Source organism: Molossus molossus, unplaced genomic scaffold (assembly GCF_014108415.1).
Source record: "Molossus molossus isolate mMolMol1 unplaced genomic scaffold, mMolMol1.p scaffold_m16_p_4, whole genome shotgun sequence".
Taxonomy (NCBI): Eukaryota; Metazoa; Chordata; class Mammalia; order Chiroptera; family Molossidae; genus Molossus; species Molossus molossus.
The window spans coordinates 11,876,350-11,948,438 of NW_023425377.1; the positions used below are offsets into that span (position 1 = coordinate 11,876,350).

General features: G+C 38.9%; 1 pseudogene; it reads left to right on the top strand.

Annotated features, from left to right (window-relative positions):
* The first annotated feature begins 31,195 nt into the window (after nucleotides 1–31,195).
* On the top strand, nucleotides 31,196–32,285 carry LOC118643484 (annotated as a pseudogene).
* Nucleotides 32,286–72,089: the final 39,804 nt, after the last annotated feature.

The following is a 72,089-nucleotide window of genomic DNA, read 5'->3' on the forward strand; positions in this document are numbered from 1 at the left end:
AAAATTGTGCCAGGGGAGTTATTAGGTGTTTTCCATAATACTACCTACCATGGATTGGTAGAGACACCAAACACATGGCCAAATACAACTGAATAAACTGAAGTCTTCTGAAAATGTTTACTATCTAACAGCAGTCTCTTAATTTAAAGGGGGGGGCTCGTTGGATTCAAAACTACATTGAAGAAATATTTTTTGAGCTTATTATGTGCCAAGTATTGAGGTAGACATGAACACACACAGTCCCGAAAAACACTTTTTTTTTATCAGTCAATCTCACCATTTGGTGAGAAATATAAACAGGAAACAATAAAACAAATAATAATGATGGAAAATTAGTGGTAAACTTTTCCAAGAAGATTAAAGGGAATGTGGCTCTTTTGGAGGATAGAAAAGGCAAGCTGATCACTGAGTTGGGTCTTAAACAAAGAAATTGTTCTCATTATTTTCTTTTTGTTTCTTTTCTTTTTTCTTTGCTGAAAAAAAGAATCACATAATAGGCAAAGAAAGCAATGGCTCCATTTTATGTATTTTAGTAACACTAAGTCGTTCTGTGAGGTTGGAGATTAGATATCCAAAAAGGTGATGATTAGTAAGACTGCTCTACTTGAAATGGTCACTGGATTAGTCTGGTTTCTCCATAGGCAGAGAACCAATAGGCTGTGTATAGATATGTAACAAAAGTTTTACTACGGGAATTGGCTCATGTGGTTCTGGAAGGCTGGAAGTCCTATAATCTCCCTCTGCAAACTGGAGAACCAGGAAAGCCAGTGGTATAATTCAGTCCAAGTCTGAAGACCCAAGAACCAAGAGCTTTTTTGCTCTATTCAAGCCATCAACGAACTGGACAAAGCCCACTCGCACTGGTGACTGAGCACTTCTTAGTCTACTGAATCTACGTCTTAGTCTACTGAATCTCTTCTAGAAATGTCCCCGTAAACACACTCAGAATTAATATTTACCAGCTACCTGGGCATGCCCTGGCCCAGTTAACACATTAAATTAACTATCATCATCACCATTAACTCTCAGACTTTTCACAAAACTACAGCTGTCTTGTAATTTAGGTTTGGGTTTAAATATCGTAGTCCATTGAGATCTTTCCGAGGCTCTAAGGCTAAATCACACCTCCTCTCGAGTTCTGCCTCATCACCTGATTTTACTTTCACCCTCATCACTTAGGACTTCCTGATGCTTTTTGTTACTTATGTATTTGTTTATTGTATGTCTCTTTCCACTAAGAATATAAATTTCATAAAAGCAGGGCCAATCCTTGGACTCACTGGAATATTCTGAGGGTTGAACTTAGAGATGTATCATACACACACACACACACACACACACACACATGCAAGCAACAGATGAGCTCACAAACTTTCAGTCATCATTTGGAAAAATAACTATTTTAAAAAGAAGCAAACAAGTAATTCTAAATCAATAGCAAAAGCTTCAAGAATGAGAGACAATGACTGCCCAAAATTTATAATTTCCTTCCATAGGGGTTAATTTTGTATTAAAAAATTATATCTAAGTTGCTTACTCAAAATAAAAACCAAAAAACTAATGCATTTATTTTCAGACTTAATCAAAAAGATAAAGTTTGAGGAAAATAAAAGTTGTTACAGCGAAAGCAAAACTGATTTGATGCCAAAGCATAAATTCTTAATCCTCTTTTCCAGTTGTAATAAAATTGATACTCACTCATTTCCTAATGGATCAAAAACTTTTCTCTTTCAATCCCCAATGTCCAGTAATAAAAATCATATAATTCTCTACATTAGACTACCAGAAAACGAACTCTTCTATTACTACCCCCCTCTTTGCATTTCTATGATTTTTTCCAGGACTCGTTCTAGAAAGAGATGTGTACCCCAATACGTGATGACTTTGAAATATGTCTGCGGGTTCGTTGGCTCTCCGTCCACCCGGCGGTAGTCTGTTTCTTTATTCCCTTGAATTGGGACGGGTTTGTGATTTGATTACAACTAATAGAATGGGGTGGGATCGACACGGTACAATTCCTTAACCTAGGTCATTAAAACCAATGCAGCTTTTGTCTTACTCATAAGAACACTCACTTGTTTAACTCTGAGTTGCTATGTAAGGATCTAGCCACTGCGAGGAAGCCATGCTATGAGGAAGCCAAAGACACATGAAGACCCCACATGTAGGTCTCCCATGTGAGAGTCCAAGCTAATGTCGAAGCTGACAGCTAAAATGAGCCACCGTATTTTGTGAATGAAGATGCCTCCAGGTCACTCACTCTCAAAGGTTAAATCTCTCCAGCTGAGGCGACAGTCATCATAAAAACAGAGAAAAATCTATTTGTGCTGTGGCCTTCCTATATTCTCCACCTACAGAATCAGTAAGTATAACACAACTGCTGTCTTAAGCTGCTGAGTATTGTAGTAATAGTAATAGTAATCACTATGCAAAAATTATAAGTTTCATGAGCATGAACAAGAGTCATATATGCATGGAGTAAAAAACAGATCATCCTTCAAGAGAGATCTCCATCACAAGAGCCTGTCTTCAAATAACCAGTTACTGATCATTAAGAGATCTCCATTTAGTCTGGAATAACCCCATCATTTGGAAATTCTAAACACTATTTACCAGAGAGGGTATTGCAGTGCTCTAACAAACTAAGAACACTTTAGAAACTTTGTGTGCTTAAGGACTTTAATTAAAACTGGATTTGTCTTTTCTACTTGGTTATGAACTGGTATCTCTGTTTCACTTTATTTTTTTTGGTACGTGCACTGGCCAGGGCACTGTTTCACTTCTAAATATTTATGCTTTTAAAATAGGCTTCCCACACATGAGAAATGGCTCTTTAAAATCAGCAAACAAATAAACACAACAGAAGATAACCTCTTTCTCATCAGAATGGTTTCAACAAGAGCATATTTTTCTGACCGTTTCTATGGCTGGTTGAGTTACTCAGAGCAAGGTCTGTGTGCAAAGGACTTCGGTTCAGATTAAAAATATCACTGCAGTTTCTGGTTAGAATAATTTTACTTATGAATGTTAAAAATTGTTTTTGCCCAAAGGTGGTCCTTGAAAAAGAGGTTTTCGTTCTAAGGAAGGGTCTACATTGTCGTGAAGAATGAAAATGTATCTGTTCAACTTAGTTTAGCTAGGTGTACTAGATGACACTCCACATCTCCCAACGAGTTGAAATGTTCTTTTTCCTAACAGAATGCAAACATTACTAGATTTCAAAGATTATTTTGTGTTAGCATGTCATTCCCAAACACTAACAGAGATTAGTTATAACATAATAGAACCTTAGAATTATTTATTTTTGAATAGATTCTACTTATATTTTATTATTTAAACTTGAAAATGTATCATCTTTCATAAGCATTTATTTCATTTAGATGACTAATTTAAATGTAAGTTCTGTGCAATATATTTAAGGGGACTTGAATAATTCTATAGAGCTGTGTTGACCAACAGAAATACAATATGAACCATACACACACGCGCACACATACACACAGCTGTATATAGAATTAAAAATTTTCGAACACCCACATTAAAAAAAAAAGTAGAAATTGGTGAAATTAGTTTTAGAGCATAGTAGTTCCTTACTCAACATCATTGATAGATTCTTGGAAACTGCAGCGTTCATTGAAATGATGCATAACAAAACCAATTTTACCATAGTTTAATTGCTATCAATGAGTTAAATCCCTATGACATATTCCTGGTCACAAATACATAACCAAACTTCTAAATAAAGACTTGGGGGGGACTCATTACCCCCAAGTGCTTCTCATCTTAAACACTGAAATAAATGTAAGCTATACATACGTTTAAGAAAGATTCGTAAAAACAAGTAAGATAATGATTTTCTAACCTGCTCATTGCAGTCGAGGGTCACTAGTGGCTGAAGTCTCCCAGCAGCCGGAGGCACAAGGTTGGCATCAACCATCGACAGGATGCCATCCCGTCACAGGTGTACTCACAGACGGGGACAGTTTAGACATGCCGACCAACCTAACGTTCACGTCTCTCGGGTGAGGAAGGAAACTGACCTTCCCGGAGAAAACCCACACAGACATGGTAGGAACATGCGAGCTGCATTCAGCGGCCCCAGACAGAATTTCTTTTCTTTCATCAACATTACAATAACACAACATTGAATTACACATTATTTGAGTAACTGCTGTATCTATCATTTAATCTAAGATACCCAAAGTATTACACTTGTGAGCTGTAATCGATAAAAATATTTGAATCTGTCAGAATAGATTGTTTATTCTACACTCACAGCCTGTGTCGATGTGAGATGTTCAGCCTTGTTTCCAGTGTTCATCAGTCACGTGGGACTAGTGTGCAACCTGTTGGGCAGTGAGTGAGGCCACAGAATGTCACCCACTGGGCAGCAAATCTCAGGCGTCGTGCATTTCTATCTACTTTCTTTTTCTCCTGTATGGCACAGCTCCAATTTCAAGCACCCCAAGTAATAAGTAAACATATTTGATTCGGGCCCCTTTATTATAATTAATTTTATTTAATATACAATTAAATAAATTATATATTATTTGAAATGAACCTTTATTTCTTCCCATCGGCTTTAATTCCAAATGTCTATATGCTACTTTAACTCAAAGGAAGATGTAATCAATGTTTACCAAAACTACAAAAAGACGAAATGGTATCAATCAACACTTCTTTTGGCCTGGCCAGTGTGGCTCAGTGGTTGAGCATCAACCCATTCACCAAGAGGTCACTGGTTCAATTCCTAGTCAGGGCACATACCCGAGTTGCAGGCTCAATCCCCCATAGGGGTTGTGCAGGAGGCAACCGATGGATGTTGGTGCTTCTCTTTCTCATTGATGTTTCTATATCTCACTCCCCCTCCCTTCCTCTCACTCTAAAAAAAAATTAACTAAAAAATACTTATTTTGGCTTAGTTATCAGCTGTGCAGAGACATCGTCTATGACCACCTTGTCTTGTCTCCACCCGCCATCCCACCGGTCAGCCCACCATGGAATCTGGCTTAATGTTTGCCATGATTCATGTAACTACTTCAAAGATGTGTTATTTACTTGAATCAGTGTATCTGTTTGTTGCTTATCTCTGCTACTATTCTACAGGCTCTGTGAGAGCAGACTTGTTTCTGTCCTCAGGCAGAGGAAAGAAGACTGAGTAGCACATTGGAGGTGCTCAGTAAATGTTTGTTCACCGAATTAATAACTATGCTTCTTGCATGTTAAAGGCACAGGCACTCCTTAGTGTAATTTCCTCTAAGAAAATCAGGCGAGATATTTAGGAAGCTTCGCCCAAATGTCACCTGCTTCCTAGGCTTTGTCAGGGAAGCGATGTGATCTTGTGGCAGTTCATCTGGCCTAATGTCCATCCTCTTTAAAAGCAAGAAACGTGGAGGTGGGAAGCTTCATTGTGTGACTCTCGGATAAGAGAAAAGCTGACTCTCTCATCCCAAATATCATCCACAGCCTGGCTAACACAATGCTATTAATCCTACACACAAACATGTTTCTTTCTTGTTAGTGAAAAAGCCTCTCGAATTTAATTAAAGTTAATAAAGAAATTAAAAGCTTAATGAGAGCAAGAATCCTCGGAGTGTATTCATGCTGTTATCAGCCCGTGATGTTGTAAAAGATAGAATTATGATTTTATTGCCAGACAACCCAGAAAGAGAAAGGGTAAGGAGGGGGGCTGTGAACAAAACTCCTGCTGAGAGAAATCTTGGAGGGAAAAACTGTTGTGCTTCATCAAGTCACTGGAGAAATTAAACACAAAAGGGATGGCTTCGGAACAAAACCACCTGTTCTTTAAGGCAAAGATGGAGAAATGATTGAACGTTTTTGACCTAACAAGATTCCTAGTCAATGTGGAACTCGCTGGGCAACTCTAGGATCATGATCACCGTCCCTTCCAAAGTTATCTCCGAGTGACAGAATTGGCCTGCACCAGAATAGAAGTAATATTTTTTACTCGTTTACTTTAAAAATGAATATTATCTGAACTAGAGAGTCACTACCAACTTCTAAGTTTTCACATTTATGTTAAGACCACCCCTCCACAGGTGTCAGAAGCATCAGCAACAGTGGTGGAGAGAGAGATGTGTGGGGACAGTATTGAACTGACCCTGCCCCACTGCCTGGAGTAGTGTAGAAGGTCCCCCAGACACCCACAGGCTCTCACCACTTCTACCTTCTAGGAGATCATTACCCCTATTCTCTTTGTTCTTGTTTATTTCTGTTTACCACGAACAGCCCCTGACTTCACCCCTCGTTTCCCACATTTTCACCGCTTTAGGCTGCCCACATGTGCTGCTGGGTCCCCCTCTCCCAGAATTTCACAGTTCGGAGAACTGGCCCAGAGCGCTCCGAGCAGTACACTGGGCATCTGGCCTCCCCGGTGCTCTCAGCCCTGGCTGCTCCTTGCATCGTCTCGCTCAAAGCAGCCCTGGCTTTCTACTGAGGACAGCGCTCTGTCTGACTGTGTTCTCCCTCCTTCCTCGTACCTCCGGGTCTGGTGTTGGGCTAAGTGTCCTCTTTTATGCCTCTTGTCTAATTCTGGATTCTTCCCTCTCCCTTCTCTCTGAAAGGCTCAAGCTTCCGACCATGTCGTCGGATGTTACCGTCTACCACCCCTTCTTACAGTCCGCCCTCCCCTCGTGTTGTTCCCCTCGTTTACTGTAGGCGTCAGTCTGTTCCGGGCAGGCTCAAAGACCACTCCGGTCTTCAGTCTCAGTGATATCAATTTACAGGAAACGATTCTCCCAAATTTCTCACTTCACAGTACTTTGAAGTCCTCCTGTGAGCCTGTCCGCCATGCTATCCCAGTCAAACCCCGGCAGACGTGTGTGTGTCACAGTAACACTTCCAGATGCACAAGTCAGACATTTGCCTTTGGATTGCTTATCACTCTCTTTATAGCTCTCTCCACAGTACCTGAGCACCAACAACGCTTTCTACCCATAAACTCTATCCATCCTCCACTTCTCATTCTCTCACCGTCATTTTACATTTATCCAATTTAAATTCCATAAGTAATCATTACAATTACATACTAGCATACTCCCCTGACTCTCTTGTTTACGTATCACTTGATTTATGATATTCACTTGAAATAAAACACAACCTTAATGAAACTGAGCTCTCTGTCAACTTTTCACTAGTAGCCACCGAACTAATATGGTTAGAGAAAACCTAAATAGACAGATACATAGATATGGATAGATATATAGGTAGATACATAGGTAGACACACAGGTAGATAGATGATAGATACATACATACAAACATACATACATACATCTCTACATACATAGATGTGAGGAGACTGGTCTCATTTTAAATGTTTGAATGTGAACCTTACATGATTCCTTAATTCTGCTTGGTGCTTGTATTAAAGTTTTCAACCGCTTTTATGACTTTTCTCTCCTTAAATCTTCCTCAGTTACATTTCAGTTGACAATCTTGTCTCTCATTTTACTGAGAAAATCAAAGCAACCAGAAGAAGGTCCTCAAAACTTCCACCTTCCTATGAACTTATTCTGTCTTTCATCTTAAAGACAGAGAGGTAAGGTCCATCCCGTGACTTCTCACCAACTCGGGGACACCACTGTCCTTCGTCACCAGCTTTGCTCTCTCCACCAGACTTCTCCCATCCCCTCCTTTTCTCTAGCTCTCATGACTCCTATTTGCTCTCCTTTGCAGAAAAATACTTTGAGACAATTTTTCTATGCTCACTGTTCTAATGTCCCTCCTTTCATTGGTGTTCATCCCCACCAATGATCAGTTCTTCAGTGTCATATTACTTAACCCAAGAGCAACAGGTGACGCAGGTGACCATTCCCTGTACCTTAAAGCACTTTCTTCACCTAAAGTTCAGGTTATTTTCCTACCACAATGACCAACGCAGAGGTACCCCAGTCTTTGGTTCTTGGATCTCTTCATTTCCCTTCTGATCCACTCCCTTGGTAACTTCACCCTGCCCCATAACTTCAAATCCTAAGGTAAATATTCATCTGTTTACTTAACCTCGCCACTTTGATATTGAATTGGCATATCGAAATTCACATGATCAAAGCATAATTTTGAGTTTCCTACTAAACATGTCTCACCTTGTGTCTTCCAAATTTCTGAAAGACTTCTCTCTCCTTTGGGTTATTCACACCAGAAAACGGAGTCATTCCTGTCTCCTTACATTACCTCATCTCTCCCATCTGATCCAGGAGCTAACCTTGTTTGGTCTACCTTCGAATTATATCTAAATTTGGAGCTTTTTTTTTTTTTTTCTTTTCCCACTACCACTACTCTGCTCCAAACTAGATGATTTCAATGACCTTCTAACTGATAAAAAAAAAAAAAATAGTTTTAAAAACCAACAAGAGCCTGAAGCCTCCACAGTCTGGCTGTGTGGCCAGCCACCCCACCCCCCACCTCCCACCGCTCACAGCTCTGCGTGTCCTCCTTCAGCGCCCGAGTCAAGCTGAAATGCTTCCAGCTCCCTCTACTCGATCGAACTTTCCTTGTTTCTTAGTTTCCAAGTCCCTTTGCCACTTCAAGTTTTCTGTCCTTCCAGTTGCTGATTTCTGCATCATGCTCCAGTACAGACTGTCTGCTCTGCCATGAAACTGCTCTCATGTCCGTTTGGTGGATGCTGTCAAGGTGGAGGAGTGGCATCTGACCCGCGCTGCCCATCGGGACTCTGCCTCCAGGCGACTGACTTCTAGCACCCAGAGCTAAACCTATACACCTTCCAAAGTCCCCGGCTTTGTCCCGCCCTAAGGCTTTACATTTGCTAGTTCCTGTATCTGGGAGGGTTACTTCTCTGTTTTCACATGGTGAGCTCCGGCTCAGCATTAATGTCTCTGCGCCACCATTTGGGAACCTTCTCTGACCTCTCCAACCAACAGGGCTGTCACCACCCTCTCTCTAACCACTCTATCCCCTCGCCCTGTTTTATTTTCTTCACAGAGAAGTATTTGAAAATGTCTCATTCATTCATTTGTATGTCCACTGATTATTGCCCCCCCCCCCCCAACAGGATGTGAGCTCTATTAGCAAGGACTTGGCTCGCTTTGGTTTCCCACCATCTGTCAGGTCCTTTACAAAGAAAGTGACCAACAAGCCTTTTTAAAACACATGCATAAATCAGTATTTTTTGCCTCTCTTGATTCTAATGGATGAAAGAAATTACAATCGGTATATTCATTTTCTGAATTAAAAATTTTGGTAGAGAACTATTTAACCATACTCTGTTACAGTTATTATGTATTTACTGGATTTATTCCCAGGTTATCCTAGTAGAATATAAATAAGACACATACAATTTTAGTAATGCTCCTAAGTCAAGTATTCAACAAACAGTTTTTCTGTTAGTCCTCTGGTCTTACTTTCAACAGTACAAGTTTTCTACAATAGATCAGTATTGCACAGTTTGTAGACATACATACATATATATATGTGTGTGTGTGTGTGTGTGTGTGTGTGTGTGTATAAATACATTCACATACATACACATTTAATTACTGTTGTATTATTTAAAACAGTCTCCTTCCCATATGGTTATTTGGCAAAATGCTATTTATTTTATTAAAGTTCAAGGTTAGAATAGTAGAGACAAGCTGCCAGGCTAGCAAATAAACTAGCAAAGAAATGTAAATTATACTAATAAATGCTATGAAACTCCCCAACACATTGGCATGTCATACCCCAGCAAATTAGGGCATCCTTAGTTCTTAAGAGAAATACTATAGTTCCAATCCTTTACATGTTTTTCTATGAATATTAACCTGTAATTCACATCACATAAACAGGTGGCAAAAATCAACCCAAGGTCAAGCTGAACATATAAAAAAATCAAAGAAAGAGAATATGACGAGGAAACCACATGTTTCTTAGATAAATTCAAAATTATTCATTTCAGAGATGCACCAGCCACAATAATCATTAAAGCAACATAGTTTTTGTCAGCCCTTTACACCTTGGGCATTCTATTTAAAAACACAGATAATGTCATGTAATTAACATGTTATGATCATTTTCATAAAATGTTCATCAATTAAATATCCTTACCTCAAGAAGTTCTTCATAAGTTAAGATCCCAAAAGGATGATTTTCCTAGTGGGGAAAAAAATAAAAATAAACCATGAACATTGGGAATAATGAGCATTACGTGATATGATATTTAGGTTTCCTTTTCAAATTTAGATGTCTTTTTTTTTTCTTGAACTTGACCATACTTATTCAAGTAAGATTATTGTCAGTATTTGAATCGTCAAAATACTTTCACATTTTTTGTAGCATGATTGGCCTATGATTAAGTAAAAAAAATAAAAATACACCAATCATACAGGGTGAAGGTCCTTGGAGATTTTCCACATCTAACTCTAATGACAATATTTAACTTGTATTGACCTTATTTTTCTCATTTTATAAAACTCTGAAATTCACTTCAATTTAACTATAGCGTACCTAAAATTCTAATTCTATTCAAAACGAAACCAAAGTAATTTTAACTAGTTTTGCAAAAAGGTTTTATGCATATTAACTTTGAGATTTCAATTATGCACACGTGTGCACGCTCAGGCATGCACACACACACACATACACAAGTATCAAATTGTATTCCATGTATCTCACGCTGACGTTGAAAATCTAAGTTATTGAGTACTTTTCAATCAAAAGAAGAGCATACTTTCCTTAATACCTTAATATTCTGAACACTGGAAGGCTGAGATGAAAGGGAAAAAGAAGACTCTAATTTGTCCCTGAGAGATTTAAATACTTTTAGAAGAATCTTTTGCTCACGAAAAATATTTATTTTTCCACCATTTCCAATCCCTACCATATTTTATATCTGGACGGCCAATTCAGACATGAGCAAAAGCAATAGATGGCCACAGTCAGAGGCTGCTGTGAATCACTTTCAGTAAGAGAAGAAAAACAAAGGAACGGCCGCAGTTCACTGGGCACTGGAATGAAATTACAAGCACTCTGAGGAGTAATTAGAGTGTGTGGGCCAAGGGTCCGGCTGCTCAGCTCCATTAACATTGCAGACCCTGCTGCATTATGAAAATGTTCCCAAGATCTAACATTTTTACCAAAACATGCCAAGACAAAATCCCCCAAATACTCCCTGGATGAAGGAAGGGTTATCGAAAACTCAATGTTTATATTGTAGTCTTCAGAAGACTTGGAGACACACAGATATATTTCACATGCTCACAGTGGTGAAATGTCTGGTGTTAAAATGAATGGGCAGAGCAACTGAAAACGCCACGAAATAGATCTGATTTTAAATTCCATCACCAACAGAAAATGACTCTGGTACTCCCCAAGTCATGAAGCCCAGAGATCTTTTGTGTCTCTCAAGAATGCAGACCCCGGGCAGGCGAAAGTTACAGAAAGGTTGATTTCATCTTAAAATGCATCATGAGACAGAGCCTTGTTAGTGACTAAAAACATTTAAACAAAGGGTATGTAGACTACTCTAGATAAGGTTTCTGACCAGAGGGCATCAACACTTCTTTCCCACTCTTAAGATTGTAGAATACTGTGCTGCTTCGATAACCTTCGGAAAGAAAATCTGAGATGCAAAACAATTCCGTGTTAATACACTTTAACGATCAGGTCCCTATTAAGAAGGCCTTTAAAAACGTCCATGCAGTTCATGAATGTATCATAATTACTTTCCAGGAGGCCCTCACACTTGGGATTTCCTCAGTCGTGAGAATTATTTTCCTCCCTCTTGCGCAGTAATTACTGAATTTCTCACAGACCCTAGCTATAGTTAGCCTGCTCCAGGAATTCTTTTCTGCTCCTGCTCTGTCATCAACACTGGGTTAGGTGCCCAGCCACGTTTCCCCAGAACATGCCTTTACCACCTAGACAAATGCTCTTCATGCCGCATTGTATCTGTGTCCCTTACTGATCACGGGCCCCCACAGCCGCAGTCGTGATGCAACGAAACATTTATCCAGAAAAAGGAGGCTTCTGGAAGCAGCCGTTCCAGGATGTTGATGTGATGCTTTAAAAGGCAAATTATTTTTGGAGGTAAATTTGGAAAATGCTGGGTGATTCAGGGGTCAAGCACAATGATTCACTGAAGGACATCACAGAGCCATAAACGCGTCCTATATTTTGTGAATTATTATGAGGAGAATAAATGAATGCGGAATTTTTCAACATTATTTTTTTCACAGGAGTGTCTTTTAAAACTACAGTGCCTTCTCCTTTGAGGTAGACAACACTGAATTAGTTTATTTACCATTTCCCTGAACAGTGCCTGGCACAGGGGAGGCATGTAAGAAAAACGAAGCATGTCAGTTATTAAAAGGTAAACTGACTGACGTTCAGAATTCTTGTTTAATGCCATCCTACCCTCCCCCACTTTTTTTAAGATTAAAAGGACTTTTGGGATCATCGTTATTCTGAATATAGGAATCCTCTCTCTGCTATATTTGGTTATTTACCTTCTGTTAGAACTCAATGCTGCAGTCATTATATCTACACAAAGCAGTATGTCTCATTATTAGATAGCAATTGTTTTAAAAAAAGTACTGAATTTATAACTGAGTGCTTCTCACTTTGGTGAACTGATGGGAATTCTTCCTTTTCGAACAACCAGAAAAACGGACACTGTTTTCCACCTAACTCTTCCCAGGCATGGCTTTTAGGTTTCCCCTCCCTGAGCTCCACATCTGAGTTCCCTTATTCCTAATGCTCGGTGGTTCCCGATTTCCGAGTGCAAAGCAGTCTTGTTACAGAATTTCAGCTTATTGATTCTGGTGTATTTTTCCAGAAAAAAAAAAAAAAAACTTAAAAACCAAGGTTAAATAAAACTCTGAGTATTTGGGGAAGAGGACACAGCTCGAGCCGGGGTCATTGCCCTGGCGTCGCTCCAGTTGCCCGGGATGCATTTCTTCTCCCCTTCACCTCTCCAAACATTATTTACCCTCTGAGATCAGGTTCAGCCCCGCTGCACCCCTAACTCCTCCAGCTGTCACTTCTTCCTTCCTGCGCTCAGACAAATCATGTCATTCTCGCAGTATTTTACGACAAGGCAGTGCCCCCACGGTCTGCATTATCCACTGGCGCTCCATGACTTTTTCTTCATTCACTTGGAAGTTATATGAATCGTAAAAGGAAGCACTTGACTTTCTGTTTCTCTAGAGCACGTTGCAAAGTGCTCACATGCACGGAAGGTACTGATTAACTAGCTGCCTAGAAAGTTGGATACCCGCCCACATGCAGATTGTACGACTAGAGAACTAGAGAGCCTTCATGACCCTGTTGCTCCGTGATGCTTAGAGGGCTAAGGGTAGGCATTCGGTCAGTCCATATGCAGCCTGATTCCTGGTTTTCCAACCGTTTGTGTCTCCTGGGAGGGAGGGTGGGATACAGAGAGTCTGAAAATGTCTCATTCTCTTGCCTAGTTTCCTGATCAGTTATGAATGGGAGGCACTGGTGGGAATTTAGAAGGCAGAGTGAGGCTAAAGCCATCCTATTTGCAACTCTCCGAGTCCAGAGAGGCAGCCAAGGGGAAAGGTAAGCCCCATTTCCAGGCAACCCCGTCGCTGAATTAGTGCCACAGCTTAGCTATGAGTGTGTCCTGAACAGGGGCCCGGGCAGCACCCTGATTGGAGGTGACACTCATCCTCCTCCTCTCTTGCCTGTCTATTGCTTTGGAAACATCCCTCTGCATCACTAGCATCTTTTTGAGACCACACAAGTGGCCAATAAACACATCCAGTCATCAGGAAAACACAAATTATAACCACAGTGAAATACCACTAAATAGTCAGCGGAGGGGTCACTCAGAAAATACCAAGCTGAAAGAAAGACAGAAATCACCAAGTACTGACGAGGATGGGGAGCGACCAGAATTGTCAAACACAGCTGGTGGGAGTGGAGCCTGGTACAACCGCTTTGGAAGTCCACCTGGATTCTCCTAATAAAGCTGAACGCACACAGTCTCCGGGACCCAGGGATTTCATTTCTAGGTATTTGCACACATCATAAATGTGTAAAAATGTTTACCAAAAGACACTTGATAGAATGTTCATAGAATACTGTTTATAGCAGCTGAAACCTGGATGGAACCAAATCGTCACTGCGGGAGAAGGATGAACCGAGGGATGCACACATATCGGGACACTATACAGCAATGATAATGACCACCTACCGCCACCTGCAACATGAACGCACCATAGACAGACATAATGTTGAGCTGAAGAGGTCACACATTAAAGTACACATACTGTATTAGACCTTTATATAAAATAAAAATAAATGAAAGTACTCTACGCACTGAGAAGCTAGGATAAGGGACTACCTTTGGGGAAACGGAAAGAACTGTTGGGGTGCCAGGGATGATCTCTTTCTTTATCTGGGTGCATGCTAGTGACATAAGGATATTCAGTAGATAAACATTCATTGAGGTGTCCTTGTATGATATGTGTATATACTGAACTGCAATATAAAGTTTCAAAAATGTTCTTGGTCTACTTCAGAACAGGATATACTAGTGACTTTAAAAGCACATAGCTCGCCCTGGCCGGCTTTGCTCAGCGGTTAGAGCATTGGCCTGTGGTCCAGAGAGACCCGGGTTCGGTTCCTGCTAAGGGCACGTACTTCTGTCCCCGGCCCTGGCTGGGTTGTTCGGGTGGCAGCCACTCGATGTGTCCCTTTCATGTCGATGTTTCTCTCTTTCCCTCCCTCCCACTCTATCTGAACAAAAAATGAAAAAAATGTCCTCAGGTGAGGGAAAAAAAAAAAAGAAAAATAAATAAATAAATAAATAAATAAATAAATAAATAAATAAATAAATGCACATAGCTGGGGTAATATTAACCTGGAATAATTAAAAGAAAGTATTTCAGACATTTATTTTGGCCATGAAAACAAACAAACACTAAGAAAGGTTCCTCCTAACATCTAACCGGACATATTTTTTTATTTAACTGTTTGAGAAACCTAGAGTACTCCCGGTCTTCTTGACTCCACATGTACAAATGTGGTTTTGTTTGTTCCCCAAGTCAATACATGGAATTTTTATGTACTATTTCAGAAAAACTTTTAATCACGTTTTATGTAGAATAGCTAAAAGTTCCAGTAAATATATGTCAAACATTTCTACCACAATCTCATGAAGTATTCAAAATCAGTAAGAAATAATTCAGGTTTTAAAAATATATAACAAAAACCAGTGGCACTTTAAATACCCTGCTGTCTCTTCCAAATCATATTTAAAGATTTCATTCATTATCATTATTGTCATGAAACCTCTTGAGTCTTTTCCAAGAAGAAAATTTTTCTGCTTCCAGACAAGGAAAAGGAATTATTAAATAGAGTAAAACTTTAAAGGTGATCATTTGTTTTATTCATTTTTCATTATTAAATAAAATCCAAGGACTCAGACTATTTAATGGACTTTTCTTTCTAAAAAATACAGAGGGGTTCATCACTTAAGTACAATTATAATTGCTACCAAATTTTTTTAAGGACTCCTAATTCATGGGGACAAGAATGTAGAAACAACAAACAATAAAATTTTTCAAGGTAATTATGCAGAAAATGACCCAAGTAGTCAGTATCTTAGCCATTTTAGCAAGTTCCCCAGTGGAATGGGAACTGTTATCTTTTCCAGCGATCAAACCCCAAAAGGAGAATCTGTATAAAGTACAGGATATGGTGATCCATTGATAGTAAAAGACACCAGACATATAGAACAGCAGGATTAGGTTTGCACTGAATTTACATTTTACATTGCTAAAACTTAAACATAGAATTTAATTCTCAAGCTTACCAAATAGCAAGACACACAAATCCTCTGTACACAAAGTTCTTAAAGTTTTATGACTTACTGTGTTTACCACCATTAAATAATCTTTTTAATAACAGTGTGTTGTCCATATATATTTTGCACCTTGTAAAATTTGAAAGCAGTTCTATTGTCTTTGCAAATAAAAGACACCTTGTTTTGGCATAAAATTTTGGTCCACCATTTCCCCCTCAAATTCTAATAAAAGTTAATGTTACAGAGAAGAATTTGGATACTGAACTCATTTTGCACTTTTAGGTAACTTTACGGGCTCTCTAAAAAATGTAAGAATTTCCTTCTTTCTCCTTACAATGAAAAGAAACATCCAGATGAGTCAGTATCAGTCATTTTCCATTAATTTTACCTGCAATGTAGCATATATCCTTCTTGGATTTTGTTTTAAGCTTATGCTACATTTTTGAGTAAGTGATTCTATAAGTGATACAAAACATGAAAAAAAAAAAAGGTTCCTTTTAGTTTTATTTTACTTCTGATGAACTCTGTAGTCATCCTGTCAATAAGCCTTTCCAAATTTCAGAATAATAAACATTTTAGTATAACATTCATAATTCTTATTTCTTAAATTCACCATTGTAACAGATTCTGCACAATTTTATTGTTTCAAGTTCCTCTTCAATTCATCATCTATATCAGGCTTTCTCAACCTTGGCGCTATCAATATTTGGATAGTCCTTTAAGGTGGGGGCTGTTGTTACATCATGAGATATTTAGAAGCACCTTTACTTTCTACCCTTTACTAGATGACAATAGCTACCTCCCAACCTATGATGAAAACCCAAACTGTCTGCAGTCATTGTCAATTGCCCCCACTGAGAACCACTAATCTGCTTTACATCTAGAGTTATCTTTCTATAATAGCCATTAGGTTATTTATTCTGCTGTTTAAATAATTCCTCTTAATGATTATTCTTCCTCGCCTTATAGATAAGTTTATTATCCAGGTCTTTTGCAATAAGTCTTAGTACTCATCATTACATCATGCCCTTTTCTTCAACTACAAAGAACTTTCAAATGACACACTCCAATCCTCTCTACTCCTCTATGTTTACTTACATTGATCCTTCAACAAAGATTTCCTTTTCCTCAATTTCTACTTGGAACATCGTGACTAACGTATTAAAACTAGTTAACATATTATCTCTGTGAGGTTTTATTTCAAAGATACGTAGTATTTAATATTGTACGTAAGTAGGAAATATTTTCTTCATTGTTTGTTCATCAAAATGTATTTCTACTATTTTGAGTAACAACTAAATTTTGTTCTTCTGGAGAACACCACGTAATGGCACTGACATTGTCCTATCAATTGTTAACCAGGAAAACAGAATCCATTACCCTGTAAGGATGAAATCATTTCCACTTAACTGTATCACATTATACTTGCTTAGAGAGAAGCTCGTCTGAAGCATGTCTGCCCCCTCATAAACCCTTCAGGCACAGTTTTTCAATTTGGCATTTCCACTCCCAGAAGAGCTTAGTTTCATCTGCACACTTGAATACTTCACTGGGCTCTGTCTCCTCCAACTCATTTATAAACCTGTTCCATAGCACCAATCCCTAATGAACTCAGGTAAGTAGAATTCTGTAAAAAGCAAGAAGCACTTTACCTGAAATGTAACTGAGGCCACCTGTTGGCATATTTCCAATGAACAGCTATTATGGGCTTTGGGTCAGCACTGTCCAATAGAAAGTCTTCTATCTGCACGTTCAATATGGTGGCCATACTGATATGTGGCTAGTGTGGTTGATGAACCTAATCCTGAGTTTAATTTTAATTCAGTTAGCCACATGCAGCTAAAGGGCAAAGATTTGGGGTATCACTAATCTTTCCTGCGTCACTAAGTTTGTTTCCCTGCATTTTCATAACAAGGGAATTTAGGGTTTTTGTCAATTACCCTTCATACTTCCGTTGAGAGTTCCCAAGAAAAGAGGTAAGTTTTACACAGCATCATCCCACCTCTTTATCTTGCATTATCAACTCCAGTTAGAGATATAAAAAGTAAGACAAGGAGGTTTGAACAACAGTATACATAAATCAATAGAAAACTCTCTCAGCAGGAACGTTTTTAGTTACTTAGGAGGAGTTCTGAAAATAAGAAGACAAAAGTCCGATTAAACTTGGCTTATTGCTACAGCATACACGTTTCAACTAAGTGATCTGACTTATTGAGGCAGCAAAGAGAATGTCTGTGTGAACGCTAAGAGGAAGACAATAACCAGGTCTGGGGAGCCCAATGAGATGAGCAGCAAGCATCTGTCAGTGGTCAGTAAGAGAAATGGCCCGAAGGGTCACAGAGTCACAGGGGTACCGCTGGTCATAAAAGCCCATGATTTAACATGACTTAGGACAGCCTTTCCAAGCTCTGATAAGGTAAGAAAAATGGCTAAAACTGAATCTGAAGCAGATGGGGCCTCCAGTGTTACTAAGCAAGACAAGGACAAAGGGAGAAGTACAAAGGGAATATTCCAATAGCGCAGAGTCAGAAGATAGGGCAGGAAGATGAAACAGGAAAATGAAAAAACATTTTCACATCAGTTCTCTCCCATAGCATATTTACTCATTTTGAGAACACAAACCTGCTAACTACACCGTGATGTATTCTAATTTATCTTTCTTCTAAGGCACCATTTCCCCAGCTATAATTTAAAATTTAATTATGTTCTTAATTAGCCATTTCTGCTCAAGGAGTGGTATGCCCCTAGAGTGGTAGAATACAATTATTCATTCACCAAGTTCATATTGAGCATATTCCATGTACCACCAGTGCTCCTTGACCAGAGAGGTGACTTCCAGCTGAGTGAAAGTAAAGACTTGGGAGTGGAGGAAGGATGTCAGTTGACCTCCACAGATGGATCAGAAATAAGGCAACGTGACATCTGTGGGTCCCATCAGTGTTATCCTGGGAAAATGTCCAACAGACCCACCCAACAATTATTAATTATTTAATTAGGAGGATTCAACTTTGTTCAATATGCTATCACCTCTTATTAATGAATGTGAAGTTGAATGCAAACTTAGAGGTGTTTCTGACTTTCCAGAAAGCCTGAGGGATGCCCAAAGACTAACGTCATGCCCTCAGGAAGGCGGTCAATGAATGGTAGGACAGTTACCGGTTTTCCATCTCACCTACAAAATCCTGTCCTAACATTTCCCTTCAATCCCTGTGTTTATGTGGTTCTTTGAATGCTCCTTGAATTAGCCTTACCATCCAGTTGCTTCTGTCCTCAAGTTAGATACAGATTTGACACACAGGTGTTTCATTTTATTACAGGGCATGCATCTACTCTTATAAAAATTGCATTTTGACAATAAATAGGAGTGCTCAAAAAAGTAAAATCCGTCTCGGTAAAAGAAACATCGAGGAAAAACCTTTGGATCTCACCCAATCCACCCATGATCTGCTCTGGAAGGATACAGGGAGTAGTTTGCCTCAAGAACACTGATGCTCTCCAGTTCAATAAAGCAAACGTTTCATAAACATAATGTTATCAGAAAGAAGCCAAACACAATAATAATACATACAATGTGTATCTATTACAAAAAAAAGCAAGCCTAATGTGTGCTTCCCCTGCAGAGTGAGGGGGGAATGGCTGAAAAAGCATCGGGGGTCTGCTGGGGACTGGGGAGGCTCCTTCTGACTCCACACATCTGTACACTATGAGAATTCATCACGCTTATGATATGTGCATTTTTCTAAATGTCCAATAAAAAATGATTGTACATATCATAAATGTTAGAATACATTTATGATGAAAAAAAATGGTTTTGTTCTTTTAGAATTCTGGATTTGGTATGATTTCCTCCACATCGTATTTATATTTTTCTGTTTCTTTCATTACATATCTGATGTCTCCATCATTTCTTCGCCATGATCCCCTTAATTGCTGTTGTACATTGCCTTCCGGTAACTATGGCACCTTCCTGCATGAACCACACCCAAGATGTGTGAACTTGGAATGACATTTTAAGTTCTTTCAAAATGTCACAAGGGAAACCTAAAACTATTTCACTAGATATATAAATGCAGACTGTTTCTAGCTTCCTGTGAATTTTCTCCCAATATTTTATAGCAATCTTGTCAAAAACTGATTTGACAGCAATAGTTTTGGAGACAAGAATTTATCAGGTATTTCCAAAGTATATAATTTTTTTTCCCCAAAATATGTTTTCCATTTTTAATTAAATTTACTGAGGTGACCTTGGCTCATAAGATTATACAGGTTTCAGGTGCACAGTTCAATGATACATTATCTGTATAGTGCACTGTTCGCTCACTACTCAAAGCCAAGTCTCCTTACATCACCATACATTTGACCCCTTTAACCCTTCACTGCCCCCCCTGGTAAACGCAATGCTGTTGTCTGTGTCTAAGACTTTTTGTTTGTTCATGTGTTGCTTTCAGTTTATATCTCACATATGAGTAAAATCATATGGTCCTTTTTTCCTGTCTCACTTATTTCACTTAGCCTGATATTCTCAAGATCCATCCATGTTGTCGCAAATGGCAGAATTTCACTTGTTCTTATGGTTGAGTAGAATTCCATTGTTTCCATTGTATATAGATGTACCATATCCAATGTAGTGATACATTATACAAATCAAGCAGGAAAAAGTATTTTCTCTAACTCAACAAAGAGTCCCCTTCTATGAATGAAAGTACTAAAACTGATCAGTAATCAGTTTCTGCAAGGATATTTGCCAAATGGGGCAGCTCAGCGATCTATTTATGCCATACCAAAAATGCAGAAGCATGTACTACATACTCCTTAAACACAGTCCTTTTCTCCAGCATCACACAACTGAGTTGTTCTGTGAAGCACGTTTCCTCATGTTGTTTTTCTCTCCCAAATATAGCATCAGTATGTTACAACTCCCTTTTTAATGGTATGTTGTGCTCAAGTACGATGTATCATTCTCTAATGTTTATTAAGATAGAAGGATTACTCATGTGACAAAAAAAAAAAAAAAAAATGGTGCAAAGAATTGGAAAAAAATAATACTGATATTCTTTTCTAGTGTTTTCAAGGATGCTCAGAGAACAGTTAGGCAATTACAGTTCCAGGTATAATTAAAATGCATGAAGGTGTGGTATCGATATGCGGTTAACTAAAATGAAACACACAAGTTGAGGATATGAGTTAAAAAAGAAGCCCGGGTAGCCCTGGCCAGTTTGGCTCAGCGGTTGGAGCGTCGGCCTGCGGTCCGGAGAGACCCGGGTTCGGTTCCCGCTAAGGGCACGTACTTCGGTTACAGTTTGTCCCCAGCCCTGGTTGGTTGTGCGGGTGGAAGCCACTCGATGTGTCCCTTCACGTCGATGTTTCTCTCTCTCTCCCTTCCTCTCTCTTCCTCCCATTCTCTGTACAAAAAATGGAAAAATATCCTCGGGTGAGGATAAAAAAAAAAAAAAAAGAAGCCTGGGTAAAACAATACAAGGCTCAGTTTTGTTTTACAGCTTTAAGGTTGTCTGGAGCAAAAGAATATATAGGCAAAATGCCCCCCATGGGGCTGGGCTCACTTAGGGTGCTCCATAAGTTGAATTCACAGATGTTTGCCTTTCATTACTGATGCTTGTAATACCAGTCCACTAAACTTTTTTAGAGTTATGTCTTCTCAGTGGACTTTTCTCAGCAAACGGAAGGTGGTATTTCCAAAGGAATTCATCCTAGCTCGCTAAGAGCTGGAGTGCAGGGTTACATTAAAACCAGTTCCTACCGGAGGGGAGAAATGCAGGAGAAAGTAAAAACAGAACAATAGCACTTTTCTTGCTTTGTTTCCTGTAACAAGATGTGGCTGGTCCCTCACAGCGTGACTCTTTGGAGCTGTCAAGGTTTCACTTAGACTGAAGCATGCTCCCCAAGAGCCCTGTTTTGTAAGCAGGAGCCACTAATAAAAGTGACCTTAATGGCTGATCTAGGCGCTTACAATGAGCCTGCACGCTCCAGGGGCCAGCGAGGAGCAGGGGGAGGAGCAGGGGGAGGCCCAGGCGGGCACTGCTGGGAGCATCCGCTGTCCTTAACGGACCACTGAGTCAACAGATCATGAGAGCGCCTTTGGAAATCTCCAGCCCCACGCTAGCACACTCTGCCCAGGGACTTGAGAGAGGCTTTAACGGTCCGCGGTGTGACTTAAAGAAATTCAAGAGGAAAAAGATACATTTCAGCCAAGTCAAAACAATAAAACAATAAGATGATTTGAGAGACTGAATACCCGATCTCAAGGAAACAGGAGCCAGTTGGGCCATGAAAACGCTTTAAAAATATACTTTTGGGGATTATAATATCCTTAAAGCACAAATAGTTCTCCTTAACAAACAGATGAATAAATACGTAAAACCTGAAGAGTTAGCTTTCTTCTAGAAGCTTAAACTACATAAACACTCTCCTCCTCTTTACTGATTTATCTGTGTTTGGTTTGGGTTTGGGTCTGGGTTTGTCCTCCTCTGGGAAACCAAACCGCTCACACCTTAACTCTTCGGCCTGAGGTCATCTGTGGACTCTGTCTTGTTAATATTTTAATCGCTTCAAGTGTATTTTTAAAAATTCACGTATGAAGACTTTGTGCTCAGCCCTCTAAGGTAGGACTTAGAGATTCAGCTAAAAAAAAAATCAATCAACCACCTGTAGGGCTCCCAACCTGCCTGAATGGGAACCCTCCATCATCCACTGTTGTGTATTAAACGTCATTTCCATGACGAATATTTGAACACGGGTGTGTGAAGGACTAGAGAACTTGTCATATTCTTGTTGAATACTATTATTGCTTTAATAAATAGCAACCACGAACAAGAACCTGCTACTGAGTGTCACAATACCAAATCTTTCACACCTATTTTTATACTTGCATACTCCCCCCTCCCTCTCCTTCCTCCTCCTCTTTAAATTCATATACATATGAAAATTTTCACCAAGTCAGAAAGTTTAAATGGTTTTTTTTTGTTTGTTTTTTTGTAGTACGTGCCCCTAGCAGGAACCGAACCCGGGACTCTCTGGTCCGCAGGCCAGCGCTCGACCGCTGAGCCATACTGGCCAGGGCAGAAATTTTACAAGGGAGAGAAGGATCTTACCTTGTCTCAAACTCTTAAGAAGTTCCCGAGAAAGATTCCCAGCCTGGTTTGTGACGCTGGATCAGGATTTACAGCCCAGTTACTGCTTAAAGCTGCGGTTCTCAAACCGGAGCCAGCCTGGGAACCACCTGCAGGGCTTGCTAAGGCAGGGATTGCTGGGCCCCACCCCAGAGCGTCTGATTCAATAAGCCTGGGGTGGCATCGAAGAATTTGCATTTTAACCAGCTCCCAGGTGATGCTAATACTGCGGAACCACACATGGGAGTAACTGCTTGAAGGCGCTCGTAATGCTTTGGAGTGAATACCAGTGAGCCTCCCTGCTACCCTTCAGGTTAGTCAAAATACGCCCTTTCTCCAGGCAGTGGGTCTCATTACCCCGTCTGTTACTGTAAGAGGATGCTGATATTAGTTAGGATAATAAAAAATAAAATAAAAAAAATAAAAATAAATAAAAAAAAAAGGAGAGGCAATGAGTCTAGGGTTAAGCAATTCCTTTCAAGTTTCATGAAAAGCTTCTCAAAACTTTCCGATGGAGTAGTGGGGAGACAGGAGGGCTGGGAATCGGGAAGTACGTGCTCTCTTTTTGCAGACATTGGTTTTGTGATTGCTGTTTTCTTGTTCTTTTTTAAATGAATAAAATAACAGATCCTGATGACCATTTCAACTTAAAATATGTCAAAACGTACATTTTATTTTTTACAAGTATGGTATCAAGTTCTCAGGATGTGTGTCTGTTTATGTAGGAAAAAAAAAAAAAAAAAAAACTATGTCGAGCAAGGCTAATCCTGGAGCAAAATATTAGATTCAAATCTCGTTCCACTTTGAGGGGAGCAAGCAGTCTCGTGAGAAGGCCCTGGAGCGCAGGTGCACCCCGCTGTACTGCAGTGGAAATGTCATCGGTGGGGTCCTCTCTGTTCCCCTAGCTGTCGCTGGCGGACATGGGCTTCTTGGGTTCCCATGGGAATAAGAATGCTCTGAGGCCCCCACAGGAGGATGAGGTATTGCGGGACGCTTTATTTCTGTGGCGTTAAACCCCAGGGTTCCCAAGGCCCCATCTCCCTGCGACCCGCCATGGGAGAAGTCCCTTTAGTCTGCAGGCAGTCTAAGACCAGAGCCACCGCCCAGAGCCTCCGTCCCATGTTTGCACGGTCCGGCCCAGCATCGGCCAGGTCAGTGTGTGTTCCCAGCCACAGTCCACTGCATGTGGGGTCACGGGCCACACAGCTCCTCAAGCCACATGGCAGGGAAGCGTGGGTCACAGAACAAGGGAGGGCAAGGAAGCAGGAGCCAAGGAAGGAACAAGAGAACAAGGCAAATGGACCCCTTTGTCTGAGAGATTTTACCCTTCCAAGATTCGCACCCTTGCAGTGGCTCCACCCCTCGAGCCAATCATCTTTTCCCAGGTTAGACTGACAGGCGAACACCTTCCCTACCTCACCTGGCTTCACTGAGCATGCGCCGGTTTCCCTTTGCAGGACCCCTTCCTCCAGTGATCTGCGGGAATGGACCGGGTTCCCTGAGTGCCAAGTCGCAGTTTTTTGGGGAAGCTGCCCAGATGACCATGCTTATAGTGTCTGACCTTCCTTTCCTCCTTTCCTATTTTTTTTTTTTTTATCCTCACCCGAGGATATTTTTTCATTTTTTTGTACAGATAGAGTGGGAGGGAGAGAGAGAGAGAGAAACATCGACGTGAAGGGACACATCGAGTGGCTGCCACCCGCACGACCAACCAGGGCCGGGGACAAACTGCAACCGAAGTACGTGCCCCTAGCGGGAACCGAACCCGGGTCTCTCCGGACCGCAGGCCGACGCTCTAACCGCTGAGCCAAACTGGCCAGGGCCCTCCTTTCCTATTATTAACATTAATAAACTAGCTAGTCACCATGAAAATGGACATGTGCGACCTTTTCATAACTTTGAAGGACACATTTTTGACATAGTAGCCATTTAACTTGATACACCACTGTTAATTATTAATCATCTAATAATCTTTACAGAGATATGTCACTGTAAATTTGTCAAGGGAAAGCACTGTTCAGTGGTTTTCTATAGAAGAGTTAGTAATTTTTGTGTAACATGAAACTCAAAAACTAATATGCTTCTTGGTACATTTAATATTAGATGAAAATTCTTAAAGAGGAATCTGTTTTATAGATGATTGTTCTTTGCAACATGAACAGTAATGTGTTGAATTAATAATCAGGGTCCAACATCTCGACCACTTTATGCTTTCACAATGAATAGGCGGTGGGGTGTATTGGTATTACTGATTTATATTTGTACCCAAGGTGATGTGCAGAATTAACTTAAGACTCTGGATTTTCTCTTGTTATAACATGACTTTTAAAAAAATGAAAGTTTAGTTTTAAAAGCTGTTCAGTTTTTTTCCCCCATTTCATTTATATTCATTAAGAATTTAGTGCTTTGAATTTTTATCTTCAAATGGCTTTCATAAAATTTTATAAATTTGCCATTACATCATCCAGCAAGATAACAAATTATATTGTCTTGCTTGTCTTACTTTTAAATGGATAATTTAAATGTTATGGAAACAATCCTTTTATTTCTCAAGTGCTGAATTAATATTGCAAAGAAATTGTGGAGTTGTGAAGCTTTGTTTTGTTTTTCTGTTTTTGTTTGTTTGTTTGTTTTGCTTTCCCTGTGATTTGTCTCCTCATTTCTCCCTCAAGCCACTGAGAACACGTGTACATTAAGTAGAAATTCAACCATTTTGAATCGTTTGGTTGTGTTTTGATTTCCACTGCACACCTTTCACCCTCACCCCGTCACCTCCACCTCTACCACTTGGGATAAAAAATAAATTTGGTATTTTAATAAGCAGTGACCTTACTATTTTATGTGTTGTCTGGGACCATATTACTTTATTTATTACAGGAATATTTAATCAAGACTGTAAATGCACCATAACCTTATTTGGTTAGCTGGCCATGACACGGGATATGGACGGTAACTGTGCTGGCTATTTATAGGTCAGACTCCTCCTTCCATTTCATCTCTGTTCTAGGTCTGGTACATGTGAGCTTTGTTTAATGGCATAATATAAAATCTGTTATAAGATTAATTATAGAAAACATTGCAGTTTCTTCAAATATGTCACAGAACCTAATCTGCAAGAAATGATCACTGCAGAAGGTGATTTTAAACGATTGTTCTCACTTTCCCTACATCCATGAACAGTTACTGAGTTCAAGTCAGTAGTGTATCTATGAAAAAAATGTGAAGAAAAGTGACACTAAAAGAAATCTTGACAACCTTGTTTTAAGAAGAAGAAGCCTGCATCATCAGTGGTGAGCTGAGGCTATAACGCCCAAGTATCACCTGTCGACGACTTCTCCCCAGCACACCATAGAGAGGACCTGACCTCTGTTCTCAGTACTTTCCATTGTAGAGAACAGCACCAGCTAACACTCCACAGTCTTACTAAGGAATGTATGTGATTTAAGTGTAACCATAACACGGTCAAGTGCAGTAACGTTTACCCTTGACTAACATGGGTGTGAACTGCATGAATAAACTCATACGTGAATTTTTTTTCAATTAAATACTGTAAATGTATTTTCTCTTCCCTATGATTTTCTTAACAACACGTTTTCTCCAGTTTACTTTATTGTATGAATACAATATAAAAAATATCTAACATACAACATGTGTGTTAATCGACTCTTTATGTTATCAGTAAAACTTCTGGTCAGCACTAGGCTATTGGGAGTCAAGATTTTGGAAGTCAGAAGTTATATGTGGATTTTCAACTGTGTAGGACACCTGTGCTCCTAACCTCCAACCCCCACGTTTTTCCAGGATCAACTATACTTTCACTTGGAGGCAAAGTCTATGGACAGGCTGAATATTGTAAAAAGTGAGAAGGAGGAACATATCACCTGGAAAACAAATAAATGAGCATTTAGAGGCTTTAAGGTAAGAGAAAGAAAATCCAAAGTGAGAGGAGTCAATAGGCAAGTGGTAAGCTTCAGGTAAGCCGACACGGTTTCAGGAGAAACTGCTCAGCACCTGGAACGGGGTGGGCTGGTTGACTGACTCGGAAGCATGTCCTGCAACCTTCTACACCGAAGACGGTTCTGTCCTGAGGTGCTCAATCCTTTTATTGAAATGCTCATCATCCCTTTGTGTATTCACAATTCCAACTAATTCCGTCTTCCTTTAACAATTCTCGTAGTGTGCATGTGTGGGCGATGCATTCTTTCAGCTTTTGTATGTCTCAAAAAGTCTTTATTTGACCTTTTTTAAAAATGTATCTTTATTGTTGAAAGTATCACAGATGTGCCCCTCCCCCCCGCATTGACTACCTCCTGCCTTCACTGCACTGTTGTCTGTGCCCATTAGTTATGTATATATGTATGTATGTATATATGTATATATGTATATATGTATATAAGCTCTTTGGTTGATCTATTTCTGTCACCCCACCCCCATCCCTCTGAGGTTTGTCAGTCTGATTCCTACTTCCATGCCTCTGGATCTATTTTGTTCTTCAGCTTATTTTGTTCATTATATTCCACCAATAAGTGAGATAATATGACACTTGTCTTTCTCTGACTGGCTTATTTCACTCAGCATAATACTCTCCAGGTCCCATGTTGCCTTAAGGGTAAAAAAAATCTTTCTTACAGCTGCATATTATTCCATTGTGTAAATGTACTACAGATTTTTAATCCACTTATCTACTGATGGACACTTGGGCTGTTTCCCAGATCTGAGCTATTGTAAATAGTGCTGCTATGAATATAGGGGTGCGTATATTCTTTCTGATTGCTGTTTCAGGCTTAGGATACATTCCTAGAAGTGAAATCACTGGGTCAAATGGCAGGTCCATTTTTAGTCTTTGAGGAAACACCATCTGATTTCACTTTTTAAAATAAATTCTCTTTTCTCTGTGTTTTTATGAATCGCTTCTGCTGCTGTCTTCACATCCACTAATCTTTCTTCTGCGATGTTTAATCTCCATTTATCACATCCTATGTATTTTTTTTAACTTAGAAATTTTAGTTTTCATCTCTAGGCATTTGAGTCTCTTTATATCTTCCAAGTCTCTACGTAAAGCTTGAGCATACAAAATGTAATTTTCACCCCTGTTTTAATGTCTTTGCCTGTTAATTATAAAGTATGTGTCCATTCTGGGTCAATTTCAGTTTATTGCTTTTTTTACCCCTTATGGGGCATATATTCTTTTTGTCTGCACATGTCGCTTTCTTCTTTGAACAGATGCCAGACAATGTAAAATATTTTTGTCAATATGTTTCTGTAGTCATTTACACATTTTTTGAGCTTTGTCTGTGACACAGTTACATTACTTGAAAATAGTTCCATTCTTCTGGGACTTGCCTTTGCAATTCATTTGTGCAGTCTTTAGTCAGGACTAGTTATTCCCCATGACTGAGGCAAGACCCTTCTGATACTCTCTCTGGTGTTTTGCAAATGATGAGTTTTTCTAATCTGGCTGGTGGGAAGAGGCAATATTCTAAAACCTGTGTGTGTTCCAGGTATTCTTCTGACTAATCCTTTAAGATGTTTCTTCTTTGCTTGGATGGTTTCCTCAAAAAACATGAATTGATTGTTACTCTACTAAAGCCTCAGGGGCCCCTCTGCAGATCTGGAGTTCTCTTCTTTCTGGGTGCTCTCAAGTGAGGCACAGTCTCTGAGGGTGCATCTCACATCTCTCAGTGATTACTGGTCTCAGTGCTTGAAATCCCCGGTCTTGAAAAACATTGTTTCATACATTTTGTCCATGGAGTGTTTTTGTCCCTTTGTTTTTGGTTATTTTTTTGTAGGAGAGTAAAGCTGGTACTTGGTAATCCATTTTGGCCAGAAATAGAAGTCCCCCAGGAATCAATTTCTCACTTGAACCAAGAATTTGTTTCTGTTTTGTTCTGATCATGATTACGCCATATTTCTGATCCAATCTACATTATGCTTTAATCATCAATTTCATTAGTTTGACTGCTAAAATTATTAGAGAAATAGATGAAATATTAACTAAGGATAGCATTGTTTAATTTGAAGGATTGCATTAAAAATTTGGAAGAGGATTATTACAAATTCTTAAGAATTGGTTATTTCTCATTCTATTTATCCTATTTATCTAGACTAGGGGAAATGCTAGCCATACAGTTGTGTTAATGGATTGACTACTTTTCTGGACAATTTTATTGACAATTTTATTTTATATTTAGACTTAGGTATTTACTCCAGATTTCAGCTGTGGTCTGTTACTGGAGAATCAGATTCCTCCCTTGCTAATGGGAGCGGGGTTCTTGGGGTGCTGTAGCAATAAGCATATTCAGAGGCTCAAACTGGATGATGAGAGGTGGCAGAAGATTATATTTGCATTAAATTATATTCCTTGGTTTCTAATATCCCATATCCCCCAAGCCAGTCCCAGAAGAGGGGTAGCTAGGGTTTTAGCAAAGCAAAAAGGAAAGCCAGAGTCCAGAGTTTCCGTCCGATGTTACATCTAGGTTCAAATCAAGATTAATCCAGATTCAGTCTATTAATATATTGCATGGGTCCCACATAACTGCAGGCCACATATCAGGTACAGGGCATGGGGGTCTGCAAGCCTGGAGCCTATTCTGGCCACTGACTCACTCCCAGGTGTGATGGACGGGTAGGACCCTCCCAAGACAGGCAGGCACCTCCCATGTCACTCAGACCTCCGTGGGCATGTGACTAGACTGTCTTTGTCCAGACTTCTCCCCCACCAATCAACAAGGAACAGACCTGGAGTCTTAAGTTAACCAATCTTCCTTTACTCCTTTCCTGTTAAATAAAAACCAGGTTGTTGGGCAGGGAACAGTTCTCCATGCTCATCATTAAAATCACTTTATCAGTATTTTAGAGACACAGCAATTTAAATGTATGTCTTCTGGTAAGATTCTCACCATTTGTACTGATTATAATTTGTAAAAGCAAATTTCATATCGAAAATCAAGGAAACGCACACGCTGTGGTTAATTGTGAAAGTTTAACTTCCAACATATTTTATCGCAACTAATTAGGAGATCTGCCTCTTAAAGTGAGACATCAATATGCAGTGGTGAAAACCAGTGATGAATGCTAAAGAACTGACCCACTGTCCTTCCTTTACTCTGTTTTACCTAAAAGTAATCAGCATTAGCATTAGGAACAATTATTATTCATATCATTTGCATATGGTGTATAAAATCAGGTATAATTGATATCATACTTTTTATAGCATTAAAGAAATAGAATAGTAAGCAATATATGTTCCTGGAAATCACAGTTTAGCAGTAATTGAAAACCGAAAGTCTTTAGTATGGGCTGAACACTGAATGCTCAATCCTTGGCCATTCCTGTATGTGTTTATTTTTTACCTTTAATTTCAGCAATAACAACAAAAAATGGGCTGTTATGGCTTTGAGAAAGGCAGTGGCTTAAAGCAACGTACATTTATTCTCTTACTCTTCTGAAGGTCGGACGTTTCAGGGAAAGTGCCGTCAGGGCTCTGTTCCTTCTTGTCCTCTCTTTAGGATAATCTGTGTCCTTGTCGCAGCCACAAAAGGCCACCTGCATGCTTTGGATCATGGCCCCTTCCTCCTCATCTTCAAAGAGCAATATGCCAACCTCTGGTTTCATTGTCAAGTGACCTTCTCTGTCTTTGAATTTCTTGCCTTCCTTCTGGGAGGGTCTTTGTGATTACTTGGGGTCACCCAGATAATACAGGATAATCTCTGTATCACAGAACCCTTCACTTGATCACATGGGGGGGGGGGCGACATCATTCAGCCCAGCACAGCCATTCTCTGTCATTCCTTTCAGCCATTTTCTTAAATAATCTCTCATTTATGCCACCTGGCTGGCGCCCGTGAGCACTGGGGATCGCAGAACCTGATTCCCAAAAGGAGTATATTGCATCTTCCTATCACTGAAGCAGTATGAATGTACTTAGAATTGGCTGTCCACTCACAAGACACAAACAGATCTTAATAAAATACAATTTGTGTTTAGCTTTCTTGAAGGATGTAAGACAAGGAACACATTCTGTATAGTATCTTTAACTCATCAAAAGGCCCAAGAACATAGCTTCTTTTGCTCCCTCACCTGCTTTTGTCATGAAGGCTGGTGAGCACATGAGCCAACAGGTGTGGGGGTCACCTTGACATAACTTACACACTCTCAAAACACAAGTCCTATACCAAACCTTTTTTTTTTTTTATAACATAGCACCCAGTACAAAGGCTATCATTATTTTGGTAATTCTCATCAAGTCTTTAAAAAGTTCTGTAAAGGGAGAGCAGCCCAAGATGGCCAACTTCGAGGATCAGGTGTCGGATGAAGAGAAGGTACGCATAGCTGCTAAATTCATCACTCATGCACCCCCAGGGGAATTTAATGAAGTACTCAACAATGTTCGGCTGCTACTTAATAATGACAATCTCCTCAGGGAAGGGGTGGCATATGCATTTGCCCAGTATAATATGGATCCGTTCACGCCTGTGAAAATAGAAGGATCTGAAGATCAGGCCTTAATTACAGAACACGGTGACCTGGGTAATAGCAGATTTTTAGATCCCAGAAGCAAAATTTCCTCTAAGTTTGATCACCTATGGAAAGAAGCAAGTGACCCCCAGCAGAGGAAGTAGACGGAGGTCTGAAGTCTTGGCGAGAATCCTGTGACAGCGCTCTAAGGGCCCATGTGAAAGATCATTCTTCCAACGGCTTCTGTCCTGTTTATGCTAAAACTATAGATGAGCAACAGACCATTACTGCGGGTATTGAAAGGTCGCTGGAGATAGGATGGAAGTTCACCATCACACCACCTGCAGCCCACGTGGTTGTAGTACTTAAGATTCAGGTATACTATTATGAAGATGGCAATGTTCAACTGGTTAGTCATAAAGATGTACAGGATTCAGCCCTGGCCAGTTTGGCTCAGTGGTTAGAGCGTCGGCCTGCGGTCCAGAGAGACCTGGGTTCGGTTCCCGCTAGGAGCACGTACCTCGGTTGCATTTTGTCCCCGGCCCTGGTTGGTCGTGCGGGTGGCAGCCACTTGATGTGTCCCTTTTACGTTGATGTTTCTCTATTTCTCTCTCTCTTCCTCTCTCTCCCTCCCTCTCTATCTGAACAAAAAAAATGGAAAAATGTCCTGGGTGAGGATAAAAAAAAAAAAGGATGTACAGGATTCAGTACCTGTTTCGAATGAAGTCCAAACTGCCAAGAAGTTTATTAAAATCATAGAACATGCAGAAAATCAGACAGCAATTAGTGAAAACTATCAAACAACGTCAGACACCACATTCAAGGCCTTGCACCAGCAGCTTCGTCACCCGCACCGAAATCGACTGGAACAAGATACTCAGCTACAAGATTGGCAAAGAAATGCAAAGTGTTTAAAGGCTGAATGCAGGATTCTTCAGTATGTGGAAAGAAAGATTCCAACGTATGGTCATATGATAAATAAGTGATTTATAAACAAGAGCGTTATTTTGGTAGAGCTTTCAAAGTTAATAGGTTTTCTCGCCTCATGGAATACTGTTGAACCTATAGCACTGTCTGGATAGTTTTGTGTTCTCTGCCTTGTAATTTTTGTTTTCACTATATCTACTTGTAAATTTTTTTTTTAATTTTGCTACATCTAATGATGGAGAGAGAGCTCTATCCTGGAGTCATTTTATTGTTTAGAACATTTTCCTAGCCATGAAGTCCTGTTACTGATATTGACAGGTAATATGTTCATGCTTTTCTGCCCATCCTTCAAAACACCTGGTACCTCCATGGTTCCTACTGATCCGCCCACAGCTAAAGTGGCTGCACTACCAGCTGTAGCCAAATGGAGGACACATTCCTCCTCCTCCCTCCGACTGCTTTGATCATCATTATAGTGTTGCACAACTGTAGTTTTCAAAAGTTTGGATGGGGGCTGTTCGGGTCCTTTTGTTGGGCAAAGGAAATATTCTGGACATTCCATTATAACCAGCTTCCCTGGGGAAGTTGTTTTTAAATCCAAAGACTTGAACCACATTCCCTGCACATGAACGTGTTTACTTTCTCCTTCCTTTATGCTCTCCTTCCTTTCTAGTATCATTATAGTTGTAGACATCTGCATTTTTAGCAGAGTTTCACCCATTCATTATTATTTTTTTAGTATTCAAGAACTGCTGACATATGAGGGATGTAGGAGGGTATCAGACTTGAAAAATGCAGATGAAGAAATACTAGGTATCTATGCTTTAATACATGTGGCAGGATTGAACTATAAGCAAATGAATCGAACAACTATGTAAATTGCAAACAAAACCTAAAAATGAAGCAAAGTGAAAAGGATAACTTCCAGGCAGTATCTTTCTATTGTCGCCTGTTATTTAAGGGAATATTAGTGATTTGTTATAGATAGGATGTAAAACATGTTCCCATTACTTCTCAGTCCTGCCTGCCAAGAACTTAAATGTAACTGTGATGTAGCAACCCTTCCCAGGTATATTGGCAGGAGCATGTGTGAGCTCAGAATACACAGGTGACATAGACAAGCTAGGACAACTGAAATGGTGGATTCATTCACATTGTTGACACTTCTATGACCAGGCCTTAAAGGAAGGTCAGTTTGGAAAAAAAACAAGTAGCATCTTCCTACATACCTACCTGCATATACATGTCGAAAAAGAAGGGTGTTTGTGCTTCATCTTTGTTTCTGCTCAGTAATACAGTCAAGCAAGAGTTTGCCTCCAAGTGACCTGTTGAGCTGTGTGAGCATTTTTGTTCATTTCAAATAAAATATATTTGTATTGTTTGTCATTCATACTATCCATCCATACCACACTATCTTCTGTATCAGGTAGTCCAATAGAAATATACCTGTTTTGTTCTTAAAATAAATAAATAAGTAAATAAATAAATAACTAAATAAATGAAAAGGTCTGTAAAGCAAGCACAGTCACCATAGTTACAGCTTCCCTGCTGCTGCCAGGCAGACACGCCCCGACCTCAGACCTCAGGGCCTTGGCTTGTTCCCTCTGGAATGCTCCGCCCCCGAGCACTACGTGACTACTTCTGAATGTGTCGCCCTGAAATTTTCTGTGGAAGTCCCAGCCCCCAAGTACCTTAGGGTGTGACCATATTTGGAGAAAAGCTACTTAAAGAGGTGATTCGGTTGAAAAGAGGCCACGTGACTGACATCCTGCTAAGAAAGGGAAGAGACACCAGATGTGGGCCTAAGGGAAAAGCAAGATGCAGACCAGGTGCAAGCAAGGAGTGTTCTCAGGGGTAACCAAACCTGCTGACCCTCTGATGTTGGGCTTCCAGGCTCCAGCACTTTGAGAAAATAAGCATCTGTTGCTTGAGCCACTCGATCTCTGGTATGTCGTTACGGCAGCCCTAACAGACTAGTTCACCACCTGCACTAGGTCTGTGATGGAAGGCCTTGTTCTCCATGTGACCTTCCCAGCTCTCTCTCTGAAACTTCCTACATACCCGGACACCTCTTCTATCCCACTTCCGGCTTTATTTTCATGTTGCATGTATCACATATGCACATGATGTGTACTGCATTTCTTTATCTTGTCTGTTGCCTATTTCCTCTATAATGTGAGCTCAGTGAGGAAAGAGATGTCCAGACTTTTGTTTCATTTTGCTTTATGCTGTCTCCCTGGAATGTAGACTAGCATCTTGCACAGACTAAGACCTCCAATATTTATTTACTCGGCTGCATGTATACAAAAACCGAGGGACTAATGGGGACAATGAAACATTAAGCGCCTGAAACCTATGCCATCAAAGTAGAAACAGAAGGTAGAACTTAGGTCTTTAAGTTTTTTATTGGCTACTTTTCAGAGATTCCCATTCTAGAGGGAAAGAGAAAATAAGCAGATATTTAGAACAGGGAGTGATGAGAAGCATAAAGAACGTGAGGTCCGGAGGCAGTGGCTACGGGGAGGGGACAGGTGAACACGGTGCAGTGGGAAGAAAGCTAGGCATGGCTCTCTGGGGGACGGTTTTCTAATAGGATGAAAAGCTACATCGAACAGAAAATTATTAGATATTGCCCTAGGGCCTTATGTTTCAGCTTTTATATACTTTTTTTAAATATATAAAAGAACAAAAGACATAAAAAAATCCCTGGAAATTATTTTTAGGGATTAGATTTGGAGGAAATATGTTCTCTTAGGTTTAGCATGTTCAAGATTAGTTCAAATGCTGCTAACTCAGGAGACTGTCTTTGGCTAGACTCTGTTACTTACTGGTCATTTGAGTTAAGAAAAAAAATGATGATGATAAAATATACATTTTAACCATTTTAAGTACATTTCAGGGGCCTTAAATATAATCACATACTGTGCAGCCATCTCCAGAACACTTTTCATCTTGCAAAAGTGAAACTGTACCCACTAAACACTAACTGCCCATTCCATCCCTCCCCTAGCAACTACCCAGCAACTACCATTCTATTTTCTGTCTCTGTAAACCCTGCCTTTATGAATTTATGCTCTAGGTCACTCGTATATGTGGAATATACAGTATTTGTCCTTCTTGTGATTGGCTAATTTCACTTAGCGTAATGTCCTCACAGTCATCCATGTTACAGCACGTGTCAGAATCCGCTTCCTTGTAAGGCACACTGATATTCCGTTGTGTGTACTTACCCATTCTGTTTACCCCCTCATGGTCAATGGACACGTAGGTGGTTTCCACTTCTTGGCGACTACCAATAATGCTGCTATGAACATGAGAGTACAGATATCTCTTTGAGGCCCTGCTTTCAATTATTTTAGGTAAATACCCGGAAGTGGAATTGCTGGATCATATTTTTTGAGGAATCACCTTACTGTTCCATACTGTTTTCCGCAGTGGCTACACCATCTTTATTTCCACGAACAGTGCACAAGTGTTCCAATCTCTTTACATCTTCACTGACATTTGTTATTTTCATTTTATTTTTCACCATCACTTTTAATAGTACCCATTTTGCCCAGCTGGGGTGACTCAGTGGTTGAGTGTTGACCCATGCACCAAGAGGTTGCCGGTTGGATTCCTGGTCCGGGCACATGACCAGGTTGTGGGCCCAATCCCCAGTGGGGGGCATGCAGGAAGCAGCCAATTGATGTTTTCTCTCTCATAGATGTTTCTATCTCTCTCTCCCTCTCCTTCCTCTCTCTCTAAAGCCAATAAAGAAGAAAAATAGTAGCCATTCTAATAGGTGTGAGATAGTACTGGTCATTTAATTTTGAATCTAAGGGGTCTAAATTTGGTTTCCTATCTATTTCATGTTTATCATGGTATTTTTTGGGAAGGACCAAAAAGATGTAGTACTAATAAATGCATGAAAAATTCCTTTGTGAAACTTAAAGAAAAATTGATTTTTGAGAGGTTATTTTTTATTATCAAAATTTGTTGGATGCTCTTTTAAAAGACTAGATTTTAGATTCTACTTTGTGTTGGGACCTCTGTGGCTTTTCTAGAATTGTATACCTCTGGGTTTTGCTAGAAAAGTATTAATCATCAAGTAGACTCATAACTGAATATATAAATAAGTAAAGAAAAATGAAAAGTCAAGCACTTTCTCTCTTCCATTTCCTGCCCTTTGCTCACAAATGCAAGTATGAAGTTCTATAAATACCAAGGAATAGATAATTAATCAGCTATTTAAATGTTTCAGAACATAGGACAGCAACAAATATCCCTAATTCATTCTATAAGGCCAGCACGACCCAAAACACAAAATAGATAGAAACACTATAATAAAAGGAGACTATATAATAATATAGTTTGAAAATTGAGGCAAACTATTAGCAAACTGAAATAGCAGTATCTAAAAATAATAATTTAATATTAAAGTATTCCAAGATATCTAATGTATTAATTAAATACATTACATTAATATAAGGAAAAAACACCTTCCAAAGTTCAAAAAAAGGCATATAATAAAATTTACTGTCACTTCATCATTAAAATTATAAACCTTGGAAATCGAGCTAATGGTATCCAGCAAAAAAAAAAAAAAACAAAGTATTTCCAAGTTCAAATTTTTTTAAATGTCCTTGCAGAGTCTATGAAATCATTCAAGACAGCAATATAAAGATTAGAACACTGAGGACTCACATGTATTTGTAAGAAACAAGATTCTGCCCTGTAGTTGGATTACCTCATTTACTCCTCATCACCATCCCAGTGATGGAGGCTATTACTGGTCTCAGTTGTATAGGGAAAGAAGCCTATGCTCAGATAAATTAAATAACACACCCAGAGTGAGAGAGATAGTATTAGTTGATCAACCATCCAGTAGAAGCCCCTTCCTCAAAATTAAGCAAGCTACAGAAAGACATTTAATTTTAGACCAGTTTTCCTACTCTACCACGAACAGTGACATAGAATATTGTCCTTGGATTTTGTAGCCATTTTTTGTCCTGGCACTTCCAACATAAAAGCCTGAGATGAGTGTCCCTGTAAAATTGAGTTCCTCTTACTCTTTGATACCATCTGTCATCATACCAGCAGGTGTTAATTGTTCCTGTGAGAATATCAAAACGAATCCTACTAAGGCTAACGGTGGGGGCGTGTCCTGCTACATCTTAGTAAGGAGGTCCAAATCATAAAAGGATATGTGGTGTCCATTTCCACATGCAAATAGTACACTTTCAACTGCAATGAAGTGGTCAATTCCCTAAAGACACTCTAAGCATCTGCCCAATGTGCTAAATGAGTTAGTCCCCTTATCAAACTGATTAGAACAGACAAATTAATTGGAAAGGACATTCATTGCATAGTTTACTGGAGTGAATAAAACCCAACTTGTGAGATAACAGAGGCTTCCCTTCTGTGTAGAAAGATGGAATTTCTGCTGGTTACACATGGCACAAACAAGGAAAAATGAAACCCTGAATTGCACTCATTTAATGATCTACCTCTCTAGGTATTTGTAAGCTGGAAACATTTAACCTTCCCCTTTATATTTTCTTGGAAGCCAGAAGAAAATGCTCTGGTTGGATTATTTTTTAAGCTTTCTTCAGATTTTATTTCCATTTCGTAGATTGGTAAAACCTTATCGAAAGAGGGTTTGGAAACCACAATATGGAATCTGGCCATTTAGCTTGAATTATAAAGTGATGCTTTTTACATGTTTTGTGCAACTGAACATATACACCCATGGATGCCTGTATGTGTAAAGAATGCATGGCAGCAAAGTATAATTGAAATTACCTACATTCATACTTTGTGTTCATGCTATAATTAAGTTCATTAAGTAAATGACAATTACGTTACTAAAATTGCATTGCTAAAAAGTTAAACTACCATCAGAGTCTCACAAATTGACCAGAAAGCTAATCATTGTTTTGTTGATCTCTTTTTTTTTTCTGATGTAAGAACCTATAACAAGAATAAAGCACTATTTTGAGAACTGAAGTGTGAAAACTAACATTATCTCCTAATTTGATACCAGACATTAATTGAGGCTTATATTTTATAGTTAGTGATTGAGAGAAATTTCCACATCTGTGTAGCTTTTTAGTTGTCCACATAGTAGGTCCCCAAATTATACCACAATGAAATGAGAGTAGAAAACTAGCGATGCAATTTACCAACATGGGTAGGACAGACTTTTTCTTAAACCTTCTGTTTATATGAAAGAGACTGTAACAGATTGCAGAAGGATCTGTTTGTTTGGGTTGCAGTCTAGGAAAGTAGGCCACATACTCACAAATAAGCCAAAACATTACCTAGGGACTGGGGGAGGTTTGAATCGTTTAAGCAGAAGTCCAAACAGACTTTTCTCCACTCTCCCAAATGTATTCACAAGACAAAGGTAAATACAATGACATCCATTGCATTTTCATTTACTGATGTCTTAGAATTAAGTTCAACATTTTATTCTGCTGTATTTTCAACACTAAAAGTACATACATGTATACCCACACATATGCTCACACATTTCTTCATGTGCACACACACACACATCCTGGCACTCATGCCCACACATTCTCTCTTGCTGTCCAATCAATTCTGTTCTTGACCTAGGATAGCAATAGATACACATATGCATTTGCGTTTTTGAAAAACACTTAGCTTGCATATAGGTCAAGACACTAATTCTTCCCTCTGCGATTAATATATATTTTGCATATGTAAAAATTGGCATTTTTATACATTTACTATTTTTTAAGCAGAAGATAAACTGAAGCAGAGTGCACTTTATTTATTTAATTCCATTTGTTTCCAGTGAATATTTGAATTTGCTCTACAATTTACAGAAATGTTTTAAAACTTCATAATATTCTTCATAGTTACAAAATACATGAGGAAAGAGAAAATTTGAGGGAAAGACTAATAAGCAACAATGAACCAGAATTTGATACTTTTTGGAAATTCTCAACCTATCCAGATTGCAAAAGATGCTAAAATTTTTAGATTAACTATTGGAAGTGAACTCCAAATATAAAGCCAAGGATGTAGCTGGACAACCATGGCTAGTCCCTCAAAGCAATAAAGAGTTCAGAGTACTCTCTCACATAAAGGGCTTTTAAAGAGATTAAACATGTGACTCAGTAATCTACCCAACCATCTCAGCAGAAACCAGGAATAAAGATGGGATTATCCAGAAAAGATATGTGGAGGGTGCTCTTAACTAATGGTATGAATCTCTGTGACATACACAGGAGATCCACAGAATTTGACAAACGTATGCCATGAGAAACACTGTCATCTTAGACTGAATGGCACAGTGGGAAGATAAAATGAAGAAAATATGACTCCAAGTGGACAGCCTTAGCTCCAGAGGTACAGGGCAGAGGCCAGATCTATGTATGAAGAAGCCAGAATCATGAGTCTGAAAGAAAGAGCTTCAAGCCACTGAGGAATATTCCCAGGTATGAAATTGTTTGAGGGCTAGTGACTCCTTTATTTCTCTAATATCTTCCCTTCTGAATTGACAAGGTAAAAAACTCTGACCCATACCCTAGTTATATTATTTAGATAATGAAATTTGGAGCATTTTAGCTCAAAACATTTAATGAGATTTTAGACTTGAGACAATGCTCTAAAGAATTTAGACATTTGAGGATGTTGGGATGGGATAAATATATTTTGCTTGTAAACTAGATGTGGTTCTTTATGATCCAGATGGTGGACTCAGGCAGGCTGAATAATGTCCTCCCACAAAAGATATCCACATCCTAATCCCTGATATCTGTATTACTTTTTATAGCAAAAAGGCAGTTTTCAGATGTAATTACATTAAAGATCTTGAAATAGAGAGATTATTCTACATTATCCAGGTAAGTTCCTAAATGCAATATGACCATGAAGACAGACATTGGAGTGGTGGAACCACAAGACAAGGAATATTGGCCACCACTAGAAAATAAAAGAAGAAAACAAAGTCTTCCTTATAGCCTCCAGAGAGAATGAAGACCTGCCAATATCTTGATTCCAGCCCAGCAATACTGCTTTCAAATTTCTGACTTCCAAAACTGTGAAAGAATAAACTTCTGTTGTTTTCAGTCACCCAGTAAGTAGTTTTTTGTTTTGTTTTGTCATAGCAGGAACAGAAAGCTAATAATACACAGTGAAAAAGAAATCAGTTCCAAAACCTACTGTCTCCTCAAATGTCTTACCCAATATGTACCTACGTGACCGGGCAATACACTTTCAAAGGACTGCTGGACACAGACATTCTGAAGCCAACCACCCAAGGTACCACAAGCAGTTACTTCAATTCTATATCTTGAACTTGGTTGCTCTTTGCCAACTAGAATTTAGAGTAATAATTGACCACATATCTGGCAATAGTACCTAAAGATTTGTCAGGCAGGCCAAGTTCTAACATCTTTTAGGGGTAGGGCAAGGGGACAGTTAGGAATATATATGGACATTTCCTCAGCACTTCATATCAACAACAAAACTCAAGTTTACACTGTGGATGTTACTGACAAATGAGGTTATGTATAGTGTCATGACATTCTGAGAACTTTACATTCATGTTTCATTATCATCTGTAGTGAACTGTCAATTGTTTTATAAATTCTAGAGTTATCCCATGATAAATAAATTTCTTTGCATTGATTTTTTTTTTAGCTAAGAGTTGAGTTGTGTTTAGTATAATACTTCAAAGCATTTTAAATGTTTCACAACTATGTTTATGACATTTCTTAATTTTCTTTAAAGATTGATGCAGGCTGGTGTGGTTCAGTTGATTGGAGCCATGCCCTGTGCACCAGAAGGTGGTGGGTTCTGTTCCCAGTCAGACCACATACCTAGGTTATGGTTTTGATCCCTGGTTGGGGTGAGTATGGGAGGCAACCGATCAATGTCTCTCTCTCACATTGATGTTTCTCTCTCTATCCCTCCCTTCACTCCTGTCTAAAATCAATTTTTAAAAAATTAAAGATTAGCTTGGCCAATGTGGCTCAGTGGATTGAGTATCATCCCATGGACTGAGAGGTCCTGGATCAATTCCCAGTCAGGGCACCTGCCCTGGTTGTGGCTCAATCCCCAGCAGGGGGTGTGCAGGAGGCAGACAATCTATTTTCTCTCTCACCTTGATGTTTCTCTCTCTTCCTTTTTCTTTCTCTAAAAAATTAATAAAAATATATTGAAAAAAATTAAAAATTACAGGCTCATTTGGCTAAATAAAATTAAAGATTTTTTTTTTAAGTAACGATTAACCCAGGCTTCTCTTAAAGGCTAAAATGCCCTGTGTGTTGATTACCAAAGTTGGTGTAGGGTAATCTTGTGCACATAGTTTCAGTCTGCTTGTCCTTTTGCCTCCTATTTGAGTGACTACTGTTCACCAGCCATTGACCTGGGAAATGCAGACACAGAATTTCTTGCCCTTATCAAGTTGACACACTAGTGGGGCTGACCATCGATACACACACAAATGCATTAATAAATAACACAAATAAAGAGATAACTATACATAATGGCAGCTGATTATAAGAAAACAGGGATAGTCCCTGTCAAGAGGAAGAAGTAGTGGAGCGTGTAGTGGAGACAGTTTTTGTTTTTATTTTTATTTTAAATAGAAATCATGGAACCAAGTTCTCACTGATAATTTGACATTTGAACAGAAATTATTTATTCCTGTTGCTCTCTACGTGTCATAGTTCTGAATGTTTTGGTGCGGATCATGTTGGGAATGTCTGACAAAGGGGTTTACTTGCCCCCATTAAAGTCAACTGCAGCATTTAAAAGAATTATAGCTCAAAATCAAATGTTCGAGAACAACATCAAATATAAATTTGATCCCATTGTGACACCTCCCGTTCAGAATGCTAGGTCTTGTCTTTTATACAGAAGAATAAATGTAGTCAGGGGAATCTGGTTAAAAGAGACACAAGCATTTCATCATAACAGAGGAAGCCATATGTGTGATTGGCATAGGAAACAGTCCCGAACTTGGTCAAATCATCATCTGAACCATCTGACTGACTGGTAGACCCAGATTCCAATAAACACGTCCTTGGTCTCCATGCCTCAGGCTTGGAGGGCTCCCAGGCCTGCTGGAAAAGCTGGAGGTCACTACTGCATAACACTGTCTCTGCTGCTACATATTTCAAATTCATATCCTTTCTTCTGCCCCCTCATCTGTTTCTAGACCACGGGTGCCCTTCCCACTGTGCATAAAATTAAGCATTAGATGGCTGCTTAGCAATCATGATGTGGTTTGTTTGTTTATTTTGGGAAATGCATACAGGGGGTGATTTTACAATTATCTTTATTCTCTGTAATTAATTTCCAGAGCATTAAATGTGAATTAGCCCTCTGTGTGGAGGGTGGACGCTACCACCCTAAGCAGGGAGAGAGGTTCCCCTTTCCAAAGTCTGGGAGAATTCTCTCTACCTCACTCTGTTAACTCGTTGTGGAGGGAAACACTAATGTTAGGAAGAAGAAAAGGGAACCTTGAGGAAGCTAATCTTGCTCTCTCTGGCCGCATCTCTCCCCAAGCTCATAATTGCTTTCTATAGCTTATGGCAAATCCTTGGAGGGTGGGCACAGGACCCTGCGGCACGCAGTAAGCCAAGATCACAATTTCCAATGCGTCAGAGAGCCCTGGTCTGATGACTGGTAATCCCGGTGGTCAGTTTATACAGAGCAGAGGAAGGAGCAATTTCAAAAGCACAATGAGCTCAGGTGCCTAAATGTGCCGACAATTTCTTTGGCATTTTAAGACAGACTTTTGCAAATTTCACATGTCACAACATGGTAAAATGTTACTGGAAAAGCAATGTGAACATTCTAATTGGTATGTTACCCTTTCCTTCAGAATGGACTGCTCCAAATCACACAAATTGAGTGTGGCTAAAGTACAACACATGATGGAATATGTCATGTTACATGCAAGTTTCTGTGGCAACCTTTTCATTATAATCACTGAATTTGTGATTCTGACATGTGACTGTCCACAGGAAGTATGCTTCATCTACTTTCTCCTTTGCCCAGAACCAAAAATATTAAAATGTATCTTTAGAAGTGAAGAAAGCCTTAAATAAGGCAAACATTTAAAGCCCACATGCTTACATCCAATAATGTGATCAATGGAACTGTTTGGTCCCACTAGTAAACAAATATCATCCCTCTAGTCACAGGACTAGTTTCATAAGTGTAGGTCACCTGAATGCTATATCTGTTTTAGAGACATTTTAAATTCCATTCTAAGTGGTTTGGAACATTTTGTGGACAAATTAATACTGAAATTATTGATAGAATCTTATACAGAAAAAAAAAAAAACTACTCAACTCTCTTCCTCTTCCTTTGTTCTTCATCTACATAAGTTTCACAGGAGTCACAAAAGTAATACAAATGTTACAAAGCAAAAGATGACTTCTCTGTTTCCAAGAACATATCTTCAAAAGAGGGCAAGGAATGGAGTGGCAAGGTACGGAGTGGTCAATCAGCGATCCACTGTCGATGCCCCGTATCTCTAGTTTGGAATCTGTTAAGGATTTCAATTCTGAGTTGCAAAATACCAGGGTCCCTGTCCTGCCACCTGCCCGATTTCTTCATTCATTGGGATAATAGAAACAATAGATGTCTACCTCCTAGAGTGGTGTGAGGATTCAAATCATGTGCATTGTCGGCTACATAACAAGAACTCAATAAATACTAGCCATTAATACTAATTTTACATGACACCTAGATAACTTTGGAATATATTAAATCTAAAATCTAACGTCACTTTAGAAAGCACCCAGAACTGGAGACACAAACCCAAATGTTTTTAAAGCCCAGATGAATAACATACAAAGGAAAACAGTTAGTGTGCAAGGGATTCCTGGTGACTAAGATATGGTGTAGGGTCCTGTTCTACCTAAAACATTTCCAACTCTCTGCCTTCCCCTTCCCCCACACACCTTACCCTCTTCCTCTATGACGTCTAGAACAAACAGAATGTATCCAAAAGCCAGAATGGCCCATGGCTACTGGGGTGTAGCCCCGGATTTAATGTTAGCCCCCTAGTTTTACAGAGCCTAAAACAGAGAAGGGTGGGCTTACCCAAATGTGTGTGCTTGGTTTGTGGCCAGAGTTTATGTCATGTGACTCTCTTGCAGGGTAAGAGTTTTCACTGTGAAAAATCTGACTACATACTCTACATACACACATTTTATTTTTAATCTTAAGGAAAATAGCTACTTGATAGGCAGCATCTGTCTCGTTAGCCTTGAAGGAACCATTGTTTACAGCTGTCTTGGAGTTCTGACATCTCTAAAGGCAAGTTAGGCAGCCGTCTAAGTAAACCTAGGAGCAGGTTCAGAGCCCTTGGCATCTCCCGTGTATTTCATGCGTGGTGCTCGACTTCCCTCGAGACTGAGTGAAACCTGCCTCACGTTCCTGTTTCTTTCTGCGTTAAGCACGGAGGTCCTGTCTCTTGCTCATAAAAACTTTGCCACTAGGTGGAAACCTTTAAAAGATGATAGCTATTTCTTTCTCTGCCGGATCAGATTGAACTCAAATCTGGAGTCAATGTCAGAAGTTTAAAAACTTTATTTCCACTGAGTTTTTAAACTGTTTCAGAACTGAGACCTCGAAGAGGCTCTGAAACAACAGGATATTTCATTCCATTTAAGTCTAAATTATCTTCAAAACTACGTTGAGAAGGAAGCCGTTCAGCATATACATATGTGCATCGCCTGAACGGAAGCTCAGTCCAAAAGCATTTGGAAAAGACTTCTCTTTGCTTTTGTCCGTCTCTCCATGGCTTGTGTTAGGCCTTAACATCATTTTATTTTGCATTTTCCACCTAACCCTCTTATCCAATGGTTAGCACGTCGACACCACCCACCTCCGCTTGAAAGGTTCATTAGGCACTAAACTAGACCTTGGTTTGATTTCGGCCTTGGAGCACCGGGTCTCCGTCTCTCGGGAAGTTGCCTTTTCCTGCTCTGAGCCATTTCCAGCCGCCGGAGAGCCCAGAACAAGCACCCTTGGCAGTGAGTGTCACGTTGGCTGCCATCATCTGATAGCGACACCCCTGCCTTGCCCTGTTCGAATTCAGATTCAAGTGTTTAAAGAATTCAGAACGCAGGCATGTTCTCGTGCATCCACACGCAGACATTCTGAACTTGAAGGGACTTGGATTTATTTCCTAACCAAAACATCAATAGCTACCTTTTGTTGTTTTGTTGTTGATGTTGTTGTTTGTTGTTGTTGTGTTTAGCTGAAATGCATTAAAGCACTGTGGTTCTAGAAGCTAAAAATAAACTGGCACGGCTTCCAGAATAATTCCTGGGATTATCGGGAGCACCCTGGGACACGCACCGTGACTGAAGTGGACTAGCTAGCTGGGTGCCTGGGCGGATTCGGGTTCTCTGCGCGGGGTGTGCAGGTAGCGGGTGCTTCCGCCCAGCCAGGCCGCCGCAGGTGTGATCGCAGCCCGGGTTCGGAACGCCTGAGCGGCGTCTGGGGGAACAGGGGCGGCGCGTTCCCCACAGTTCACTGGTGACATTCAGGGATGTTCTGGCCATTCCTCTCAAGCATCTGGCGGTACCGTCTGCTGACAGCAGGCAAACAGATTTGATGGATCAGTGTTGAGTCTGGAGTGGAAATGTTCTTTTCCCCAACGTACCCAGATCCTTTTCAGGGTGTCTGAGAAAGCTTTACTTCGGAGCTGGGATGTAGAAACTACCTCTAACCGTCCATTAATCTAATACCTCTGTAGGGGGGAACCTGCCATAGTAAGCCTATGAGCAAATGTTGATTCAGATAGCCAAAGGAAGGAGAAATCTGCAGTGTCTTTGATATTCAGAATCCTGTTATTTTAGAACGATAAGGGCCATTAGAATTAAATGCAACAGAATTATTTTATTTTTCCCAGTGAGAAGAAGGAAATCTAGAAAGGTCATGTAGTTTGCACACAGTTCCTATGTGGAAACTGGGGCTTTTGAATCTCAATCTAGAGATCATTTTAAGGCACCTAAACACTTCATTCATTCAGTTTCTGTAATTTATATACAGGAGCATTTCCAACCTAGCAGCAAGTACAATCAGGGGACAGGGCGAGGGGCCAAAAAAATTGAGGGAAAATACTGATGTCCAGGCCCCAGTGCAGTCCAATAGACTAGAATAAATCTCTAGGTCAGGCCCTGACATAGGTAAGTATGCATGTGTGTGTGCGTGTGTGTGTGTGTTTATGTACATGTGCATGTGTATGTTGTGTGCCTGTATTTAATTCCCAAGCTGAATCTAAAATGCAGGAGGACTGTTAACCAGGGGTTCAGGTGTTGATCAGAAAATCAGTGGCCTGTCCTATTCTCCCCTGCATTCGGCCAGTTGCTTGCTGTCAAGACTCCCCAACCAAAACTTCTCCTACCAAATGCTTCGGAACACAACTCTGCCTCTTCCCATAGGATAACATGCTGCAAATAGAAACTGTTTGGGCATAGCGATTCGCAAAATGCTGTCAGTAGCCCCCAATAATTCAGCTCCTTTGCAGTAAATGCCACTTGGAGCATGTTCTTTAAGATACCCCACTTTACAAATTGCAGAACGATGAGGATCAACAAAGGGAACCGAAACAGAAACGCCTGCATGGCGTCGGAAAAGGAGTCGGCTCGGCATCCCACTGTTGATGTAATTGGATATACACCCTCAGAACGTTTCTAGCAAAGTGTAATACTTAACTGTCACTAGACTCACAGGAGTCAATTAGGACCTTGGGTGACTAGTGCTCCAGTTTCTCAAACACCTTCTAAAAATGGAGCTCCTACACATTTTTTTGGGAAGAGCAACTTGCTTTTCTTTTTTTTTTCCTTTGTTGATTTTTGAAAGACAGGAAGTGAGAGGGAGAGAGAGATAGAAACACTGATGAGAACAGCAACATCAATTGGCCGCCTCCTGCATGCCCCCCACTGGGGATCAGGCCCACAACCTGGGCATGTGTCCTGACTGGGAATCGAACCAGTGACCTCTTGGTACATGGGTTGACACTCAACCACTGAGCCACATCGGCCGGACAAGAGCAGTTGGCTTTTCATCTGTGTCTCTGTTGACATTAAGTCCCTTGTGTGTGGCAGTGGAAATCTGCAAGAGAATGGGGTGTTCACAGAAACACAGCACTTCCATCCATGACACTCGTCTGTTGTACAGCTGTGGCCCTTCCTGTCCCATCTCTGTCACTATGACAACCTCCTGACTCACACGGAGGGACTAGGGGGCCGTGGAAATACCTGGATGAATGTCCTGCTGACAGACTGTTAGGGCCTGTGGTTTGCCGTGGCCACCACCTGGCCCACAGTCAGGAGACCTCCTGGAAGTGACATGCTTCTCAGAGGACTTGGGACAAGAGAGTTCAAAGTCTTCATTGGGGGACGGTGAAGACGGGAGGCTGACTAGGGGTAAAGCCACAGCACTCTCCACATCTGTGCCCAGACGGGGCACCAGGACACCTCCTAAAGGCCCTACCTGCAGTGTCTGTGTGCTGTCCGGCCACCAGCCAGGAAGCAGGATGGAAGGGCCGCCCCTCCTCCACAGAGACACAGAGCACCTTCGGCACCGTGGGAACACGGGTCTTCCTCCTCCTTCCTTGCCCCTCTCTGGATGCTACTGATTCCTTTCCCTGCCCCTACACGTTCCTGTGGGAAACTTTACTATGTTCCCCTAAATAATGCTGATTAGATGTTTGTCATGTTTACCCAGAAAATTAAAATATTTCATTCACTCTTCAAAACTGTATTTGTTCTGTGGGATTTATACACTGATATAAAATGCTGATAAGAGACATCAGTGAGAAACGTTTAAAAATGAGAAAAAGACATGTTTATGTATTGGAAAACAGTAAGGATGCCCATTGATCTATAGGTTAAATGCAGTTTCTATCAAATTCTCAGCAAGATGCTTTGTTGATATAGACAAACTTATTCTAAAATTTATCTGGAGAGCTACAAACACTAGAATAAATAAAACAATCTGAAAGAGAAGAATAATGTGGGAGGAATTAATCCAACCAACATTGAGGCCTGTTATACAGCTACATGAATCAACAGAGCGGTACTGGTGGAGGAACCGACATGTGGATCAATACGACAAAATAGAGAGCAGAAATAGACCCAAACAAATAGGCCCAACTGGTTTTGGACAGAAAAGCAAAAGCAGTTCAACAGGGGAAGGATAGACCTTTGAACAAATGGTATTAGACCAATTAGACATCTATAGGTAAATCCATCAAACAATCAATTCTCAACCAACCAATCAATGATCCTTAATCTATATTTCATATTTTATACAAAAATTAGCCCAAAATGGATCATAGGCTTAAAATGTAAAAATGTACAAGGTTTTGAAAGGAAAATAGAGTAATTTTTTAGGTTCTAGGGCTAGGCAGAGTTCTTAGATTTGGCATAAAAAAAATGTGATCCATAAAAGGAAAAATCAATAAAATGAACCTCTTCAAATTAAAAGCCTTTGCTCTCCAACACACTATATTCAAAGGATGAAAAACAACAAGTGATATGCACAGAAAGACAGACAAAAAATAGATTAGAAGAAAATACCTGCAAACAATTTATCCAACATAGAATATATGAAGATTTCTCAAACATCTATAGGAAGAAAAAAAAGGAAATGAACAAAAGACATGAACAGACATTTTACCAAAGAAGATAAATAAGTAAACAATAAATATTCAAAATAATTAAGATTATTAGCCATTAGGGAAACCTAAATTAAAGTTCCAACAAAATATTACATATTAGAATGCCTAAAATAAAGAATAAGCCTGGCCAATGTGACTCAGTGATTGAGTGTTGACCCCTGCCCTAAGAGGTCGCCGGTTTGATTCCTGGCCAGGGCACATGCCCAGGTTGTGGGCCCGATACGCAGTGGGGGGCATGCAGGAGGCGGCCAATTGATGTTCTCTCTCATCCATGTTTCTACCTCTCTCTCCCTCCCTCATCCTCTCTCTAAAATCAATAAAGAAAAAAATAAAAAAATAAGGACAACACCAAATGCTAGTGAGAGTGAGGAGAAACTGGAATACTCCTGCACTGCTGATGAAAATGTAACACCGTATGTAGTCACATTGGCAAATAATTTGAAATCATTAGGTATATAATTTGGCATTTTCTTTTCTTTTTTAAATTTTTTTAAGATTTGAGGTTTTGCATTTTTTTTTTTTTTATCCTCACCCAAGGATATTTTTCCATTTTTTGTACAGATAGAGTGGGAGGGAGAGAGAGGAAAGGAGAGAGAGAGAGAGAGAGAGAGAGAGAGAAACATCGACGTGAAGGGACACATCGAGTGGCTGCCACCCGCACAACCAACCAGGGCCGGGGACAAACTGCAACCGAAGTACATGCCCTTAGCGGTAACCGAACCCGGGTCTCTCTGGACCGCAGGCCGACGCTCTAACCGCTGAGCCAAACTGGCCAGGGCTTTGCATTTTTTGTAATTTTTTTTTTCCTTTCTTTATTTTAGAGAGAGAGGAAGTGAGAGGGAGAGAGAGATAGAAACATCGATGAGAGAGAACATTGATTGGCCGCCTCCTGCATGCCCCACAACCTGGGCATATGTCCTGACCGGAAATCGAACCAGTGACCTCTTGGTGCATGAGTTGACGCTCAACCACTGAGCCACACCGGCCAGACAGCATTTTCTTATAAAACTAAATGTGTAACTACCATGCAACCCAGAATTTGCACTCTTGAAAGCTTACGTCAGAGAGATGGAAATTGTGGTGGCGGACAAACCTGTGCACAAATGCTCTTGGGAGCTCTATGCGCAACAGCCAAAGGCTGGAAACAACCCCGATTTTCTTCAAATGGTGAATGGTTACACACACCGTCGTCCCTCCGCACCCGGGAATGCTACTCAGCAATAAGACAGACTGAGCTATGGATCCACAGACCACCTTGGATTCTCCAGGGAGTTATGCGGAGTGAAAGAAAAAAGCCAGTTCCCAAGGTTACAGACTATATGACTCCACACATACAATATTATTGAAATGACAGAATTATATCATGGGGAACAGATTAGTGGTTGTCGAGGTTTAGGGATGAGGTGAAGGGGGAAGTGGATGTGGTTATAACAGGGCAACAGGTGACCTGTGGTGATGAAAACATTCTGTATCTAGACTTTAATGTCACCGTCCTGGTTGGGACATTTTACTATTAAGCTTGCCATATTGGTTAAACTACGTAAAGGGTGCAAGACATCGCTCTGTATTATCTCTCTTTTTTCAGTTTCATCATTCTGCTTTATTGCTTCCACCCAAAGCTCCTTCCAGCCCCTGAGGCAGCAGAGACCTTACTGAGGAAGCCCGTGCGACACTGACAGCTCATTGACTGAATTTGCTGTCCCACGTGCTCCAGGAGCTGGGGATGGGCAAGTGACCCCAATCCCATCGTGAGGTCTACTTAGAATGAGTATTGGGAAGTTTATCAATGGCTAGATCCTGGTGCCCTGGATTCAGCCATGGCCAAGATAACCTGACCTTGGTGGTCAGATATTGCACAAAGAATATACAAACTAGGAGTGTTCTTATTCATGTTATAGAAGCAAAAAGGCACCCCTTCACACACATTTTTGGTTATCTACCGAAAGGAATCTTGGTGGGTTTTTTTATAGTTTAGTATTGATTTTATTTTGGTTACATCTGTTTTATTTTTATTTATTTTGTTGTTGAAAGTAGTATAGATGTCCCTCCTTTTTCCCCCCACTGACACCCTCATCCCTGCTCCCCCACCCCCCTCCCCCTCCCCCTCCCATCCCCCACCTTCACCGCACTGTTGTCTGTGTCCATCGGTCATGCATATATGCATATAAGTTCTTTGGTTTATCTCTTTCCACCCCCTACCCTCCTTCCCTTTTAAAACTACATGTGAACCTGCAAAGATCTCAAAATAAACGATTTGGTTAAAAATTTATTTTTCTTTTCAAAAGTAAGGCCATCAAATGCTGTCTTGTATATACCTAACCAATGTGTTTAAGTACTAAAATACTTTTCTTTTTGATTCTCTCTATGGCTTAAAACCATTTATTAAAATCATTTTTAGCACACATGAAATTGGAGAGGCATGATTTTTAGTAACTTAAGAACATTTGTAAGTAAGTAAGAACTCAGGAGAAACAGACTTGAAGTCTACGTAGTCAAGACTCAGTTTTTATTAGTGCTAATCCCCTTAGGTGCATGGCAGGCACACGACAGACTCTCAGATCCTTGAGGACCAGGTTGAGAACGACTGAAAGAGAAGCGGTTCTGGTGACACTGTAATAATCTTGGTGGTGGGGATGGTGGCCATGACCACGCTAACTTTGGGATTAGAGATGTAAGTTTCATTTTGCAAATCAAAACTTTTCCGTGGGGCAATTAAGTACTCAGAGTCTAGAATAAGATTCTGTTCATGTGTTTGTCCTTATTTTATTTACGAGTATTCTTCACTTTAAAATCAGCTAGCGCTTTTTCCTTACATTTGAAGCCTTTAGCAGATGGTGTGGGTTATTTGTTTATTTATTTTTGTTTTATTCTTAAGGGATCTTGTAAAACTAACCTCACTTCTGTCTGACTTATTAACCCAGCTTCAAACCTTGTTGTATCTTTGCTATTTTCTCTTTCCCTCACTCTTTTAAATACTATGCTCCTACATGGAGACTCCTTTACAATATTGACAATATTTCCAATTAAAAATTTAAGCCACCCACAGAAGGTCATTTAACCCTTACCTTTAGGGTGTATGTCTATGTAATGAATTCTCATGAAACGATGCCCATTCACACGGATGGCCAATCTCTGTTGAAATGTCCAGCTTCTCTTAGAGGAAAAAAAAAACATTCCAACATATACACTTGGACAAGCGGGCCATGTGTTGTGTTAACATGTTTAAAAATGTAAAGCGGTGTTGTGTATTCGAAAGTGACATTTGAAGAAATGGGCCGATAGCATAATATTTCCTCCTTTACAAAATCACTGCCACCCAAAACTCCAGCCACAGAGCGTCCTTCCTGTCGATGCCCACTGAGAATTATCACCTTATCGCAAAAGTGACCCACGTGTTCCGTGTTCACACTAACTATACCTAGAGGTAAACATATCTTTTTTTTTTTTTTTTTTTTTTTTTTTACTGACGTCTGACTTTTCCCTGTTGCAATGTCTTTCCTGGTACCTGAGACGTGACCCACACATGATGTGTTGTTTGCAAACAAGATGCACCTAAGCGGGGCAGCTACAGAAGGTTTGATAAACAGATGGTGTTCTGTCCAAGGGTAAATGTTACCTTGCTATTTAATACGCTGAGAAATGTCCGTGAGGTGCCCTTGGGCTGAAACTCTTTGTTAACAAGCTATCAAGCTTAACTGAGATAACCTGTAGGAAATCTTTACTAAGCCCGTCGGCTCTTGGGAGATGCCTGTACGTATCAGCGTGATCCGGTCATCATCATCCTTAAAGATAATCCCTAAACTACTACAAGTTGTCCTCTGACTGTTGTTGAGTTAGTTCACATTCTCTAAAACCCCCACTTGTCTTCCTAGTCTAAGGCCTGTTTTCTTACAACTCTTGGGATATTTTTTTCTCGTATGCAAAAACTAGTCTCCCTTGAATTTAATTTAAAAGCTGTCTACTCTCCAAGTTCACGCATTTGAAATGGTAGAAAAAAAACAGGCAGTAATTTTCAGCTAACTTTCAATAAATTCTGAATGACAGAAAGATGCTGGGTCCAAGGCTGTAGGAAACATGAGAAGAATATTGATCATCTATTTGCTTCTCTGTTACTGGCCCCTCGAGACAGCACTGCTTGGGAGACATGTCCCTCAAGTAGAAGCTGGGGTGGCTGAAGGTTGCCCTAATTTTGGGTGAGGGTTGGGTGAAATACTGACCTCTCTTCTCTTTTTTGTGCATCATAACAATGTCCATAATAGTGAAGACGTCACACTGTCGCAGCTGCCCCAGGACAGTACCCTTCAAGGGATGATTCTGTTTGATGCTAAAATTGCTAATCGATGTTCCACAGATCAGCCCCTGCTGCTCCTGACCCTGCTCCACACTCTCCAGAATTGCCCACTTGAGACGTGTCTGGGTTTCTGATTAACATGCTGGTGTTCTGGTCAATGGCTGTCTCTTTAAAGTTCTCCCTTGGGGTCCCATAAAGTGATTTTCATATGTATCAAATTGATAATAATCAAATTCCAAGAGTCCCCAGGGTACCTTCTGATTCAGTGCTACTTTCTCCCGACGCTCTTACAGACAGAAAAACTAAACTTGTTTATGTTGATTATATAGATCTGTACACTTCAGAATAGATAATATGTAGGAAAATCAATTACCCATTAAAATTGTTGGCCCGGTTATCTATTTTCTTGTAGAAAAATATATACCTTTGTACCTTAAGGAAACTAAACACGAAAATATATTAATTTTTTTTTTTTTTTTACTTCTTTTAGGAAACTGAAATGTGTCTCTGTTAGATTTCCCTTTATTTTAATAGAAAGTTATTCTTTATATTGGGAAGAATAGTTTTAAGAGACATTAACCTAAATATATATTTGCATTCTTTACATATTACTGTAAGAATCACAAATTCATATCATAGTATAATTATGGCCTAAGATCATATTCTAGCATGTTCTCAGACACTAAAGAATATAAAAGGTATGACGTGTTTATATACAGAATGTGTATTATATATATGATTTATATATATATTTTACAAATATAATATATGCAAACTTTTATATATTTGGAGTTATTTAGAATCCTGTTTGTATTTATTACATTAGGTAGTTGTAACTATATTTTAAATATACTTTTAAGTTAATGACTGATAAGTTTCTAAGTTGAAACCTAAAATTTCTAATTATGTTGATGAACGCTTACTGCTTATCAAGGTTGCTGAGTTTTGTGATAAGTGGTCCAGGAAAAACTACTGTTTTAAGCTGATCTTTAAACTATCTATAGATTGTTTTAGGGTTAAAATGTTAAGTAACATTTTAAATATCCATATAAATCTTTTATTTTATTTGTTTATCCTTACCCAAGGACATTTTTGCATTCATCTTCAAATAGAGCAGGAGGGAGAGAGGGAGGAAGAGAGAGAGAAACATGATATGAAAGAGACACATCAACTGGTTGCCACCCACATGACCCCAACTGGGACCAGGGACAATTGCAACAAAGTACATGCCCTTAGCAGGGACCGAACCCGGGTCTCTCTGGTCCACAAGCTGACACTCTAACCACTGAGACAAACCGTCCAGGGCCATATAAACCTATTAATTTAGGAAAAATGTGGACAACACCAAAACAAAATTACATTAATGTTATACATTTGAGGGGGAAAAAGCCAAATTTTGTATTAATAAAGAACATCATTTGGACCAAATCATAATTAAACTTTAAAATTTGTAGATAATTAAAATATCTTGGCACTCAAATAAAATAATGAATGCCTTTCTTACCCTCAATCTATTATCCTGGTAAGATATTAATAGCCATCTTTGCCACAGCAATATCTTACCAAATCCAATCTGATTTTAATTTTTTTCTTAAGAAAGCCATTGTTGGAAGAATTCAAGTAACGGTGTTTTGAAGTCTCAGTTACAGCCATACTACCCCAAATAGGGAAAGACGGGAGTGATACATTCCATGAAAAGCAAAAGTTTATTAAAATAAAAGATTGATGTATTTCTTAGATAATTATTTTTAAATCCCTATTGGACCTTATACAATCTTTTGCAGAATGCATGGTAGCAAATCTTGCCTGGTCAACATATTTACTTGGTCAGAAGGAATCCCTTTGTTGAGCATTGTATATAAAACCTTAGCCAGGTCATATAATCATACTAATAATTATAACAATGTCCATGAATTATATTACAAAACAATTATTTTTTGGTTTCCAAATGGGAGGGGTTTTAGGGGCCTGGGTGAAAATAGGGAATGAATTAAGAAGTACAAATGGCCATATATAGAAACAGTCATGTGGATGTAATGTACAGCATAGGAAATACTGTCAATAATATTGTAATAACTATGTATGGTGTCATATGGGTACCATATTTGTGGGGTGATCATTTCATAAGATATGTAAATGTCTAGTCACTTTGTCGTACACCTGAAACTAATATAATACTGTATGTCAACTGAAATTGAAAAAAAAGTGTTTAATTATTTTAAAAAATACATAAATGCAAAAATTCTAAATAAAGCATTAGCAAATCAAGAAAAAAAGAAGAACTAAGCATCTATTTCTAGACTATAGAGAGCTGTAGTGCAATTTTGTTCAAAATTCATGAATTCCTCATCTGTAAACGATCCTTGACTTAAACCCCAATGTCTGTTCAACAGAGACTTTTTCAGGGATTTCCTGTAAGCTAGCTCAGCAAGTATTTGTAGGCAGAGAACTTACAGGACTATGTGTTGAACTCTTTCTCTACGACTGGTCTTAGGCAAGGTACTCAAAGTGCAGAGGAATGGTTTCTCCTTCCCTGATGGGGTTTCCACAGTAACGTAGAAGTTCTCCAGCCTTTAAACAAATAATCGCACCAATAACACGTTAAACTCTGCAGGTATTTTTGTGAGCTGACACTGTAGAGCGTATGAAGTGTAAAACAGGGACGCTGGCACTGATTCTGAAGTCTTGGGAAGTAGACCCGAGGGATGCGTTGCTATGGCCAGCTGGGGTTTGAGCGAGCGCCTTCCGGGCAGGGGAAAGCATGGGGTCTTCGAGGCAGGAAAGAGGTCTTCACTAGAAAGAACAGGGCCGACACTGGAGACATGAGAGGAACGAGGCCCGAGCTACGCAGGAACGGGGACATGTCTGGAGTCACAGCACCCGAGTCACTAGCATCCCGGGGGCTATCAGAGGCTACGAGCAAGGTCTCAGTGGGGCTGGACTAACAGTTTCTGCTCCTCCCTAAGCCACTGAGTTAAATGCAGTGAGTTCTACCATCCTTCCTAGGTCCCATATGAAACAAATCTAAAATAGACCTGCGGTAGAAAGGAAAACATAACTTTTGAATACCCTTTGGGTTATGAGCAGATAGTACGGAGCTGGTGAACATCTATATCTAACCCAGAGTGGGGGGCAAAGATTTTGCATTTAACATGTAGTATTTTATATTTTTTTATATTCTATATATTTTTTTGTTAATCCTCTCCTGAGGATATTTTTTTCATTGAATTTTAGAGAGTGGAAGGGAGGGAAGGGGAGAGAGAGAGAGAGAGAAACATTGACGTGAGAGAGACACATCAATTAGTTGCCTCCTGCACATGCCCGGACAGGGTGGGGATTGAACCTGCAACACAGACACTGCCCTTGACTGGGAATCAAACTCACGACCCTTCAGTGCACAGGCTGATATTCTATCTACTGAGCCCCACAGGCCAGGGCAAGATGTAGTTTTTTTAAAGTAATTTTTTTTTTTCATGAGAATGATTGCATTTGTGTAGTGTCACATTATCTGACTGCCCCAGCTTAGGTAGTTTAGGTCCGCATCTAGATTAAAAGTTGAGCCCACAAACCGGTATTTTAAACTATAATTCTTCAGGTTAGAAGAAAGCATTTTTTCCAATAAGGCTTTCTGTTGCCATGGGGAAGAAAAGCTGCAATATTATAAATAAACAAACAACAACCTAGGAGCTTATTCTCCTAAACCAGCGATTTTCAACCTTTTTCATCTCATGGCACATAAACTAATTACTAAAATTCTGCAGCACACCAAAAAGAAAATTTTTTTTTGCCAACCTGACAAAAAAAAAATAGGTATAATTTTTATTCATTTGCACTGGACGGCTGTTGTTTTGTTGGCTATAGTCATGTTTTTATTTGACAACCTAAAGAAAAGAGGTCAGTGCCCCTGACTAAACATCAGGTACTGCATGTCTTAAAAATTCCTGCAGCACAGCGGTGTGCCTGCCCACCACACACCGGTTGAAAATCATGTTTTAAACAGATTGAAGACAGATGCTAGCATGTCAGCAAAAGCAAATCCAACATCATTCTGTACATCAGCTGTGCACATAAATGTCATTTAGTGAGATTCTCGTTATATTAAGAAAATATAAAATATTATTTCCTAGTCAACGACAAGCAATAGAAAATTCAATTATTTTCTATTTAAAATGTTTCAACTTGAATGATTTTATGGCCTTTTGGTTACCTGATACTCATAGGAGCCCTTGTTTGCTAAGTTAATTCATACAAGATGTAAGTGTTACCATAAGACATAATGTTCCAAATTTAATGTAGAGAGAAACATGTCTCAGTTACTTTTTAAAAGTAGCTTTCATATTGGGATAATTTTAATACATTTCTGATTAGAAAGAACGTAGCTTGCATTATTTGAGACATGTATTTAATGAAAATGTTCCTTTGTCTCTATGAGACATGACTCTCTGGGACAGTGCACCTTGATCTTTATATTTCAGAAGTGTTCGAGAGGGCGTGGTCCGTTTTTCACGTAACAAATTAGCCATCAGCATTTTAAAAACTAACTGTAGCAGAGAAAACTTTGTTTCAACATATTAATTGCTGTCACACTTCCATGTGCAGCCCATGTTCACGAACTTACGTAATTTTCAACCAGTCATTATGGCATAGAAACATTGCATCTCTAATCTTGTGTGGCTTCATAGTTTCGGTTTTTAATTTAAATCCAATTTGAAACCCTGGTGCTCTCCTTAACTGTTTGTGTGACTGTCAATAATTTAGTAAATCCCTTTGAGGTTTAATTTTTTTTGTCACTGAGATGGTAATAATAACTTATCTGAAAGGGCTGTGGGAACTAAATAGCCAAGGGCCAACCTGGCCCAAAATAGACAATAAACTGCAGCTATTATGGGGACATCTACATCTTCAACGTCTTTACTGATTTTATGCACAAACAACCAAGGTTGCCTGAGAATCTTGATCTGTTCTCAAGTGATCCAGTGATTTCTATAATAGTCAAAAACCTTTCATGGATAGTGAGAATAGAAAGAAACTAGATCTCAGGTACATTTGTTGATGAGTGTGCAAATAGTACAGGCATTCTGGAAAATCATTTAGCATTTATGTAAAAACTAACATATATTTATATACACCCTGCAAATACACTTCTGAGTACTTGTCCTGAAGAAATGAAAACTTATTTTCCAAAAACTGTACATAAATGGTCATAGCAAATGTCCTTCAACATATAAATAAACAATGATATATCCATGTAATAAGATACTGGTTACTGATAAAAAGCAACTATTGATACTTGAAACGACTTTGAATGGATCTCAAGGAAAATATGCAGAATTCAAAAAGTGATTCTCAGAGCCTTTATGTACTGTATTATTCAATTTATATAATGTTCTCAAAGTGACAAAGTCATAGCGGTAGCGAGCAGGTCAATGATTGCCAGGGGTTAGGGCTGGAAGATGTAATTATTGAGGGATCACATAAACTAGTTTCTTTGTGGCGACAGAACAGTTCTGTTCCAGATTGTGGAGATGGTCACTCAAAGCTACTTCTGTAATGAAATTTCATAGAAGCACACCCCGCACCACACACACACACAAAGTGCATGTAAAAACTGGTGACATCTGTGTCAAGTCTGTATTTTAGTTAATTGAATCATTCCACTGTCACTAGCCTAGCTCTGACGGCACTATGGATGTGTAAGAGATCATTAGGGGAAGCAAGACACTGTACCTAGGGACTCCTTGTATTATTTTTCTGAATTGTTTTGAGTCAAACTATTTTTAAGTTATTTTTTAATTAGGGAGAGAAACATTGATCAGCTGCCTCCTGCACGCCCCCAACTGGGGGGATCGAGCCCCACACCTAGGCATGTGCCCTGACCAGGAATTGAACTGGAACCTCTCGGTCCATGGGTCAGCGCTCAATCCACTGGGCCACACGGGCCAGGCTTTAAGTTATTTTTTAAAGCATTTGTTTTAGTGACATCTTTTGTAGCCTTTGGAAACATTCTGATACTTTTTTTTAATGTAATAAGCATTAACCTGATTTTTTTTAAAGCATTAGAATTAGAATTTAGAAACTGAAGAGAATGTTCATTTTTCTTAAACTCTGCTTTTAGTTCATAAGTTTCTATTCTTAAAGTGAAATGAAGACACAAAGTGTGGGCTTATTTGCAAGCAAAAGCGGCTGTAGATACGAGATACTAAAATAAAAATAAAAAAAAAGACACATTCTTCCTTATTAATCATACTCTGAAGTCTAAAAAATACAAGATACTATTCTACCAACAAATTACCAATGCAAAATTCATTATTTATGTTTCTCTTTTTATTCCTTGACATAATAAATGTTCCCTGGGTTACCATCATTTTATTTATTGAAACTTACTAGCAGACTTGAAACAGGAAGAGAAGCTGACTATAAAATGTGGCTTCAATGTAGTGGCCCCCAGGGGTGAAGAACACCTGGCCCTCGGGCCCTAGAAAGCCTGTGAAATCAGTACCAGCTAGCATCACACACCTCCCCAAATTAGCCTGACCACAGATAGCAGGCGAATTTTAAGTTGATAATTTTGTATGGCCGTCGAATGATGTCATAATTATCCAAACGGCCCTTGGCAGAAGAAGGGCTCCCCACTCCTGATAGACAATGAATTATTTTGAAATATAATTCAGAACTGATGATCAGCATTTCTTCCTGGTGCTGATGACAACGCATTCTCTCAATCTACATCTCTATCACATGTGTATCATCTCTGTCTGTCTCGGTTTGGTTTCTGGGAAGCAAACCCTGTGACAAGGATTCAAGCACAGGCAGTTACTTTGGAATGTCATCCTTGGGAAACACGCCAGAGGAATGGGAGGCAAGACAGGAAAGACAGCCAATTAAGAGTTTATTTTTAAGCAAGTTACTATTGTGGGTAAATGGAACTGAATCTTGAGAGAGAAATCTGGGGCCCAGTATAAAACGTGCCCCAGAATCATCCCACCTGAAAAGCAAGGAGATGGATATTTATACACAGTAAGTCTCATCAGTATTTGGTTAAGGCTGCTTCTGGGGAGAGAGTGGTCCAACGTGACCCACAGAGAATAAAGCAGCCAGGTGGACAGAGGAAGTCCTCAGGGAACAGCTGGTACTGGGCACAGATGCAGTGAAATGCACAGGGTGAGAGGATTCGCTAAGTTCCTGGCAGCATTTGCTACAAATACCCTTATATTACTCTGCATGTATTGGACATTTGACAGGTACTTGTTGGATTAATAAGTATGTTATTTAAGACTGAAGACTAAGTGATACATGTATTTTTTACTCATAGAACTCATAGTACTTTAGGTTTAATGCAATTTAGATGATGTGATATTTTTCAAATACCATATGAATGACATCTGTTTTAGTCCATCTACAACTAATTTCTCAGTACTTGATACTATAGAGAATAAAGTTAAGAAATGAGCTTTCTGTTAACAAGCAACACTTAAAATATTCAGAAGGAAACAGGTAAATCAATAGAAATGGACAGATCCACATATTCCTATCTGTTCAGAGTTCAAATGATGTAACTAACACTCCTCGGTAACAATTAATGACTGTTGCATCCATTTCTTAGATTTAGTGGTTAAGGACTTAGTAAGGTTATAGTATTCCCAGTGCTGGGGGTAGTATTTCGTACTGAAAGTCAGTCTACATAAGTCAAGTTTATTCTTCTGAAACAATAAATCGCCACTTATCTGAAATTTATTGTTAGTAGGTCTTATCTAAAATTTATTATTAGTAGGTCTTATCTGAAATACAAAGGTTGCATAGTTATTGTACTTATTGAAGACATCAAAGATGTTTTTTTGAAAAGCACCCCAAAACAATAATTGAGATAATGTGAGACTATTTCAGTTAATGAGTAAATTAAAGCTTATCAAAACTAGAATCATGTATGTAAGAAAATTAGGTTCAGAAATTGGCATTTTCTCATATCTAGCTATCTATCTTAAAAAGAGAGGCAGGCATAATGAATTTTGTAATACTATGGATACCTCATATAAGAGAAGTCTAATGTGGCTGACTCATAATTCTAGGAATAAAGAAAGAAGAGAGAAAGAAAATTATTACAAAGAGAAAGTGCTCCTCAATCCCCTCCCCTTCCTTTCATTTATAGTGATCACCTTAACGTGGATTTCCAGTTGACAGGTGGAAACTCGGGCTCAGTTTATACAGAATAGATTTTCATTGTTTTTATAAAATTAATAAATCTCCCTTATTTTTCCTAAGAATATTACATTTTGAAACAAAACTTGAAAATCTAACTAAAACTATTGAAAGTCAGGTACGGTAAAAGTAAAAAACAAAACAAACTCAGAACTTTAAAAATCAACAATCAAATTAATGTGAGAAGGCAAGAAAACAAAACTGTCTACATTTCTAAGTGGAAAAACATTAATTACACTGTCTCTTGCCATCGTTGTTAAATGTTCGGTTTTACACAGCACATGTAAAAGGGAAAGGGGACTTTTGATAAATTACTATAGAAAATGTAATGGATCACATTTTGATTTAACTGGAATTCATTGTACCTCCAGTGATAATCCAATATTCATACTTTAATTTGTAGGTATGACCAGGACATACCATTTTAAGCCTTTCATTTTCTACGAAAGAAAAAGGCTAGACATAGAATTTAAAGACGACTTATTATTCCTGAAATGCTTGGCCCGAGAAGATGAATGGAATATGTCTTTTGATGTTCAGCAGTGTTATTTAAAAATTCTCATGTAGGTCATTACTTATTCTAGAGTTGAATCACTCAAAGAGAGGTGAATCAGCAAGGTGCCAAAGAGGAAGCCACCTTGAAATGGATTAAATGAAATAATTGTGTGAACATATGGCCTGGAAATTAAATTGATTCAGCTAAACAAGTTATATTAAATAGATCATGTAATTTTCAGACATCTGGTCAGGTGATCACAATTTAAAGCAATTACGTTTTGAGACTTTGAGAAAGACAGTGAGGTCTATTTGTCTATTTTTACAGAGAGAGAGAGACTGACTATAAAATGAGATTCAAGTTGTTAGTGATCCTTTCAGAGTTTACCCTTTTTTAAAAATTGCACATAACAATAAGGTCCTTGATGAAATATATCAGAGAGGTTTTCAGAATCAAGTTTGTAAGACATCAATGTTAATAATTTATTCATTTATTTATTCACTTAAAGAACATATTTTTATTGAGCACTAACTCTCTTTAGGCTCATTATAAAAATGTCCTTGTTTTCAAATTTCTTATTCTAGATTGAAGAATCAAAATATCACATAGGTTTATATGTATTAAGAGCAGAAAAACAGGTGCATATTTAATTGATAAAACTGTATCTGCAATATCGTATCTACCATAAAGGTATTTTTTTTCTTGGTTGTTGTTGTCTTGATGTTTAAGCTCAGTGCAAATATTTAATTAGATACCACCTAACTTCACTTTGCCTATTGTTTCCAAATATGTAAAGTCCCCTAACAGTTTCTGTTAAGTGACTTTCAAAGCTTATCCAATGGACATTATACTCATGGGCCATGAATGGCAAAGGATTTAATTGTTCAAACTCAATACATGCTATAGTAGACTAGTTTATATTTGGTGTGAAAAAGAAGATTTCAGTAACAATTGGTTATTTGGTCAAGATAAAATTTAGAATTCTAAATTAAAAGATTATATTGAATGGTGCCCTGGCTGGGTAGCTCAGCTGGTTAGAGCATCATCCCCATCTGCCAAGGTTGTGGGTTTGATCCCTGGTCAGGGCACATACAAGATTCAACCAAAGGATGCATACATAAGTGGAAGATGAAATCAATGTTTCTCTCTCATTCTCTCTTTTTTCCTCTCTCTTTCTGTAAAAATCAATTTAAAATAAAATTTTAAAAAATCTTTGCATATATTGAATGGTAAGTATATTTCTTTTTTCAAAAAAATGGGTAGAGTAATTAAAATCATACTATAAAGAGTTGAGAGGGAGTAGCTGGGCACTAAATGTTAAGACTTTACATGATATATATATTTGATCTGACATTCAATCATCATGAAAACCTTATGTGATTCGCATTTTACAAATAGTGAAATCGAGGCTCAGAAGTTGTATTTGTCTAAGGGTGGCATGAAGCTGGGCCCCGGGCATAGATCTCTGCCAAAGCTTATGCTTTGTAGCATTACTGCACACACACGCACACCATTTATTTTCTTATACATAACAATGGAGTAGCTATTTATGAACACTAACTATATAAATTATCTTCTTGCGTGGTAATGAATAGCATATCATTAAAATATACATGGTAATGAAGCAGGAAATAGAATCTACTCATCCTCTCAAAAGCACCCTCTGTTAAAGGCTAACATGATGAAGTGTACGTAGTGCTTGTAAGACAGGAAAGACTACTGTGTAATTGAGGCACCTAACCACTGGCTTTCTAAATGGCACGGAATTTTCTTATTTGTGTTGATGATTCAAAAAATGACTTAATTTTTCTTTAAGGAAAGTGTTTGGCTTTCTTTTATCTCCAAAAATATAAGTATTGATAACTGCATTCCATTTATTGGAAAAATATAACTGAAGACATCTTGAAAAGGGAATCGGAAAAATTATTTTCAAAATAAAACAATTTTCTTTAACTCTAAGCTCACTGATACTTTTCATATAAAGAAAACACATAAATGCATGAATTCAATTTTATTTTCTATCACTTTTTTCACTCTCTCCCTGCCAAAACAAACATTTAAAAAAAAAATCTCTCTCAAATGGATTTGTAAAATGAAAAAAGGGTGAGATACAGATTTAATAAAGAAATCTATTAAAATAGGCTTGTGACTGACAACTAGGGTTAGGAGAATGACTTCTGTATGGTATTTTATTGTCGACTAGAAGCTAAAAAATAGGAGGTAACTCATAAAAATCCCTGTCTGAGGCCAAATTAAAACATGATACAATTATACAACATCATAACTTCACTATTTCCACAGATGCCTAATTAATTCTAGATAGTAAATAAGATTTGGCTACAATGTATGAAAAGAGTGAAGCTCTTTCTGTATCCACGGGGTCATGTTTCCCAGAATACACACATGACATGGCCTTAGAAACAAGACTTGGTAATTAGGCATTTAGAACTCAAACCATAATTTTGGTCAGCTGTAACTAAACACTGTTCAGTTAGTCTTCATCATCATGGTATATAAATTGGATGTCCTATTATCTAGGTACAGGTGGAGATATAAGGTGTATATACTAAAATCTATATACACACATGCATACACATACCTTCACCACCTACATTATTTACCTTAATATGTCTATATGTATGTATGTGTGCATATGCATATGTGTGTGTACTTATGTGTGTGTGCATATATGATTGGACACCCAATTTGAGATCTATTAAAAACCTGAAAGAGAAACTAAAAGGATTGTAAGTTTTATAGTTCTTAGCTTGAGGATTTAATTTAATGATGGTCTTAGTTTGGCACGATTTTTGTCATTGTTAATAAAACATCTGCCAATTAATTGAAGAAAGAACAACGACTGTATCATGTATAGCTCTAACCTAAACACAATTGTTTATCACTTCACTCAGGAAAGCACAAACTAAGCTTTTGTCAAATGTATTCAAAAATGTTATTTTTTAAGCCAACTTCCAACAAATTGTTCTACTATGAATTGCCTAATATCCTAATATTAAATATAACACATTAAATCCTATTTATAAATTTATCAGTTAAGTATGATCATATGCAGATAGAAAAATCCCTTAAAATATATTAAACAAACTAAACGGTTGTGAGAGCGCACACAAAATTAAACCTTACTTTATCTTTTTGTTTAATGCTTTCCAAATACTGTTTCGGAGGTAGAGTAGAGGCAATTTTTTTAGATTAAACTGTGTCTTCTCAATTTTTTCCCCCTAATTGTCTCCACCATTCAAGAAATAGCAAAACTTTTCTTCATTTACTATCCTCAGAGCATGAATAATAAAGAGAATGAGGACAAATGTTTGGCTGCTGGAGCCCTTAAGTAGATTTTGCTAATGGATTACGGAGATAATACTCATGAAAGCCCAGTCTTGCAGTTGTAAGAGGTAGTCACTTGAGATAGAAAAGTTTTGTTTTGTTTATCCATGTCAGAAGTTTATCTTTACAGAGCCATGTCTGAGGACTTAATGTAAATGATTGATATCGCGAGTCAGCAAACTTGTTCTAAAGAGGATCAAACAGTAAGTATTTTAAGCTTTGCGGGTTATAGGGTCCCTCTCTCTCAACTCCTCAGCTCGGCCAGTGTGGCCAACAAACAGCCGTAGGAAGTATGTCAATGAAAGAGTGTGCCTGTTCCAATACGAGTTTATTCATGGACACTGACATCTATGGACATGTCCTGTGTCATGAAAGACCCATTTTGAAATTTCATGTTTCTGACCATGTAAAAAGGCAGTAGCTGGCTTTGGTGCATGGGCCATCACCGGCCAATCTTTGGTTTACACTGTAAATCATGAAGAAGAGAGAATGACATGAACCCTGGAACTTCCCCAAACTCAGTAATAATTCTGGAATCTAGGGAGTCTTCACTCTACCTCTCTAAAAAAAGTTCCAAGGTACAAGGGGGTTGGCCTCAATGATAGAGTTATGATAGAAACCTCTAAAATATTTGAGTGGACTGTCTGAGCAGAAGAAATGATATCTTAGGGTGCCAGCATGGAGATTGAAACCCCATTCCTTAAAAAAAAAAGCCCATACCTTAACTGTTGGAAAACGCACTTACACCTCACTAACAGGGCACAGATGAGGCTGGCAGCAAGGAGACAGGCTGAGAGGCTGAGATAAGGGATGCTACGTCCTCGGACCCTAGCACTGGAGTCGTCAGTGGACACCAGGACATGATGACAAGCTACACCTTCACGAGGTGAGAGGACACAGAGCAGAAGACTCGTAAGTTGACCCTACTGTCCCTCCAGCTCCATGCCAGAACGACATAGCCCCCCTTTACCGGAAACTGCAAAGAATTCTGAAAACACTAAGAAATAACTTCCAAAATAGTGACTTGCAAACTAAAACTAAAGTGGTCAGTTACCTAAGCAGGATAAAGTTAGCTATAAGTGAAACTGTGGATTTGTGAAAAATGATTTCAGGTATAAGGAAATGACTAAGTTTCCTTCTCATATAGACGAGTTTAACTGGAGCTGACGCAAGGAAGAAAATAAGAACTTTTAAGTTTATGTTGATTAAGTAAAGCAATACACTAAAATATTTAAAGTCAAATATAGATAAGCTTGATTATTCTAATCACCATGTATACTGATGTAAATGGTAAAGCGTTAGCTTCTTATAAAACTTTGCTGAGAAACATGCCAAACTCTTAATGACATATAAATAGATTTGCTTTAGACAAATGTTGACTTGATCGGTTAAAACAAATCGGATCAAATCAACTGTTTCCAACTGGATTACCTGTGCTAGACGGAATTATTGCTCCCTGGCCCCAACTCACGAAAAATATCTACACTCTAATCCATGGAAACTGTAAATGTTGCCGTATGTCTCAAAAAAGGACTTTACAGATGGGATCCATTAAGGGTCTTGAAAAGAGGAGCTCATGCTGGGTTATCTAGATGGGCCCTCAGTGCCATCGTGCCTGTGTGTATGCCAGAGGCAGCGGGAGATCTGAGGACAGAGAACACCGTGAGGGACTGAGAGGCAGAGTCGAGGGATGTGGCCACGTGTCGGGCATGCTGGCAGCCACCGGGAGCTGGAAGGGGACAGCCACAGATTCTCACCTAGAACTTCCGCAGCGAGCGCGACAGCCCCTTGATTTCAGTGTCGGGAATTTGATTTCTGATATCGGGCCTGGGAATTCTGAGAAAATAAATATTTGTTTTTTAAACGACTGAGTAGGTGGTATTTTGTTACACGAGTTAGAGAAAACTCAGTGCCCACGAATGAAGAATCCACAACCTTGTTTGAGCAAGTGGCAATCTGTTCATTTTTACATCTTTGCTTTGTTTTCTCTCGTCAAACATTAGAGGAGGAGGTGTACAGGTGAATTATCATCCAGGGCTGGGATCTATCTTAAAACGTTAGGCCTTCTTTGCTGCGACATTTTCAGTGGTAAAATAGACTCGTTTATGGGGTGATTTGTTGTTATTTTGATGGCTGGTTCATCAGAAATTCCTTTTTTATTTTTCCTAATCTCAATTTTGCTTTCAAGTAATCTCCACTGGCTGGTCCTCACTGTGTCTCTCAAGCAATACCAAACAGCTCTAACCTTTCAATTAGATCACAAAATGTTTACATGTTTGAAAAATAAAAGTTAATCCCCAGTGAGCCCCGCTACTACACCCTAGAGAATCCTACTCTATGCCAGAAATCTTCTCTAAGCAAAATTTATCTGGTTCCCTTAATTATCTTTCATGTACCAGTGATTTCTGTAAACCTCATTCACTGAATTCCAGAAAAGTGGTGGAAAATGATCCAACTGATGATGACAGCTCATCTCCTCTGCGATCATCCCCGAGAGGCACGGAGCCTGCCGTGCTGTCCCCAGAGATGCTACTCCCATTTGCAAAGGGAGAAGCCAAGCTCAGGAGAACCAAAGTCGTATTTCCAATAGGTCTAATAAATAGCTGAAATCAGGATTTGAATTCATACTTTAAAACACTGAAACATACGTCCTTAACCACTGCGCTATTTGGCACCCGACGGTTTCTTATTTGGGAAAACCCCTCTGAGAGGTGGACTTCCCCACTGTTCCTGGCGGGTAACTTGAGATTACAGTGGAGAGATGGAAGTGGAAGACGGTCCCCACCTAGGAGAAGAGCCACGCGTCTTTATTCCACAGAATTCCCTTTCAGCGTTTGCACAGCTGCGACCCTGGACCAGCTCAGGTTGAGCTCACAGTTAGCAAAAACTTCTATTTCTAAACAGAAACACTTTCAAAATCAGGGTCTCTATTTTATGTCTGTGGAAATGCTGTCCTAAAACGATGTGTAATTTAACTTTGGGTTCTAGTAATTATTTAAGTGCCTGGGTTCACAGAATGAATTGACCATAATCCTTAATTTAGAACATCTTATTAGTTAATTAGCTACTTTTTGTTGCTGTTGTTGTTAATCCTCACCCAAGGATTTTTTTTTTTTTCTTTTTTAAGATAGAGGAAGGGAGAGAGGGAGAGGGACAGGGAGAGGGGGAGAGAGAGAGAGAGAGAGAGAGAGAGAGAGAGAGAGAGAGAGAGATATCAATGTGAGAGAGACACATCAATTGGTTGCCTCCTACACGACTGGGATCAGGGATTGAACCTGCAACCCAGGTTTGTGCCCTTGACTGGGAATTGAACCTTTGACCCTTCGGTCCAAGGGCTGATGCTCTAACCACTGAAAAAACCAGTCAGGGCTAATTATTAGCTCCTTTTCATAATATAGTGGATACCTGTGAACACACTCTATAACACAAATAATGTTTGCCACGGCTTTGTTTTTCTCTTAATATCATTTAATTGCATTTGTATGTATTATTGGAGTCGTGTTTTTATTGTATTGTAATTTTTTAACTCACATAAAAGATATTATGTTCTATCTAGTTGTGTGGGACTTTTTTATTTAACATAACACTGCTAAGATTCACCAAATGCTGGTGCAGCTTATTTAAGTTCTCTGCTGGAAAGAATTCATTGCATAAATCTTATTAGAAGTTTAAATTTTTCTTTTCTTTTAATACCCTTGATAAATAGTGAGCTATTTTTTGGTATTAAGTAGGGATACATTTTCATACGTTCCTTAGGTATAACCATTTTCCCACCTCCTTGGAATGATCTTTCTTCTTTTACCCTGAGGGGAGAGTCACATGTGTGAGACATCCAAGTTCTAATTTTGCAGAAATCTCCTTTGGGCTCCTTATTCTACTTCACTGGTCTATTGTAGCAACTGTCAACAGGTGTGCACGGCTAACCGGTGCTCCACAGGAATGTTTAAAACATGCAGTACCCGACTATTAAGTCGGGGTGCTGACCTCTTTTACTTGAGATTGTCAAATAAAAAAATGACAACCACCAACACAGCAATAGCTGTCCGGTGCGAATGAATCAAAATTACACCCGTGTGTGTGTGTGTGTGTGTGTGTGTGTGTGTGTGAGATTAGCAAAAAATGTAATATATGTTTTTGTGTGCCACAGAATTTTAGTAATTAGTTAGTTGCCATGAGATGAAAGGGTTGAAAATAGCTGCTCTATTGGTCCAACCCTATGTCAATAATACACTCTCTCAATTACTATCGCGTCATAATAGATGATTTAGGACAACTTTCTTTTTACAAAATATGATTTTACAAAAATTACTAGTGTCTGCCAATATCCTCTTTTCCTTTCCTTCTGTGAAAATATAATATTTGATGTCAGGTGCTCTATCATTTAGGCAGAGCCATGCGATGAATTCTAGCTGATAAACGTTGATTTGAAGTCATGTGTCTCACATCCAGAGACAACAAAATGCCCTTTGTCCAACCTATCTCTTCCCTTCTCACAATGTCCAATGGACCTTATGTGCCAAAGAGACAATGTGATGGAGACCCTGCCCGTCGGGATCACATTTCTCTGCAGGACACCAAGGTGAATGAAAGACACATTTTGTGTAAATAGGATTATTTGTGTTTTGGAGTTGCTTATGACTGCATTTTGTAATGAAGTTATATTATGGATTCAAATGCTTAGATAGTCACTTAACTATGCATGAAGAAAAAAAAAACATGTTTTCTTTTCTGAGTGATTTTTTTTTTTTTTTTGGTAAATATTCCTACTAACTGGCACTAACATGAGTTAGGATACAAAACTTCCTTTTACTGGCATTGTTCATTTATATACTGGCAGTTAAGATTCTCCACCCTACCTAGCTTCAAGTTGAGATAATTCTTATTTGAGAAATAAGATTGGAAGAGATCATGAAACAGCAGATGGGGAAACTGAGAATCTGACTCTCTCCACATAAAGTATAAATATATGTCTCTTGCCTGGCAAGAATTTTACCTTCTAAAAATATGAAGCTGAGAAATTCTAAGAAATTCGGTCTTTATCCTTAAGCAAGAATCCCAAAAAGTAGGAAAAGAAGACAAGACACACATTTGCTTCTGTGAAACATTGAAATGTGTCACACATACAAACACTATAGAAGAGAATTATGGAAGGTTTTGCCCTGCATTGAGGTTAAGATGCTTTGTCTTTCTTTGCCTCCACAAAGTCATTTATAAAACGATGGATGAGATTTAACTAGAAAGTAGAAGGTATATTTTGTGTATTCAAAGTCCGGAAAAAGTAGGAGTCAAACTTCTAACTTCTTTGTGGAATAAAAAAAATAAAATTCACATGATTGACATAGTTGAAATGGATAACTTAGCAAGTAAATTGGTACAATACAGGTATTTACCATGGATTTGGGGTTTTTTTTTAGATTGAATACTTACAGGCTTATGTATCTGTGATACTGTCATTATTGACAAAAGTCACTTTTGTGATAAAACTACACTAATTCCCCAATAAAGGAACCTTTCTGGTTTCCAACTCTTTTCACTGAGTAGAAACTTTTCTGCACTTCAAGATTTGTACTATAAAAACCCTACTGCACGATACTCGCCTGCAGCTAGTTACTTAAGTTACCACACTAAGGATTGATTTAAATTGAGTGTAATTATCTGCCTAGAATCTTTCTTAAAAAAGTGTTTCCTTTTCTTTAGCCATTAATTTTCAAAACCATAATTATCTATAATAAGTTTTGTTGGTGGTCCTGAATTAGTATCTATTAAAATAAAATCTAGATGCGGGTTAATTTTATCTGATTAAAAGAGAATCACATGCGTAGTCACTAACCTACTGAGCAATTTTTTGAATTTGAAATGGAGTGTCTTATCTCTTATGGCTGAAAAATGTTCCTGACTCAACTGCATTAAAATATTGCTCAAGTTCTGATATTCACCCATTAGCCTGGCACTTTAACAAAATGTAAATGAGACTCCACTTTTCACCTATCAGGTTGAAAAAAGGAAAGTTTGAACTGTTTGAAGAAACATGCTGTTAGCGAGGATGTAAAAAATCAAGAACTTTCATATTTACTGTGGCAAGTATTAACTGGGGCAATTTTTTGAAGAGATTTAATCATATATTTAAAATTTACTAATTATCAAATTATTGACCAGTAATTTTGTTTCTAGGAATTAATCCGACACATGTTCTCCTTTGAATGTTCAAAGGTTTGTACAAGATGATTCATTTTTCAAAGTGTTCATAATGAATGTCTTTAAGGGCACAATGAAATGATAGCAAATCCATATAATGGAATGTAATCTAAATTCTTTTCAGTTATTCAAAACAAAGCAAGTGATCCATGTGTTGATATATACAATCTCTACAAAAATAAATTAAAAGAAACTGTGTGCACTCTGCTTTGATCTGTATATTTTGAAAAGGTGTGTGTGTGTGTGTGTGTGTGTGCGTGTGTGTGATACACACCTACATATTTGTATTTGCATATGGAGATTATTTTTGGAATACACAAATACAGTATTTAAGAATGGTTGCCATTGGCGATGTAGATTCAGAATCTACTTATTCATTGATTGTACTGTGAGATTTCTTTTTTTTACCATATACATGTATACTTTACATTTTCAAAAATCATTATGCAAATAAAGCAAAAGGAGAGCACTGTTAGTGTTTTGGGCACACAGCACTAAAACCTAACAATAAAGACTGTTCTATGTATCCTGCCCAATGCTACACATATCCCATTTAGTTTTCAGTGACTTAACAGTGACCTCCATTCCAGAATGAATAT